Raw genomic sequence first — 72,089 nt, forward strand, 5'->3', positions numbered from 1 at the left:
CACACCCGGCTAATGTTCTTAATTCTTAATTGGTTTTCTTTTCTGTTTTTTTTTCTCTCAATTGTTATTAATATTTTCCATGATCATAAAAAATATCCCATGGTAATACCCTCCCTCCCCCCACTTTCCCCTTTGAAATTCCATTCTCTATCATACCCCCTCCCCATCTCAATCAGTCTCTCTTTTATTTTGATGTCATGATCTTTCCCTCCTCTTATGATGGTCTTGTGTAGGTAGTGTTAGGCACTGTGAGGTCATGGATATCCAGGCCATTTTGTGTCTGGAGGGAGCACGTTGTAAGGAGTCCTACCCTTCCGTTGGCTCTTACATTCTGAATTGTATTTTTATGAACATGCATTTATTTCATTAATTATTTTTTTTCTTTTCAATTTTTTTTATTAAGAAGTTCCATGATTATAAATTAGATAACCATTATTAATTTAGAAATAATTGAATAGGTGTAGGCCCTCTTGTAGCCCAAGATTGGTGGGAGCTTGATAATGGAGAGCAAACTCATATTTTGATATGATTCTGACTTGTTTCCCAGTTCCAGTTATGGGTTCCATTCCACTGAGTGGATCTGTTAACCAATCCAAGAGCAGTTGGTTTCCCACCATGGCTGTGTGCCACTATTGCATTTGTGAGAGCATCACGTCGGGTTGTTTGCTGCTGAGTAGCTTAGACCTGGAGTTTCTTGGACAGATGTTGGCCATTTTCCTCCAGTAGCTCATGTAGCACCTTCTGGCACTAGATGGGCTAACCGTCTGGGGAGTGGATCTCTCCCAGATTCCAGCCAGGTCTCTCTACTGACAGCATATGGTGTCTTCAGCAGTAGGGTCTTAGCATGAACCTTTGGTGAGTACTCAAATGTTTTCACAGGAGTCTGTTTCTTTTGGGAAACCATGTAGTTCTCTCTGATCAATAGCTCATTGCGGATGTTATCTGAATCCTGGTATTGGGAGTTATAGGCTAGCATCAAGGGGAAAAGAAGGAAGAAAAATACAGGTAATATAAAAGAGAAAGAGGGAAGAGCAAGAGTGTGTGTGAGAGAGACAGAGAAACAGGTGAAAATTAAGGTTAGTTTTAATCCTGTCCTCTCAAGGACCCTTTGATTCAGGTGTTCCCTCTAAGGACCTGATGAAGTTTCAACCTTTTAATCTGTCTTTCAGGATATAGAATTTTATGGTACTAGTTCCATTTGGGTCCAGTTTTGTGTCCCCCCCCACCAACCCTTCCCTCCATCCCCACCAGACCTCTAGATAGATGCCTATTAGGTATGTTAGCACCTCAGGCTGATCCAAGTTAGGAGCCACATATGAGTAAGACCATGCGATGATTGGGTGAGTTTGCTGAGAATGATCTGTTTCAAGTTTGACCATTTTTGTACAAATTTTATTGTGTCCTTTTTTTCTTACTGCTCTGTATCATTCCATCATGTAGATAAATCACATTTTGGTTTTCCATTCATCTAATGATGGACATCTAGGTTGATTCCAGCTCTTATGAATTGAGCAGCTATAAACATGATTGAGAAAATATCTCTGAACTGAAGCATGGAGCTTTTAGGGTAAATGACCAGTAAGGGAATAACTGGGTCTGTTGGTAACTCTATAGTCAACCTTTTTAGGAGCCTCCATATTGCTTTCCATAGTGGTTGTACCATCTTACATTCCCACCAACAGTGAATGAGGTTCCTATTTCTCTACATCCTCGCCAACATTTGCTTTCATTTGATTTTTTAAAAAAATTTTTTTGTTCATTTTTATTTATTTATTTGAGAGTGACAGAGAGAGAAAGAGACAGAGAGAATGGGCGCGCCAGGGCTTCCAGCCTCTGCAAACGAACTCCAGATGCGTGCACCCCCTTGTGCATCTGACTAACGTGGGTCCTGGAGAATCGAGCCTTGAACTGGGGTCCTTAGACTTAACAGGCAAGCGCTTAACTGCTAAGCCATCTCTCCAGCCCTCATTTGATTTTTTAATGTTTGCTATCCTTACTGGGGTAAGGTGAAATTTCATAGTTATTTTAATTTGCATTTTCCTGATGGTTATGGATGTTGAATATGTTTTTTAATTATGTGTCTGCCATTTGTATTTCTTCCTCTGAGAACTCCCTGTTCTGTTCTCTGCTCCACTTTGTGAATGGGTTGTTTGATTTTTTAAAAATTGTTTTGGCTTTTGAGTTCTTTGTAGCTTCTAGAAATTAGGCCTCTGTCAGTTGTATAGCTGGAAAAAATTTTCTCCCATTCTGTAGGTAGACTATTGGCTCTGCTTATTGTATGCTTGTCTGTGAATACACTTTTCAGCTTCCTGAGATTCCAATGGTTGAGTGATTGTTTAAGTTCCTGAGCTACTGGGGTTTTGTTCAGGAAGTCTTTTCCCATTCCTATATCAAGGAGAGTTCCTTGTGGTAGTTTGATTCAGGAGTCCCCCATAAAGTTAGGTGTTCTGAATGCTAGGTTCCCAGCTGATGGAGATTTGGGAATTAACATCTTCTGGAGGCAGTGTATTGTTGGGGGCGGGCTTATGGGTTATAGCCACTTTCCCCATGCCAGTGTTTGGCACACTCTCCTGTTTCTGTTGTCTACCTTATGTGGGCTGGGAGTGATGTCCACCCTCTGCTCATGCCATTGTTTTCCCCTGCCATCGTGAAGCTTCCCCTTGAGAATGTAAATCAAAATAAACCTTTTTTTTTTTTTTTTCCCCACAAGCTGCTCTTGGTTGGGTGATTTCTACCAGCAATGCGAACCTGACTGCAACATTCCTCTTATTTTTTCACTCAGTAGTAGCAGAGTTTCTGGTCTTATATTGAGAAGACCATTCATTCTGATCAAACTCTTTTTATTCCAGATTGGCAGGGGTATGGTAAGATACATAAATGAATAATTCATATTCACAACATAAAGGGCTTAAAGACACAAATCACAGAGTCATCACAATAAATATAGTAAAGGCCATTGACAATATTCAACATCCCTTCATGATAAAAGCCTTAGAGCGGGCTGGAGAGATGGCTTAGCGGTTAAGCGCTTGCCTGTGAAGCCTAAGGACCCCGGTTCAAGGCTCGGTTCTCCAGGTCCCACGTTAGCCAGATGCATAAGGGGGCGCACGCGTCTGGAGTTCGTTTGCAGAGGCTGGAAGCCCTGGCACGCCCATTCTCTCTCTCTCCCTCTATCTGTCTTTCTCTCTGTGTCTGTCGCTCTCAAATAAATAAATAAATAAATAATTTTTTTTAAAAAAAGCCTTAGAGAGGCTAGGGATTAAGGGAACATATCTCAACATAACAAAGGCTACATATAAGGAATCAATATGCAACATCAAGCTAAATGGAGAAAAACTCAAACCATTTTCATTAAAGTAAGAAACAACACAAATTTTACCACTCTTTCCTATTCATCAAAATACTTATATCCTTAGCTTAAGCATAAATAAATAAATAAAACTCAAAGACCTGGCTACAGGCTCACAGACACTGCTTGCTGCTCACTGCTTTCCAGCGCGGACAGAAGATCAGCGCGGACTGCAGGGCAGCGTCTCTCCAGGACCTCGCCAGGCCTCCAGGGCCGGGCTGGAATTCTATATATTGGGCACTAAAGTCTCTACCAAGAACTCCTAGAGATGATAGACACTTTGATGAAAGTGGCAAGATACAATGTTAACATCCAAAAATCAGTAGCCTTTCTACATACCAGTGATAAACATACTGTGAAAGAAAAAGGACAAAAGCCGTGCATGGTGGCCCACGCCTTTAATCCCAGCACTTGGAAGGCAGAGGTAGGAGGATCACCATGAGTTCAAGGCTACCCTGAGACTACATCGTGAATTCCACATCAGCCTGGACTAGAGTGAAACCCTACCTTGAAAAACAAAAACAAAACAAAAAAAGAGAAAAAAACCTCAATTACAATAGCCTCAAAGGAATTTTGTTTATTTTTATTTATTTATTTGAGAGAGAGAGGGAGAAAGAGAGAGAGAGCATCAGGGCCTCCAGCCACTGCAAATGAACTCCAGATCTCCAGATGCATGCCTCACCTTGTGCATCTGGCTTACGTGGGTACTGGGGAATCGAGCCTCAAAGCAGAGTCTTTAGGCTCCACAGGCAAGCACTTAACTGCTAAGCCATCTCTCCATCCCTCAAAATAATGTTGAATAAACTTAACCAAGGGGATGAACAACATCTACAATGTAAACATTGATAAACTAAAGGAAGAGATTCAGGAAAACATTAGAAGATGGAAAGGCTTTCCTTGCTCATGTATAAGAAGAATTACTATTATAGAAATGGCCAGGGTGCTGGAGAGATGGCTTAGCAGTTAAGTGCTTGCCTGCGAAGCCTAAAGACCCTGCTTTGAGGCTCGACTACCCAGTGCCCACGTAAGCCAGATGCACATGGTGGCACATGTATCTGGGGTTCATTGGCAGTGGCTGGAGGCCCTGGCATGCCCATTATCCCTCTCTCTCTCTGTCTCTAATAAATAAATACAAATAACATCTTTTATTTAAAAATGGCCATGCTACACAAAGCAATCTACAGATTCAGAGTGATTTTTTTTTCTTCATGAAAATAGGAAGAAAAAAACAATCCTAGAGTTAAAAAAACTTAGAAGACCAAAATATTCCTAAGTAACAGGAAGACCTCCGGAGGCATCATCAGGTGTCCTGACTTCAAGTTACCCTGCAGAGCCACAGTACTATGAACAGCATGGCACTGGAACAGAAACAGCTATGCGGCTCAATGGGACAGAAGAGAGGACCAGCTGTAACCCAGAAAGCCACAGCTGCCGCATTTTTAACAGACAATTCACACTGGAGAAAAGACAGCCTCTCCAACAAATAGATCTGAAAAATTGCAAATCTACATGCAGAGGAATAAAGGTAGATCCTTACCTCACATACTGCAAAAATAAATAAAATAAAATAAACTCAAAAGGATCCAGGGCCTCAACGTGATATCTGATACTTGGAAATTATGAGAAGAAAATCATGTACTATACTAAGTATAGACAGAGGTGAGGACTTTCTTTGTTTGTGTGTGTGTGGGGGGGTATGGTGTGTGTGTTGTGCACACAGCTGTGTGAAGATGTGTGTGCACTGTGTTTGCACATGCAGAAGCTAGAGGAGAGTATTGTGTGTTTTCCTCCATGGTTAATGTTCATGTTTTCCTGAGACAGAGATGCTCACTGAATTCAGAGCTGCAGTTTTCAGTTAGACTGACAAGCAAGCCCCAGTAACTATCTGTTCCCCACAGGACTGTGCTTACAGGCATGTGTGACCATGGCTGGCTATTTAATATTGACAACTGATCATTGTTCAAACAAACCTTGGTGTTGCCCATAGATAATCAGACCAATTCTAGCTGAAGATATAGTATTTTGACTTTAGGAAAGTTTCCCCCCGCCACCCCCAACAAATTCTTAGAGTTTAGCTTATCTAGGCTTGGTCAAGATAAAGCTCTTAAAAATGTATTTTAAAAGTCAATAGCATTAAAAACCATCCTAAAATGTTTATATTTATTTGCATGAATATGCATGTATACATCTTAAAGTAGGTATGCTGCAAATGTTCCAGTGTGTCATAAGTTTTAAAAATGCATAATTAAAAAATTAAATACATAATTGAATGGGCAGCAACCTTGGTGCCCAGTTATTTTTAGAACATTTAGCAACAGAGTGAGTTTGGTTTTGAACCACTGAATGTTGTTCACTTTTATTGCCTTGGACTTTGTTTAACAAGCAAAACACATTGAGGATAAAATGTTCTTCATTAAGGAAAGTATGATAGCAACTTTGGCTAGATGTAGCTAATATTTAATACCCGCATATTGGATTAACATAATTAGTAACCATAAGAACAGCTGAAGTACCAAATGATAGTTTTCCTGCAAACATTCCCTTCTTTCTTGAGTTAGCTATGAGAGGCTTGGCAGGGGGAGAAGTCTAAGTGCGTGTCAATCCATAAACTGAATCTTTCAGAATATTTGACAAAGAATCAAACAAACATAAAACCCACAAAATAGAATACTTTGGAACCAAAACCAATGTTCAAACAAATAGGATTCTCTTTAGAAAAAAATAATTGTTTTGTTTTTTATAATTTCTGTACTTATTTATTTGCAATGAGGAGAGAGGGAGAGAGGAGTAGGCCCTCTAGCCACTATAAACAAACTCCAAATGCATGCGCCACTTTGCACAGCTGGCTTGATGTGGGTACTGGGGCATCACACTGGGTTATCACGCCAACATGCATGTTAGCCTCTGAGCCATCTCTCCAGCCCAGTTTCTGACAGTTTCATATGTGCGTATAATGCAGTTTGATGATGATCACCACTTACTACACTGTCCAATCCCTCTTCATACTCTACTGAACCTTCTCTTTTTTCCAAAGGGGCCCCCATAACACTGCCATGGCACCACCAACTGCAATAGCTCCCTAGGGAAGGATAGGTCCTCAAAAGCTCCTTCCTGCCCTTGGTGCAATGCCCCTATGGTCTTATTTTGAGTAGAAAAGCACAGCTTCTATGAGTTCATGAGTGCAAGGGCCATGTCATGTCCAGAAGACAATGTCCAATGGCATTTTGTGTCACTCTCCAGCTCTATGGTCCTCAACTCCTCACCCACAATGTTCCACATCCTTGGAGTGGGTGGTACAGATGTCCCATTTAGGCCCAAGCACTCAATCCACAGATATTCTCAACACTTTGACCAGTTATGTATCTCTGTGTTAAGTGCTGCCCATTGCCAAGAGAACTTCTCTGATCAAAGCTGAGAGTAGCAGTAAGCTGTGAGTATAAACATCAGTATTGCAAAGGCAGTCTGAGATTTTGTCCACTTAGGGAAACAACAGTACACAGTTTTATGGGCCCATGACGTCCACAGCCATGGGCCTTTGACCAGGCTTGCAGTACCAGCCAGTGATCCTACCTGTACAGCGTGCTTCACAGCCAATCAGAAAGAAGTGGGCCAGCCCCATCACCGCCATGCCGCTGTAGAATCAGTTGACTCCTCTTGCATAGCGAGTCTATTGCTGGGTAAGACGCGGATGGCTTTTCTCTCCCAGCAGCCTGCATCGCACCAGCTTCCAGCACCACAAAAGCCAGCCGGCGGGAAGGAGGCTTCCGGCTCAGTTCCAGCTTGATATAACATGGGACTGCTTGAGCTAAGCAGGGGTGGAGGAAGGTGGCCCCATGAGAACCAGGGGAAGTGAGCCCCCCATGTCTGTCACTGATGGCCACTTCCCTTACATCTCACAGTTGGTAGCACTTGGTACATGTTCTGAAATGCTAACCATCCACTAAGAGCAGTAGGCTAATAAGTACATCGTCATCTCAGTTTTACTCAAATCTAAACAGGCTCTAGTTTCCTGGGACACAGACACCTCCTTGATGAACGGAAGCAGGCACTCCAAGGGAAATTCATGCTCCAGTTCGGATCACATCTCTCAACACAACTTTTAGAATGAGAGGCTTTTCTGATCCAAGAAGTGCTCACTTGCTAAATATCAGGGGGACCTGTGACAGGGAAATAAGCACATTGAGAAGCAATGAATGAACCACGCCAACCACAGGAGAAAGTAGAAAACAGACATTTTGGGTGTTAGTGTTTTACAGACACATAAAACTACTTTTCCTCATGGAACAAGAATTGCTTTACACTGTTGCAAGATTGCCAAGGTAGAAGGGTTCATCCAAAAATTCATTTAATAGAATGTATATTGTACTCCTATTGTGCATAGTACCTGGGAAGAAATCATGCTGCATATATAATTTATTTGTAAGTTGAGAGATACAAGCAGATAGAAAAAGGGGGGGGGCTGGAGGGATGGCTTAGTGGTTAAGGCACTAGCCTGCAAAGCCAAAGGACCCAGGTTTGATTCCCAGGACTCATGTAAGCCAGATGCACAAGGGGGTACTTGCATCTGGAGTTCGTTTTCAGTGGCTGGAGGCCCTGGCATGCCCATTCTCTCCCCTTTTTTCTCTGCTAAATAAATAAAAATAAATATTGAGAGAGAGAGAGAGAATGGGCATGTCAGGGCCTCTAGGTACAGAAAACTCCAGACATATGTGCCATCTTGTGCATCTGGCATTATGTGGGTACTGGGTAATTGAACCATGGTCCTTAAGCTTTGCAGGCAAGTGCCTTAACTGCTGGACTATCTCTCTAGCCCTGATCTTTATATTTTCATTTGATTTTTAATTAAGAAGTTAAAGAGCATAACCCATGGGCTGGGGAGTGTCAGTGGGTAAAAGTGCTCCCTGCATAACCATGGGGACTTAAATTCGATGCCAGCACCCACCTCACAAAGCTCGGTGTGGCCACACATGCCTTTAACCCCAGCACTGAGGGGGGCAGAGATGGGAGCATCAGTCAGAGACAGGAGTCAACCAGTCTAATCAAAAAACAGCACAGGCCCCTGATTCAGTGAGAAACGTTTCCTCAAGGAAATAAGGAAGAAGGTGAACCAGGAGGACTCCTGATGCCCATCTGTGGCCACCACATGTGTGTGCACACACATAGGGGCATGCACTTTCCACATGTGCACACCCTGGACACATGCGTACAACACACACACTGCACACACACACACACAGTTCAAAAGCATACACACACACACACACACACACACACACACACTCACACCACATACACCCACACACGCAGACCAAAGATTTATAAAACCAGATTTAGGAGCTGGAGAGATGGCATAGAAGTTAAGGCATTTGTCTGCAGAGCCAAGGGACCCAGGTTTGGTTCCTTGGGACCCACGCAAGCCAGAGGCACAAGGTGGTGCAGGCTTCTGGAGCTCAAGTCTCCGGTGTACCTATTATCTTTCTCTCTAACTGCTGTTTCCTCTCTCTCCCTCAAATAAATAAAAAATAAAGTAAGATAAAGCAAAATAATCAGATTTGTAGGCATGATGCAATACTATTTTGAGAAGTAATGTCTGTTGAAACTTGCATGTTTTGGGTGTTATACATCTCGAGTCTACAGACAGTCCGCCCACAGTGACTTCAGTGATGTTCCAGCCGCATTCTCTCAGTATCCGAGGGGGAGCCACTGACAGAGTCATCTCTGGTCTCAGCAGAGGGAGGGACAAACAAACCATCATGGACCTTGAGCAGTGCAAGCTGACAGATGACCAGAGCTCCCACAAAGGATCTTGCCCCATCCTTGGCATGACAGGTTTGCCTTCTTCAAAACAAAGCCCCCTAGGATGCCTGCTTATAGAGCACCCACACTACCTCCAGGAAGCACCCCAAATAAGAGGAGAAGCCCCTCTGTCCTCTCTTTCTTCCATGCAGAAACCCTGCTACTAGGGAGCAGCTGCATGGTGTGGACATGTGTAACTACATAGTCCCTGTGCTGGGCCTTGCTGCTTTTGAATCAATGACAATCATCCTTCTACAATGGTAGAGATTTCAACTGTTTCTCTGTAAGTACTGGTTTGTTATTTTAAATTATCAAATAGCATGTGTATGCTTTTGCTGGAGAGAATAAAAAAGATGCGTACTCATTTGTATGCATATACAGAAATGACATTTGCTACATTTTAAAAATTCAGGTAAACTTTATGTGTAGAGCTCCAGACTACCTGAAAATCACACAGCAAACACTGAAGGCTTTCAGTAAATAAACTAGCCTGCGAGGCAGAACTAGGAGTTTACAGAAGGAATAAAGTGAATTGATCGAGAAAGGGGGAGCAGTCTTCTCTTAGAGAAAGCACAGCCAATCAAAGCATCAAGATAGGTGACAACAGCAGCCTGCAGGAACCAATCACAGCCGAGCAGTCAATAGGCCTGGCAAATATGGAGGGACTTGTTCCAGGGCCTTGGACACTGAAGTAGCCTTGAACACGAGGCATAATCAGGGCAGAGGGATGACTCATGACTCATGGTACGTAAAAGGCACTCTGCGTAGAGCAGAGCTCCTGAATTGAGAAGTTAAGTAGTCACAGGGTCTTGAATGTTCTGTCCTGCAATAATCCTTTAAAACAATGATTCTGCACATTGGCTACAAATGGGAACCCCACACTTGGCTTTTAAAGGCACACTCGGGGTGCTTTATTGTAGGATTTCAGAGAGGACCAGGCATGATGAGTTACTGAAGCCCCTCAGTGATCCAGGGTCCCGGCAGTGTTGAGGACGTGGTCCCAGGAGGGCCGCTGTGAGCTCTGGTAGAAGAGATCCCCGCAGCCCACGTGACGGGGTTGTCACTGCACAGCATGTCCTCTCTCCGCACACATGAACTGAAGGCTCACCTGCACGTCACCCACCAGGCAGGTCAAGCATGCTCATGCGCACTGACTCCTCAAGGTGACATATTTACACACACACAACCCAAGGCTCCTCCGCTCATACCTGGCTCCAAATAGCTCATTTGGTCAGAGAACATATTATTAGATGAAAAGTGAACACTCTTTTGTATAAATCTCTATTCAGTTGATAATAAAGACTTCCCACAAAACATTATGAGTACAGAGAGATTTACTTTTGCCTCACTTGTGTTTCTTTGCAAACTTGGAGGGAGAAGTTCTGCAGGACGCTGAAGATAGCGGGTTTCAAGCTCATGAGCACAAGCCTCATGCGGATGCAGCTCCTGGGTCCATTTCCAAAGGGCATGTAGATGCAAGGAGCAGTGCTGGCCTTGTTCTTCCTGCTGACCCTGGTGCCACACAGCAGAGGAAAGCAAGTTATGACACATAAAACTCCCCAGAGTCTCGCCGTTGTCCGCCAGACCTCTGTAACCATAGTGACAGGTGCTCTTGTCGCTGCTCACTGAGCAACTCCCGCTGTTTGGTTTGAAGAATTTCGTTCTTTCCATCCCTTTGTAAGATAGCTTCCCTGTGGTTGAGATGAAAGTGAGACAGATGCTGTCTGAAAGCCAGCGTTTCACAGGGGCTGGGCAGATGGATCAGCAGGTAAGAGAGCTTGCCGCACAAGCAGGAGACAGGAGTGCAACCCAGCATCTCCATGAAAGTGTGTGGGCGTGGCTGCACATGTAAAACTAGTGCCGAAGTGGGCGGAGACAGGGGACCACTGAGCTCGCAGGTCAGCCAGTCTAAGCAAAATGGGACAGGCTACAGGTTCAGAGAGATACTCTGTCTTAGGGGAAAAAAGACTGCAACAGAGCCCCTGATGACACCTCTGACCCCTGCATGTGACAGCACGGTGCGTTCACATCTGCACATACAGGAATGGTGGCCCCCCACACCACCCACACCAGAGTAGCAGATGTGTCTTAGACAGGAAAATTCCCTTTCAGGATGCTGATGTGTTCTCACTCTGAAAAGTGCTTGTGAAATGCAGAGTGAAGGAAAAATAGGTCCGTGACTCACACTGACATAGGCCATTTGCTCACTGAGGGATGAAGAAGCTCTCTGGCATCATTGTCATTTTCTCTCCTTTGTCGCCTCCTCTGTCCTCCTCTTTCTTTCTTTGGACATTTTCCTCCTTCTTGTGCATACTTCTCCTGTCTCTCAAAAAAAAAAAAAAATCTCTCCTTTCCTTGCCAAAAGAATGGCTGAGGTCAGACAATTTCTTAGGTGACAGGATGCTTCTCGATAGTATCATCATCAAGGAATTCTTTGTCAGCAATCACTAAGGCTAAAAAATCGCTGAAAGTTTAATTCAGGACTTACACAAATTTGGATAGTCCACTATAGGATTATGTTAATGAAAATATATTAACTTAAGAAAAGTGAGGGCTGGAGAGATGGCTTAGTGATTAAGCGCTTGCCTGTGAAGCCTAAGAACCCCGTTTCGAGGCTGGATTCCCCAGGACCCACATTAGCCAGATGTACAAGGGGGCGCACACATCTGGAGTTCGCTTGCAGTGGCTGAAAGCCCTGGCACGCCCATTCTCTCTCTCTCTCTATCTGCCTCTTTCTTCTCTCTCTCTCTCTGTCACTCTCAAATAAACAAATAAATGAACAAAAACAATTTAAAAAAAGAAAAGAAAAGTGATGCCGTGCATGTTGGCACACCCCTTTAATTCCAGCACTCAGGAGGCAGAGGTAGGAGGATCACTGCAAGTTCAAGGCCACCCTGAAACTACATAGTGAATTCCAGGTCATCCTGAGCTAGAAAAACTAAAAGAAAAAAAAAATTATAAGGATATCAAAGTGGTGACCAGATGGTTGTTGGAGCCAGTGTTGGGGCCGTGGTGGCATCACAAAAGGATTCCTTAGGTGTGGCATTGATTATGACTGAGTGTGCATAAAATACACTCCATGTAGCTTTTTGTCGTATTTAGAGTTCTATCTGTGTGGGCCAGTCCCTAACACACAACAGCACTCTTTGGTGGCATGCAGAGTTAGCAGATTACAACTTGTGCTCCCTGAGTTACAAGTGTGTGAAGGTTTAGTGCGCAGACATTCTGAGCTGGGAGGAAACACAGGAGTACTCTGGCCAGAAACTAAAGAATTGGTCAACTAACTGACTGCTCCTGTAAGTGCTGTGTGTATGTGTGGTCTGTTTACTAGAACGAGGGCTGCCATGGCCACAAACAAGGCTGATGATGGCACATCAGGAAGGGCACCATGAAGGGTCAATCAACCAAGACATTGTCCCCAAATACCTCATTTTCTATTTGTCTTACCAATACAACAATAGAGAAATAGCTAACTCTTTCTAGACCTCAAGCATCATGGAGGCAGACTTCCGGGCCTCAGCCTTTATGTCCACACTGGAAGGTGCAGGAGGACAAATCTAATCAAATGGAAAATGGAAATATTTACCAAACTTTTCTGGTGGTTCACTTAAAGAATTAAAGACAGCCTGGCGTGGTGGTGCACGCCTTTTATCTCAGCACTTGGGAGGCAGAGGTAGGAGGATCGCCATGAGTTTGAGGCCACCCTGAGATTACATAGTGAATTCCAGACAGCCTGAGCTAGAGTGAAACCCTACCTCAAAAAACAAACAAACAACAACAACCAAAAAAAAAAAAAAATTAAAGAGAATCCCAGAGAAGACCTGTCCAAGATTTGCGCAGGTTCCATAATAAACACTACATTCTAATTAAAAAAATATTCCTCATATAAAAGACACACATGCCAATGAATGCAAAGTCCTTAGCATGCTTGGACTAGCATGCTTCAGGGTGGGATACTTCTAAAAATATATCTTCTTTCTTCATTTATGAGAGAGAGATTGAGAATAGGCACACCAGGGTCTCTAGCCACTGCAAGCAAACTCCATATGCATGCACCACCTTGTGCATCTGGCTTCACATGGGTACCGTGGGATCAAACCCAGGGCCATCAGACTTTGCAGGCAAGTGCCTTTAACCTCGGAGCCATCTCTGCAGCCCAGCGGCAACACTTAGAGGATTTCGCTTTTCTGCAGCTACAGGCGGTGCATAATGTTTGCTGACAGGGGAGTAGTAGAGGAGAACAAGAATGCCGTGGGCCCGGAGCCTTGCTCTGGCTCGCCCTGGTCTTCCTGTGCACTTCAAGGACACAGAGTCCCTCTGTTCTGTAGACAGATGGCAACGAGGTGTCCTAGAATCTGACTGGCGGGCAGCCCTGGATACCCCCACCTCAGGTGCACACTCTATGAGTGAGTGCCCCACAACCCATCAGACTTGCCTGTGAACTGCAGTGAAGTTGGGACCCAGACCTCGGAGTCTGGCTCACAGTATCTGTCACCGAGAGAACTGGGGATCCACCCAGTCTCTGACGCTTTCAAGTCCATACATGCTCATTTCAGGTGAAAGAAAGAGTTCAACTGGTGTCGCAGTGAGGGGAAAAGTTATCAAGCAACCCTTCATTGTATGATATCTTTTCAAGCATCAGGAAGAGGAGATAGTAAGCTCAAATTTTAGATGAAAAGATTATTAAAATGATAGCAGTTGGGCTGGCCTTGCCTGTTCAGTGGTGTGGACCCAGATTCCTGGTGACCCCACCGACGGCCACCTTTTCCAATCCTCTTCGTGTCTTAAATGTTCCAGTGGCTGTAGAATTCTCCTGTGCTCTGTCCTTTATCTAGGGCCAATAATTTGGAGACCACAACGTTGAGCACTCTAAAGGCAGACCGAGACCAGATCTTAAAAGGGCTGAAGAAAGAAAGTTTTGCAACACAGCTGATAACAATTATATGCATGCAGTTAAGGTCAGGCTCCTAGTATTGGGTCACTGAGGTCATCTGCTCTCCCCGCCACCTCCCCTCTCTACCTCTCCTCAGCTACATTGCTTTCCACATGGAGCCAAATCCTGGCCTGTCTCAGTCTTCTCGTTACTGTATCGGCAACCTTTGCTTCCCCTGGCTGTCCCAAGTCTGAAACACTTACCTTGAAGCACCAATATTTCAGGGAAGTTTTATCTGACATTCTTGACTAACTAGATCTATTAAATGTGCGCGCGTGTGTGTGTGTGTTTGTGTATGTGTGTGTTGTATGTATGTAGGCGCACATATGTGTAAGGGTGCACTTGGAGGCCAGAAGTTAACAATGAGTGTCTCCTTCGACCTGCTTCCCACCATATTTACTGGAGTAGGGTCTCTCTCTTGAATCCAGAGCTTGATTTCTTAATGTCCTGAAACCAAAGTGTGGGGTGACTGACCATCTAGTTCTGGTCGGCAACCAAGAGCAATGGCCATAGCCCCTACTATTCTGGGGTCTGAGGGACATCCCCAAGCAACAGCACATGGGGAGGTACCTCACATCTGGCACTGGACAGTTTGTTAACTGACCCATGGCTTCTGGGAGCAGTAGTTAATCCTCCCATGACATCACTTTCTTTCAAATACTTTTTTTTTAAATTTTTTTTTGTTCATTTTTTATTTATTTATTTGAGAGCGACAGACACAGAGAGAAAGACAGATAGAGGGAGAGAGAGAGAATGGGCGCTCCAGGGCTTCCAGCCTCTGCAAACGAACTCCAGACGCGTGCGCCCCCTTGTGCATCTGGCTAACGTGGGACCTGGGGAACCGAGCCTCGAACCGGGGTCCTTAGGCTTCACAGGCAAGCACTTAACCGCTAAGCCATCTCTCCAGCCCATCAAATACTTTTCTTAAATTATATTTGTAACTAGTTTATAAAGGGGCACATTTCATATGGCTTTTTCATACTCTCTTTTTTTAAAAAAATTTTTATTTTTATTTATTTATTTGGCAGAGAAAGAGAGAAGGAATGGGCGTGCCAGAGCCTCCACCCACTGCAAATGAACTCCAAATACGTGCGCCCCCTTGTGCTTCTGGCTAATGTGGGTCCTGGGGAATCCAACCAGGGTCCTTTGGCTCTGCAGGCAAGCTCTTTAACCGCTAAGCCATCCCTCCAGCCGTTTTTCACACGTCCTTAACTTTTAGTTATCCATCTGCCTTATTCCCTTCTCCTCCAGATTCCCCAAGCCTGCTTAAACCTGCCCACCCTGTCTTCCCTCTACTTTCAGGTCACATGTGCCCTGATGTCCCCACACCCCCACACCCCCACACCCCTCCCCACCCCCCGGCCCCAAGGCTTCTTACACCTCTCGTGTCGCCTCTCCAGCTTCCTGGCCTCAGCAAACGGTTATTTCAATTTAAACTAATAAAGACATAAACATGAAGCTGGGGTCATTCAGAGCCTGAATTGCCTAGCTCAGGATAAATCTTTCTCTGGAATTCCGGGCCCATGAGCCATCCTGCCCACAGCCTTTGTCACCTGTTGACTCCCTGGCAAGGTTAGGCGACAAGGCTGGTGGCAGAGTGTCTGCTGTGAGAGGAGCCGCTTGATTTCCCTCAGCGCCACAGCCAGAGGAGGGCCCAAGCCCGCCACCTCTTAAGGGTTTCACAAAGCCTGCACCACGACAGGTCGTACTCTTCTCATTGAATCTGTGCCACAGAGATTCCTGATTTCTTCATCATGTTCACTAAGACAATTGATTTTCCAATGCTGCCCACGATCTGGGCCACTTCTTGTAAGAATGTGATAATCTGTAGCCCAGAGTCATCTAAGTTACACATCTGTAAGTTTGACTTAAGTTCATCAGCTGTCCCTTGAAAGGGAGCAAAGGCCAGACCTTAAAAGAGTTTATATTGGGGCTGGAGAGATGGCTTAGCGGTTGAGCACTTGCCTGTGAAGTCTAAGGACCCCGGTTCGAGGCTCGATTCCCCAGGTCCCACGTTAGCCAGATGCACAAGGGGGCTCACGCTTCTGGAGTTCGTTTGCAGAGGCTGGAGGCCCTGGCTCGCCCATTCTCTCTCTCTCCCTCTATCTGTCTTTCTCTCTGTGTCTGTCGCTCTCAAATTAAAAAAAAAAAAAAAGAGTTTATATTGGGCTGGGGAGGAGGGCTCAGTGGTCTAGGTGTTTGCCTGCAAAGCCTAATGACCTGGGTTTGTTTCCCCAGTGCATGCCTAAACCAGATGCACAAAATGGTCCATGCATCTGGAGTTCATTTGTGGTGGCAAGAGGCCATGGCATGCCCATTCTCTCTGTCTTTCTTCTCCCTATCTCTCTGCTTGCAAATAAATAAATAAATGAAAGGAAATTTTAAAATATTTTTTCTTTATTTTTATTTATTTATTTGAAAGTGATAGACACAGAGAGAAAAAGGGAGAGAGAGAGGGGGAGAGGGAGAATGGGCGCGCCAGGACTTCCAGCCACTGTAAACTCCAGACGCGTGCGCCCCCTTGTGCATCTGGCTAACGTGGATCCTGGGGAATCACGCCTGGAACCCGGGTCCTTGGGCTTCACAGGCAAGCGCTTAACCACTAAACCATCTCTCCAACCCAAATAAATGAAAATTTAAAAAGAGTTTATAATCTCTCTTTCTTTTTGGCTGCAGTTTTTTAAAAGTTGTTTTGTACTAAGTAGAGCAAGATGTACTTTCCAAGCGGGGCATGGTGGCACATGCCTTTAATCCCAACACTTGGGAGGTAGAGATAGAAAAGTCGTCATGACTTCAAGGCCACTATAAGACTACATAATGAATTCCAAGTCAGTCTGGGCTAGAGTGAGACTACCTCAATAAACCAAAAAGGAAATAAAATGTACTTTCCAATTAGTTCATATTTTCTCATTGCTATGAACAAATACCTGACCTTTACAAAAGATGAGTTCATTAATGTTTCCACATGGACGATGGAAGAGGACAAACATTTCAACAACATGGGCGAGTAATTTTCTTTTTTTGTTCTATCTTTGCCTGGTTTTGGTATCAGGGTGATGCTGGATTCATAAAAGGAGTTTGGTAGGATTCCTTCTTTTTCTAGTTTATGGAAAAGTTTGGGAACCATTGGTGTTAGTTCTTCCATGAAGGTATGGTAAAATTCACTGGTGAATCCATCTGGGCTGGGACTTTTTAGTTGGGAGATTTTTGATAACCACATGGGTCTCCATACTTGTTATAGGTCTATTTAAGTGGTTCACGTAATCTTGATTTAAGTTAGGTAGCTCATGTATATCAAGGAAGTCATCTATTCCTTTCAGATTTTCAAACTTAGTAGACTATATGTTCTTGTAGTAAGTGCCTGTGGTTTTTGAATTTCTTTGGTATCTGTTGTGATAGTGCCTTTTTCATCTCTAATTTTATTAATTTGTGTCTCTTCTCACTTTCTTTTCGTAGATTTTCTGAAGGTTCATCACTTTTGTTTATCCTTTCAAAGAACCAACTCTGTTTCATTGATTTTTTGGATTTTTTTTTGTTTCTATTTCATTAATTTGTGCCCTAATCTTTATTATTTCTTCCCATCTACTGGTTTTGGGTTTGCCTTGTTCTTCTTTTCCCAGGGCTTTAATGTGAAGCATTAGGTCCTTTACTTTAGACCTTTCTAATTTCTTAATATAGGCACTTAAAGCTATAAATTTCCCTCTTAGGACTGCTTTCATTGTGTCCCAAAGGTTTTGATATATTGTGTTCACATTATCATTCGACTCTATGAATTTTTATTTTTTTTCTTGATTTCTTCATTAATCCATTCATCATTTAGTAGTGTATTGCTTAATTTCCATGATTTTGTATATGCTCTATAGCTTTTCTTGCTATTGATTTGTAGTTTGATCCCATTGTGATAAGATAAAGTGCAAGGAATTATTTCAATTTTCCTGTACTTGTTGAGATTTGTTTTGTCCTAATATATGTTCTATTTCAGAGAATGTTCCATGTGCTGCTGAAAAGCATGTATATTCTGCAGCATTTGGATGAAATGTCCTGTATGTATCTGTTAGGTCCATTTCTTCTATGACATCATTTAATCCAGATGACTCTCTGTTTATTTTTTGCCAGGATGATCTGTCAATTGATGAGAGTGGGGTGTTGAAGTCACCTACTACTACTGTGTTTGGTGTTATCTGTGACCTCAGTTTCAATAGCATTTGTTTGATGAAGTTGGGAGCTCCTGTGTTTGGTGCATACATGTTTAGGATTGTAATGTTGGAGTGTGCCTTAATCAATATAAAGTGTCCTTCCTTATCTTTCCTAACTAATGTTGGACTGAAGTCTATCTTGTCAGATATTAGGATAGCAACCCCTGCTTGTTTTCTAGGCCCATTTGCTTGAAACACCATTTTCTAGCCTTTTACCCTAAGATAGTGCCCATCCTTTGTAGAAAGGTGAGTTTCTTGGATGCAACAAATTGAAGGATCCTGCTTTTTAACCCAGGCTGCAAACCTATGTCTTTTGTTTGGGGCATTGAGGCCATTGATAATAAGAGTTATTATTGAAAGGTGTGTATTTATTTTTGCCATTTTTCTTGTTTTGTAGTTCTTTTGTTTTTACCTTTGTTTTCCTATGTTAACTAGTATTTGAGTATGGTTTGTTTTTTCCTGGTTCCTTATATGTATGCTTTTCTTTCTCTTCAGCATGGAGGGTCCTTTAAAGTATTTTCTGTAGAGCTGGTTTTATCTTCAGACATTCCTCTAGCCTGCTTTTGCTGTGGAATGTCCTTATTTCTCCATCTATTTGAATGGATAGCTTTGCAGGATAAAGTAACCTTGGTTGACAGTTGTCATCTTTCAGAACTTGGAATACATCACTCCAAGCCCTTCTGGCTTTGAAAGTTTGTGTTGAGTAATCTGCTGTAATCCTGATGAACTTGCCTTTGTATGTGACTTGATTTTCTGTCTAACTGCTTTTAATATGTTTCCTTTGGTTTGTATGTTTGGTAGTTTAATTATAATATGGCAAGGAGAGGTTCTTTCCAGGTTTTGTGTGGTTAGTGTTCTAAAAGATTCCTGTATTTGCATTGGCACCTCTTTCCCAATTTGGGGAAGTGTTCTTCCATGATTTTGTTGAAAATGCCTACTATGCCTTTGGAGTAAAATTCTTCTCCTTCTACTATACCCTGAATTATTATGTTTGATCTTTACATAGTGTCTCGAATATCTTGAAATTTCCACTCATACTTTCCTATTAGTTTGTCTTTCTCTTTGTTGGACTGTATTAGATCTGCCACCTGGTCCTCTAGCTTAGATATTCTGTCCTCTCCTTCACCCATTCTACTGGTGAGATTTTCTACAGAGTTTTTTTTTTTTTTTTTTTTTTTAATTTCATTGACTGTGTTCTTCATTGCTAGTAATTCTGACTGGTTTTCCTTTATTATTTCTATTTCCTTATTTATGTCTTGTATTGACCTCCTCATTTCATTATATTGGTTTCCTTTGTCTTCTTTCATTCCTTTGATTTCCTCTTTGACTTCTTTGATCATATTTGTAATCATTCTTTTGAACTCTTTCTCAGGCATTTTCTCTAACTCATTCTCACTGGAGGTCATTTCTGATGCATTAATACTTTTTAATGGATTTATATTGTCTTGATTCTTTGTGTTTCTTGTGCTATAATGTATATATTTTTGCATCTTGGGTTAATTTTATGCTTGGATTTTCTAATTAGCTGCAGTATTTTTATTTTTTTAAATTATTTATTTATTTATTTGAGAGCGACAGACACAGAGAGAAAGACAGATAGAGGGAGAGAGAGAGAATGGGCACGCCAGGGCTTCCAGCCTCTGCAAATGAACTCCAGATGCATGTGCTCCCTTGTGCATCTGGCTAACGTGGGACCTGGGGAACCGAGCCTCGAACCGGGGTCCTTAGGCTTCACAGGCAAGCACTTAACCACTAAGCCATCTCTCCAGCCCAGCTGAAGTATTTTTAGATGTATCAATTATCTGATGTTATGTATCTTCAGGGTAGGAGCTTAAGGTGCTAGGTGTAGCTCTTAAGACTCTCAGAGTAACTACAAAAGTGACCCTACATGTTGGGTTTGCCTGCTATGAGAGTATTCAAGAAGGCTGAGTGGAACAAAATATAGGCAGACTCTAAAATTTAACTAAACAATGTACACATTCAATTAAAAACAGCACAGAGTATTTATGCAAAAGTAGGTATTATGACTACCAGATGCTCAAGCTAAGTCACAGTCCCTTAGGATGTGTGTTTCCCCACACCCTTAATCCTTTCATCTAAGAGGCTAAGATTTTTGGTCTGTTGAGGGTTCCAAGTCAGCTTGTGACCATGTGAGACCCTCCCCTGGTCTAATCCCAGTTACATCTTGTGATGATTTTGGTCTCAATTATGCTGAGCTCCTGCTTTGGTCCCTCTTCATTGTGCTGTGGGTTCAGGAATGCTGGCTGGGTCACTGGATCATTGCTCTGACTGCCTGTTGGGTGCTGTGTAGGTGATTCCCTTCCCTAGGCCTCTGGTGCTTGCTGGCGCTTATGCTGGTGGTGGGAAGGGGAGTCTGTGGATGATGGCTGATGTTTTCCCACTGGTCCATGCAATCATCTTCCTCACAAGCTCTCCTCCATTCTTCCCTGCTGTCCTCCCTTCATGTTTCTTGAGTTTGTGAGGAGCTCCAGTGTGAGTGGAGAGTCTCCTCACCTGGCTTTTCCTGTGGCTCAAGCCAAATCTTACATGGACCTGGTGCCACTGCTGCTGGAACTGCTTCTGCCTGCCTGTGTGGGCTCTAGGTGCTCTGGAACCCTCCTACTTCTCTGCTGCAGTTGGTAATTTCTTATACACCTCACTTTTTAGTAGAAAAGTGTATTTTGCTGGTTTTTTTTGGGGTGGGGGCTTTTTCTCCTCTAGGCTGCTTTGGCATGGTTCCTATGCCACCATCTTAACTGGAAGTCCCCACATTCAAACGACAACACATAATTAGGAGAATAAATTCAAGAGGCATGTTAAGAAAAAAAGGCAAAGCTTCCTTAAGGATGTTGTCTCTGAGGTTCATGCTGGCTACTTTTTGGTCACCCTTCCCCCAACACTAGATACCATTTGGACACTTTGCACTGTTCAAGGTTTTTGTCACTGTTGGTTTTGTCTGGACAAGGTCTTTCCAGGTTCTCTTTGTTCAAAGAATTGAAAAGGAGCACACAAATAGCCAAGCAGCGAGAGTTTTGTTGAAGGAGACGGTGTGGAGTACCCTGCAAGGGAGCACAGGGCTACTTGAAGCAGAGTCTCAAGCCTGGCAGGCTCCTGCCCAGGGCTTCTTATTATCTGATCCAGAGGAGGGGCCACTGGTCACTAGGGGCAGGGAACATGAACAACTTTCTGTGTGAATGGAAGCCTTGGGGATCCATTTCTTGGTTCACTAGACATGTTATTTCCCATGATACATTTATCATACGTGCATCAAGTCATGTGTATGTTGGTAAATAGTGGATAGGACCTAAAAGGTCACTCAAAGGATAGTGTTAGCCTTACTGAACTTATACCAAAATCCTATCCTGCCTGGATCAGCACCCCTGATTCTAGTTCTAGGATGTGTTTCTGCCATGTGCCTGAATGGAAACTAATCTACAGTAACCACTGGTAGTTGCCAAGGTATTCCTGGGGAGGAGTGACCTACTGCATTGTTTGAAGCAGGGTTTCTGTGTAAAGCCAGTCAGGTGCTTCTCAACCTCGACTGTGCAAGGGAACCAATGAGAAGGCAGCAAAGACACATTGCAGGTGAGTTATTTTAATGTGCTTGAGATGAAGAGGTATGGTAACTGCTTAATTATGCCTATCTGTGCTTAATCAGAGACTTACAGCTCCAGGACAAAAGTTTGAGGCACATACTTGACTTCAGATAAGTCCTTTGTCCCATCAAAGTCATGATTAAAAGATGAACAAATATTTCTTTGCATATAAAGTCCTAAGTTTTAAAAATATTTATATTTATTATTTGTAAGCAGAAGGAGACAGACAAAAGAGAAAATGACAGAGAGGGAGAGTGGGTGAACCTGGGCCTGTTTTTAAGTATCTTTTATTTATGAGACAGAAAGAGAGAGAGAGAATTGGTGTGCCAGGGCCTCTTGCCATTGCAGTCGAACTCCATCTTGTGTGCATGCACGACCTTGTGCACATGCCTCACCTTGTACATCTGGCTTATATGGGTTCTGCAGAGCTGAGCCTGGGTCTTTAGGCTTCACAGGCAAGCACCTAAATCACTAAGCCATCTGTCCAGCCCACACCTCGGCCCCTTGATGCTGCAAACGAACTTCAGATGCATTTGCCACTTTGTGCATCCAGTTTTACATGGATACTGGGAAATCAAAACAGGGTCATTAGGTTCTTTAGGCAAGCCTCCTAACCATAGAGCCATCTCTTCAGCCCCCTAAACTGGTTTATTTTAAGACTGCCTAATAAAATATTATTTATTTGGACAGTTTCCTCCCTCAATTATGTTTTTTTTCTCAAGGTTGGAAGGAGAAGTTCTGCAACACTCTGATAACTCAAGCTTCATGTTAATGAGGGATAATCTCATGCCAAGGCTATTACTGGCTCCATTTCAAAGAGCAGGCATATGTAGGGATTGATGCTGTCTTTGTCCTTCTTGCTTAACCTGTATCCGTAGTTGGGATGAAAACAAGGTAATTTCTCATTCTTTGATTATACCTATGAAAATGATTTTGGACAAGTGAAAAGGACTTTAATATTTTCATTTATAAATGTGTATTTATTTATTTATTTGCAAGCAGAGAAGGAGAGAGAGGGAATGAGAAAGAAAAAAATTAGAAGGAACATGTCAGGGCCTCCAGCCACTGCAAATGATGCATACACCACTTTGGGCATCTGGATTACGTGAGTACTAGGGAATTGATTCCAGCTCATTAGGTTTTGCAGGCAAGTGCCTTAACTGCTGAGTAATCTCTTCAGACATAATACTTGCATTTTAAGATGGCTATATATTAGAAACAATCTTTAATATTTATACACAGTGTACTACAAAATAGTATGGGAGTGGGGAACACCGTCACATGGGTTGGGTAGTTTACATAGGTAGATTGCTGTTGAGGCAAATGATGGGTACAAGAAACAAATTAAACACATGTAGATTGTGATTGTGTGCGGATAAAATATTTTTGGTAACTAAAAAATTTTTTTGTTTTTATTTTTATTTATTTATTTATTTGAGAGTGACCGAGAGAGAAATAGAGGTAGAAAGAGAGAGAATGGGCATGCCAGGGCCTCCAGCCTCTGCAAACAAACTCCAGATGCATGCGCCCCTTGTGCATCTGGCTAGTGTGGGTCCTGGGGAATCAAGCCTTGAACCGGGGTCCTCAGGCTTCACAGGCAAGTGCTTAACCGCTAAGCCATCTCTCCAGCCCATTTTTGGTAATTTTTAACATTTGGATTTTTCACTGACTGGCTAAGGACTGGGACAAGGTAGGTGCTGATTGTCTCTTTGTGACTGGGTTAATCGGAGCTTAGAGGCCTTATAGTCATTAAGCTATAGGAGGTGGACATGCTGAGCTTGAAGGAAATATCTAAGCCCTCCAGTCAAGAAAATGGGAATCAGTCAAGTATGAGTGATTCCTCCAAGAAACACAAGGAGTGGACATAAAGTTGGCACCAGGGACTCCATGGCAAAGAAGACGTGGTTCCTGTCAGAAGGAGGTACATAGTCAGTGGTCAATCAAACTCTTAAGTCCCAGGCTTACTCACTCACCAGCCATGGTATTATTTTAGTATCTGTTTTACTTGTTGATGCAATAGGTAAACAGCAGCTCTTTCTAGACTGAAGTGTGCCTGACGCCTGACTCCTGAGAATGCTCATGCAACCTCACAGCAAGGGTGCCTCACACACAGAACAGCTGGCTCATCTTTGGAAGAGTCACTAGCTATGAAGAAGATGAGGATACTGATCAAGTATGGTAGCCAGACCCAGGACAGAGTGGATGCTGGTCACCCTGTCCTCAGCAATGCCCACTGTCCCATTGGGCCAGAGGTTTCAGTCTCTCCATCATCACCTTTATGGCCTGTTCAGCAGATGTGGGAGGTTATTTCTGATCAAGTAAATGAAAATTCATTTCTTCAAGCTGGTGGTAAAATCAGGAAGCTAAAGGAAATCACACAGAATACTTGAAATCTAAAATTAGATGGTGCCTAAGTAAACCATGCAGGGTAGAGGCACTAACAGGGCACGCACTGACACATCCTGAAGGAGAGGACTGGCTGTGGCTCACTATGTTCTTTTGAAGAACAATTACACAATATTGTAATTAGCTTTTCAGAATCTATACATGTATAAAATAACGTTCACAGGGACATACATGCCCACACTAGCCAGGTTTACATTAATGATTTGGGATTTTAAATGGATAAATATTTAATTTTCTGGTCTACTAGTGAAACTTCCAAAAACTTATCACTTCAAAATTTTTTAAATTTCTAGTACTGAAAATACGTAGACACAAAAGTATGCAAAATTCCACAGATGTCATTTCCAGTAAGAGGCATGATAATGCAGCCTGGTTCTTCATGGGCATCCTTTGCTGAGGTCCTTGTACTTTCAGAGCAGAGCTCCTCAGACTGTAGTCAGTACCTTGGATGTTGTTTGACGACGAGATGCCTCAGTTTAGCCCAGGCTGATTTAGAACTCAATCCATAGTCCAGGTTGTCCTTGAACTAAAAGTGATCATCCTATATCCACCTCCTAAGTGCTGGGATTAAAGGTGTGCAAGCCCATGCCAAGCAATATTAGTATTATTTATTGGTTTGTTTATTTATTTATTTATGAGAGAATGGGAGAAGAAAGAGGCAGATAGCAAATGAGTATGTCAGGGCCTCCAGCTATTGCAAACAAACTCCAGACATATGTGCTACCTTAAGCATCTGGTTTACATGGGCACTGGGGAATTGAACCTGGGTCCCTAATCTTCAAAGGTGAATGCATTAACCACTAGGCAATCTTTCCAGCCCAATATTAGTATTTTTTATGTTACACTTTATAAAAATACCTACCACTCAGGCTTCAGAGCCAACAACATCAACCACTAACTGTGTGGCTGTCGCATTAAAGGAAATGAATAGAGGAAGTCAGGCTAACATTAGGGGCAGTAGAGAGGGTATAGATATCAAAAGGTACCAGTGTGCTTCTTCATGCCTAGACCAACACAGAGCAATGGAAAGTTTTATTCATAGAACTGTTTTCCCGAATGTTATGAGAGAAATGCAGATAGATTACCTAACACCTTTGATTATTTAGATAGTGTCTAACCAAATCAGGAATTTATTACTAATGTAATACTGCCAATCAGCCCTCAGACCCTACTTGTGTCCTCCTACTTTTTGTCCTTTGCGGGCTGGAGAGATGGCTTAGTGGTTAAGCACTTGCCTGTGAAGCCTAAGGTCTCTGGTTCGAGGCTTGATTCACCAGGACTCACGTTAGCCAGATGCACAAGGGGACGCATGCATCTGGAGTTCATTTGCAATGGCCAGAGGCCCTGGCGTGCCCATTCTGTCTCTCTCTCTATCTGCCTCTTTCTCTCTGTGTCCGTCACTTTCAAATAAATAAAAATTAACAAAAATTTTTTAAAAAGATGTTCTTTGCAAGCCGGGCGTGGTGGCGCACGCCTTTAATCCCAGCACTTGGGAGGCAGAGGTAGGAGGATCGCTGAGAGTTCAAGGCCAGCCTGAGACTACATAGTGAATTCTAGGTCAGCCTGGGATACAGCGAGACCCTACCTCAATCCCCCTCCCCCAAAAATGTTCTTTGCAGGGAAAGACTGATGGATCTCATGGTAAAAGTGCTTGCTTTTAAGGCATATGTTCTGAGTTTGAGTTTCCAGTACCCACATAAAGCCAGATGCCCAAAATGGTGCATACATCTGGAATTTACTTAGTTAAATGGACATGCTATGTCCATCAAATTACCCTCTAAATATTTATGTTTATGTCCATATATTCATAATGCCTTTGCCAAACTTTCTTTTGTTCAGCAGAGACTGCTGGGGAGACCCAAAATTCATCAAAATGCTGAAACTATGGGACTGCTGAGTGCTCAACATTAAATGGGACAGTTATATGACCCCCCCTTCCAAAACTTGGGGGATATCAGAGGATGAGGTGCAGCGCTGCGGAGTTCTGTCTTCTATGGACGTTCCCTTTGCATGCACGAGCTCAGTGCACCTGTAGTTACACGAGGGCTTCGCAAGATGGAGCTCATCAGCATTGTGCCATGGATGATGGAGCAGAGTATAAGAACCACATCCCCCCACGAGAGGTTACTGGAAGTTAAGGGCTGCTGAGAATGCAGGAGACACTGTTTTTCTGTGATGTGATACACTGTAGGTGGCAATGATGCCCTGCTCTGCTCATGCAAGCAACCTTTCTGTGGTATGCACACGTATGTGAATGCATATGCACACACACACACACACACACACACACACACACACACATGACATCAAAGAAGATGAGGAACTGCCTGGAAGAATTGGTACAGTAAGAGGGGGAGAGCGAAAAGAGGTCATGGGAGGTGATTATATTAAATATATATTCTCTACATGTAATGTGAATGAATAAAATTTAACAAAGGCAAATTTCCAACTTTAATTTTTTATTCGTTCATTATTTGGGAGAGAAAGGCAGAGATAAAGAGGGAGGGAGGGAGAGTGAGCACACCAGGGCCCTCAGCGGCTACAAACGAACTCCAGACACATGCACCATTTTGTGTGTCTGGCTTACATAAGTCCTGGGGAATTGAATGTGGGTCCTTTGGTTTTGCAGACAATCTCTCCAGCCCAATTTTTCACCTTTTTTTTTTTTCAAGGTAGGGTCTCACTCTAGCCCAGGCTGACCTGGGATTCACTATGGAGTCTCAGGGTGGCCTCGAACTCATGCGATCCTCCTACCTCTGCCTCCCGAGCGCTGGGATTAAAGGCGTGCACCACCACGCCTGGCTCAATTTTTCAACTTTTAATCAGACTAGAAATGGAACAGATTAATCTATCTTTGGCTATATTGATATAGCTCGATTTGAAACAGAGAAGATGAAAAAATATATATCTGGTAGTAAGTAATCATTTCCTTTCCATTACACAATAAATCAGACTACACAAGACACCAAATAATGAGTGTACTGAATTGTTAATTAGTCAAGAAGTTCTGTAGATTAAGGCCATATTCACGTATGTTTTATCCACAAAATTACTTAGTCTCTAGTATTCAGAACATGTTCTCTTTTTAAAACATCAGAACTCAAGATAAATTCAGCATCCATTCATAGTCCCATCTCTTGGCACAACCTTCAGAACAATGGGTTTCTCTGGACAAAGAGGTAGTTTCTTGAAAAATTTCAAAGGGATCTGCCAGAGATAAAGAAGCACATTAATAGTGAATAAAAGAATCAAGAAAAATCACTGCATCAAAACAGAACACACACATTAAGACCGAGAATGCAACCTGCACATGGGGTCACGTGCCCGTAATCTAGCTCTCTGCAGACAGGGGCAGGAGATTCACAGGTTTGAAGCCAGAGGAGCTACGTAACAAGTTCTAAAACAACTTCAGCAACATAGTGAGACACTGCTGCAAAAATGCCTTCAACAAATTAAAAAAAAAAAAAAACCTTTACAAATGCATGCAAGCATTTTAGCAGCTTATATCTTTCTTCCATACAGATGACAGATAGCTAGCTACATAGATAGAGAGATAGAGAGATGATAGATGTCTCAAGATTGCAGAGTGAAAGCATAAACACATGTATTTATGTACTGAAGCATTTCCTGAGCACCTATTCTGTTCAGGGTCTGAAACAAAATCATGTTGGCATGTCTTCTTTATTGACTTAAGTTTTAAGTTAAAAGGCAGTTTGAAAATTTTAAAACATTTTAGGCATTTGACAAGCTATTGTGAAAGGCAATATGTATTTAACTTTGTATTTGCAATGAAACCCAAGCATTAAACATTACAATACTAGAAGTAATCCTTCACTTCTAAAGAGTCCAGTCATCCCTCTAAAGTGATGGGAAGAAGACTTTAAATATCCTGCTTTTGTTCTATTTCCTCTTGGCTTCTTAGGATGGTGCAAATGGGGCATTTTGCTAAAATATATTTTATTGGGCTGGAGGGATGGCTTAGTGATTAAGGCATTTGCCTGCAAAGTCAAAGTACCCAGGATCAATTCCCCAGGACCCACGTTATCCAGAGTCACAAGGTGGTGCATGTGTCTGGCGTTCGTTTGCAGTGTCTGGAGGCAATGGAGTGCCCATTCTCTCTCTCTCTTTCTCAAATAAATTAATAAATATGAAATATTTATTTATTTATTTGTGTGTGAGAAAGAGGTAGAGAGAGAGAGAGAGGAGAGAGAGAATGAGCATGCCAGAGCCTCTAACCACTAAAAAGGAACCCCAGATGCATGCGCCACCATGTGAATCTGGCTTTACATGGGTACCGGGGAATCCAAACCTGGGTCATTTGTCTTTGCAGGCAAGCACTTTAACCACCAATCCGTCTCTCCAGTCTGTATGGGGAGCTTTTGAACTATACAGTATTAAACTAATCTTACTATGTCAGTACACAGGAGAACAAAGTATCATGTAGATTTAGAAAGAGCACTTTGTAGAGGGCTAGAGCTTTCCAGCAATTTCTGCCTCTCACTATGCATGCCAGAAGTATACCTTGTCTCCAAAAAAGCACTCTCCCCTCCTCTGTTACTATAAAGGAAGCCTACTAACAGAGAAGACTTGCATTATTTTAAAACAAATTTAAATAAAATTTTTGGTGGTTTGATTCAGGTGTCCCCCATAAACTTCAGTGTTCTGAATGCTAGGTTCCCAGCTGATGGAAATTTGGGAATTAAGGTCTTCTGGAGGCAGTGTATTGAGGGCAGGCTTATGAGTGGTATAGCTAGTTTCCCCTTGCCAGTGTTTGGCACACTGTCCTGTTGCTATGGTCCACCTTATGGTAGCCCGGGGTGATGTCCACCCTCTGCTCATGCCATCGTTTGCCCCTGCCATCGTGGAGCTTCCCCTTGAGCCTGTGAGCCAAAATAAACCTCTTTTTCCCACAAGCTGCTCTTGGTTGGGTGATTTCTACCAGTAATGCGAACCTGACTGCAACAGTAATATGGTACCAAGGAGTGGGATTGCTGCTAGACACCTGACTGTGTGGCTTTCAAGAGGAATGTGGAAGGATTTAAAGCCTTTGCCTGAGGGACTCCTTGCAGTGCTGTAAACACAGCTTGATGGATTATTCTGGTCAGAGTTGAAAGGCCTGAATGCAGTAAGAACTATGGACTGTGAGGTTTGGCTTATGAGGGTGAGAAAGAGCTTTGATTGGACTGGGCTAGCAGTTTGTGTGAGAAGCTTGCTCTTATGCCCACTGCATTGTGTAGAATGGACTAGTGTGAGCAAAGGAATATGGCATGGTTAAAAATGAAATCTTTGGGCCTAAACTGTTGCCCATTCACCTGCTAATTGTTGAGAGATTACAAACTTTGCGATTGGGCCCAGCTGACCTGTACTGGGGCAATAGGAAGAATGTAGACTCTTGAAGGGGTCTGAGTGCTCTAGGAGCGTCCTGTTCTTCAAAGTCTGCTTTATTCCCCCCTGGATTAACAAAATTCAATTAAAATTGAATTCAAAAGTCAAGAAATTAACCTTGCTATGTATTGCTTCATTTAAATCAATGATAAGTTGTCCTTTAAGTTATTTAGGTAAGACATTTCAACAGTTTTTAATTTTTTTTTTTTTTTTTTTTGTTTTTTGAGGTAGGGTCTTATTGTAGCCCAGGCTGACCTAGAATTCACTATGTAGTCTCAGGGTGGCCTCAAACTCACCGTGATCCTCCTACCTCTGCCTCCCAAGTGCTGGGATTAAAGGTGTATGTCACCACGCCCGGCTAAAATTTTTTTTGTTGTTGATTTTATTTATTTATTTGAGAGCTACAGACAGAGAGAGATGGGGCAGAGGGAGAGAGAGAGAGAGAGAGAGAGAGAGAGAGAGAGAGAGAGAGAGAGAGAATGGGCACACCAGGGCTTCCAGCCACTGCAAACGAATTCCAGACACATGCGCCCCTTGTGCATCTGGCTAACGTGGGTCCTGGGGAATTGAGCCTCCAACCGGGGTCCTTCAGCTTCACAGGCAAGTGCTTAAGCATTAAGTCATCTCTCCAGCCCAGTTTTTAAATTTTTTTTTCTTACTTTGTATTTATTTATTTGAGAGTGACAGAGAGAGAAAGAGGCAGATATATATAGAGAGAGGATGGGTGTGTCAGGGCTTCCAGCCACTGCAAACGAACTCCAGACGCGTGCGCCCCCTTGTGCATCTGGTTAATGTGGGTCCTGGGGAATCGAGCCTCGAACCGGGGTCCTTAGGCTTCACAGGCAAGCGCTTAACTGCCAAGCCCTCTGGCCAGCCCCAGTTTTTTTTTTTTTAATGTGCCACCTTACAGAGAAAATGTACATGGGGGCTGGAGAGATGGCTTAGTGGTTAAGTGCTTGTCTGTGAAGCCTAAGGACCCCGGTTCAAGGCTCGGTTCCCCAGGTTCCACTTTAGCCAGATGCACAAGGGGGCGCACGCGTCTGGAGTTCGTTTGCAGTGGCTGGAAGCCCTGGCATGCCCATTCTCTCTCTCTCCCTCTATCTGTCTTTCTCCCTGTGTCTGTCACTCTCAAATAAAAAAATAAAAAATGAAAAAAAAATTTTTTTTAAATTTTTTTTAAAAAAGAGAATGCACATGGTACTATAAAAATTGACTCAAGTATAAATAAATCACATTATCATCTCATTGGATATAGAAAAGATATTTGATAAAAATTCCACAGCTCCTCATTGTAAAAGTACTAAAGAAACTGGGAATACAGGAACATATGTCAATACAATAAAGGCTACTTATGATAAACCTATAGCCAACATTTTACTAAATGGAGAAAAACATGAAGCATTTCCAGTATGAGAAACAAGACCAAGGTGTCCACTCTTCCCTTTCATTTAATATAATATTAGAAGTCTTAAATTACAGTAAATAAGACAAGGGATACAAATTGGGAAGGAAGAATCAAATTATCATTATTTGTAGATGATATGATTCTATACATAGGGGACCCTAAAGATACTACCAGCAAACTGTTAGATATGATAAATTCTTTCAGCAAGGTAGCATGATACAAAATTAATACACAGAAATAAACAATACACAGAAAGTAGTTTTCCTATATACTAAAAGGTCAGGGAAACACTTCCACTCATAATTGCCTCAGAAAAATTAAGTACCTTGGAATGAACCTTACTAAGAAAGTGAAGGATCTTTACAATGAAAACTTTAAAACACTCTTGAATATAATGAAACAATCCACTAGAAAATGGAAACACACCCATGTTCATGGATTGGAAGAATCAATGTTGTGAAAATGTCTATCTTATTAAAAGTAACCTATAGATTTAATGCAATCCCCATCAGAATTTAAATGGTATTCTTTACTGAAATAGAACAAACAATTCTAAAATTTATTTGGAAGCACAAAAAGCAATTTTCAGCAAGAAAAATGAGGCTGGAGGTATTATCATACCTGATTTTAAAATCTATTACAGAACCATAGTAACAAAACAGCATGGTACTGGCACAAAACAGATATGTAGATCAATGAAACAGAATAGAGGACTCAGAGGTAAACCCAGGCAGCTAAAGCCACCTTATTTTTCTTTTTTACACAAATGCCAAAAGTATTGAGTAAAGAAAAGTGAGCTTTTACACAGGGTTTTGGGAAAACTGGTTATCTATATTGAGAAGGATGAAAATAAATCCTTATCTATCTCCATGCACAAGATTCAAGTCCAAGTGTATCAAAAACCTTAATATCAGGGACTGGAGAGAAGGCACAGCAATTAAGGCACTTGCCTGTGAAGCACAATGACCCAGGTTCTATTCCTCAGTATCCACATGAAGCCAGATGCACAAGATGGTACATGTGTCTGGAGTTCATTTATAGTAGCTAGAGGCCGTGGTGCTCCCATTATCTCTCTTTCAAGTCAATAAAGTATTTACTTATAAAAACCTTAATATCAGATCTAAAACTCTGAATCTGCTAGAAGAAAAAGTAGGGGACTTCAACATGTAGGCATAGGCAAGAATTTTGTTTTAATACAACCCAAGTTGTTCAGGAAGTAAAACCACTAATCAACCACTAGGACCTCATGAAATTAAAAAGCTTTGATATAGCAAGGGCACTGTGAATAGAGCAAAGAAAATCTTTTCTAGCCATACATTTGACAGAGGATGAGTATCTAGGATATACAAAGAACTCAAAAAAAAAAAAAAAACTAAATAAGAAATAAAACAACCCAATTTAAAAAATGGGCTATAGAAGTGAATAGAGTTCTCAAGTGAGGAAATATAAATACCAATAAACATCTAAAATGTTCTTTAGCCATTGGAGAAATTAAAATTAAAGCTATTTTGTGGCTCCATCTAAGTCCTGTCAGAATGGCTGTCATTAAGAAGCCAAATGACAATAAATGCTAGTGAGGATGTGGGGAAAGAGGAACCCTTCTCCATTGTTGAAGGAAATGTAAACTGGTCCAGCCATTGTGGAAACTAGTGTGGAGGTTCCTGAGACAGCTAAAAATAGGTTTACCATATGACCCAACTATTCCACTCCTTGGCATATAACCTTATTATTATAGAGATAATTGCTTGTCATCTGATGAATGGATAAGGAAGATGTCATATATTTGCACAATGGAATTTTATTGAGCTATAAAGAAAATGGAAATTATGAAATTTGCAGGCACATGGTTGGATCTGAAAGGTCATGCTGAGTGAGGTAACCCATGCTCAGAAAAGCAAATGGCACATGTTCATTCTCATATGTGGATCCTAGCTTCAATGTTTAGATTTGTTTGTGAGTTGAAATAAAAGACAAGACCAGGAAGATAGAAAGGAGTTAGTCAGGAGAGGGGAGAAGGGAGTGCTTAAAGAGAGGGTATATGATTTCGGACAATGGAACACTCAGGAGCCATAGATCATTGTTAGAAAATTTTCAGTGCCAGGGATGGGATACCTCCAGAGAGTTGTTGGCCAGGGAGATCCCTGGTGCCCCTAAAATGTTATAGGCCATAGCCAAGGCCTTTGGTTTCCCACCAGGAATAGATGGTAAGACCCTATTGCTGAAGACTCCACATACTTGGGTGCAAGGCCACTGAGAAATCCTTCTGGAACTGAGCTGATAACCTCCTCCATGTAGACCAGCTGACAGAAAGCTGGAAGAAGCCATTCTACAGGTAGTTCAATGGGAAAAAGAGATACCACCTGTGAAGATACTCAACAGTGGACACTGCAAGCCTTATAATTGGCCAGCCAGGCCAAATGAGCCAATGGGTGCAATAGTGGCATGTCTGTCATGGTGGAAACCAACTGCCCTCCAATTGGACTGGAGGCCCTCTCCATGGAGGGGGGAAACACATCCCTGATACTGAAAACTTAAAACAGGGTAGTCATGAACCCTGGGGGTGTAACATCTGCTGATGTCTGGAAAAAATGTATATACTATGCTTATCAAACTGCCCAGTAAGCACTTCTCTTAATATTCATACCCTTATATTAACGCTACTCTCACTTTGGGTAGAGAATCTTCTCTTTTCAGATGGCAGTGACCTTGGGATGACTCAGAAGGTATCATAGTGCTGGAATGAAGTGATTGGAGTACTGAGTAACATCTCGATCACACCTTCCAAGGCTCAGGGTCTAATGTGGAAGAGGTGGTGGAAAGAATGTAAGAGCCAAAGGAAGGGTAGGACTCCTTACAATGTGCTCCTCCAGACACAAAATGGCCTGGATATCCATGACCTCACAGTGCCTGACACTACCTACACAAGACCATTATAAGAGGAGGAAAAGACCATGACATCAAAATAAAAGAGGGACTGATTGAGATGGGGAGGGGATATGATGGAGAATGGAATTTCAAAGGGGAAATGGGGGGGGTATTAGCACGGGATATTCTTTATAATCATGGAAGAGGTTAAAACATTGAGAAAAAAAGAGAGGGTATAGTCGACATGTAAGTAGAGGGTAAATTTCTTGTGGGGGATTACCTAAGGGGAGGGGATCAAAGAGAGGAGAGTGGGAGGAGAGTTAGTTAAAATATAAGATTTATAAATAAGCTATATGGAAACCTACTTCTTGGCAACTCTTGACATATATGTTAAATAGAGACAGAAAGAAATTGGGCAAAGTACATCATAGAGGTAGATAATGTTGTGTCCAGAAGGCATGGATTATTATTACAAAAGTTTCTATGCTTAGGGGTGAGATACCTTCCAGAGAGTGGTTGGCCATGCCCAAAACATTACAAGCTACTGCCAAGGCTCTTGGTTCCTACAAAAACTAGCACTAGATACAATTGCTAAAGAAGCCACATGTGGGCTGGAGAGATGGCTTAGCGGTTAAGCGCTTGCCTGTGAAGCCTAAGGACCCCGGTTGGAGGCTCGGTTCCCCAGGTCCCACGTTAGCCAGATGCACAAGGGGGCATACGCATCTGGAGTTCGTTTGCAGAGCCTGGAAGCCCTGGCGCTCCCATTCTCTCTCTCTCCCTCTATCTGTCTTTCTCTCTGTCTGTCGCTCTCAAATAAATAAATAAATAAAAATTAAAAAAAAAAAAAAAGAAGCCACATGCTTGGGTTGCAGGTCACTGAGAAACGAAACTGGAGCTGAGCTGGACGCCTTCTCCCATTGAACTAGTTGTCAGAACGCTGGAAAAACCTAGGCAGCCAGTTGCAGGAGAAAAGTCATCAGCTGTGTTAACCAGCAGTGGATCCTGCAAGCTTTATGGCTGGCCTGACAAGAAAATGTGCCACCTGGTGCAAAGTTTTCATGTCTGTTATGGGGGAACCAACTGGTCTCTGATTGGACTTGTGGTCCACTCCACAAGAGGGAATTCATGTCTGGCACTGAAAACCTAATGAAGAGCCTATGGCTTGGAAGGTCTTAAGTCTGTAACTACTGCTGTTGACTGGTTAAATGGATATATTATGCCCGCCAAACTTCTCTCAATACTTATGTTTTACCCATGTATTAATACAACTCTTTATCTTATTTTATTTTTGATTTTTCAAGGTAGGGTCTCACTCGAGTCCAAGCTCACCTGAACTGTGTAGTCCCAGGCTGGCTTCCAGCACACAGTGATCCTCCTACCTTGGCTTCCTGCAGGCTGTAATTAATGGTGTGCATCACCACGCCTCACCTCAACATGTTTCTTTTCTTTGTTTTTTAAAATTATTTTCATTTATTTATTTGCAAGCAGAAAGAGAGGAAGAGAGAAGAGACAGAGAGAGAATGGGGGTACCAGGGTCTCTAGTCCCTTCAAATGAACTCCAGATGCAGGCACCACTTTGTGCATCTGGCTTACATGGGTATTAATGAATCAAACTCAGGTGAATATGTTTTGCAGGCAAGTACCTTAGCTGCTGGGCCATCTCTCAAGCCCACAACTCTTACTTTTGCTTAGAGAAGTTTTGCTTTTCATATGGTAGTGACCACTGGAGTGACTCAAAACTCACCAAAGCGCTAAGAAGACAGTGGAGTGTTCAGTATTAAGTGACACATCTCTACCACATCCTCCAAGTCTCAGCCTCACCTGTGTTTCTTTGCAAACTTGGAGGGAGAAGTTCTGCAGGACCTTGACGACAGCAAGTTTCATGTACATGAGAGCAAACCTCATGCCAAGGCACTTCCTGGGTCCAATTCCGAAGGGCATGTACATGCAAGGATCGATGCTCTCCTCGTTCTTGCTGAACCTGGTGTCACAATGTGTGGAAGACAACTGTCAGGGAAATACGAAATCCACAAGTGCCACCCACTTGGAGTTCTCACCCTCCTCCAATGGAATCACAGAGTCCTTTGTGGGGTGACCAGTGACATCCTCCTGTGTGTATTTCACTATGAGTTTTGGGAATTATGCCTAGTCCATTCTCCTGACTGTGTAAGAACTTCCGCTCTGGTTGAAACGAAGTGAGTTTTCTTTTTAAGGCAAATGTATCATCCAACCTTACAATTTCATTAAGGATGTTGAAGTGCCCCCAGTGTGAAAGCATTATAAGAATTAGAAAGCTTAAAGCTGGGTGTGGTGGCGCATACCTTTAATCCCAGCACTTGGGAGGCAGAGGAAGGAGGATCGCCATGAGTTCTAGGCCAGCCTGAGACTCCATAGTGAATTCCAGGTCAGCCTGAGCTACAGACCCTACCTCAAAAAGGGAAAAAAAAAAAAAAAGAAAGAAAGCTTAAAGAAACACCACATTCCTCCCAAAATATGGGTTAGCCATTTGCTAACTGAATAATGAGGAGAGAAGAAAAGGATCTTGGTCACTAATGAAATTACAATTATTCAAATCTCCTCTGTTCCCTCTCTTCTCTTTCTTCCCATTCTTTGTAATTCCTGTCATCCTCCTCTTGCCTCTCTGCCTCTTACCTGCCTCTGCCTTTTCTCCTTCATTCTCTACTTAACTTTTCTTAACTTTCTCTGCCCCCTCAAAGAGGACTCGGAATCAGACCACTTGCAAGGGTGCACCGTGCTTCTCTACTGCGGTCACCGCTGCCTTGCCTGTCAACCTCCATTAGACAGAAAAGTACTGAACATATAGGCCTATGTACCACCTGATTTGATTTCTCATTGTTTGATCATATGAATTAAAGTGTTAACTTAGGGAAAGTAATAAAGGAACTATAATGGTCTGTTTAATAAGAATTCTTAAACATTTGGCTGGAAAGGTAGCTCAGTATTTAAGGCACTAGCTTGCCAAGCCTGATGGCCCAGGTTCCATTCCCCGGGGCTCACGGAAAGCCCAACACACAAACCAACGCGTGCATTTGGTGTTTGTTTGCAACAACAAGTGGCCCTGCTGCGTCCATTCTCTCTCTTCCGCCCCCCCCCCACTTCCTTGCATATAAATAAATAAGTAAAGAAGAACTCTTCCACATTTACAAGTGGTGTTCTCTAGTCACATGGGTGTCAGTGGAACGCAGAGGCAGGGTGTGAATGGCACAGCTGGTCTGGGTGGATAAAAGAGACATTCAAACTCTTCTATAGGCTTTTGATATACATGATTTTATTCTAGTCTCAGTTTTTGATGATTCTCCCCAGCTCATCTGGTTTCTGGTGCCCAATTAAGCCTGTTCCACCTGTGAGATGACTGAAGAAGCCACGGGGAAGGGCAGCGAGAGGTCTCTGCGTCTCTAATCATGAGACTACAGGACACAGAAGTGCCGGGCACAGAGGGAACACAGAAGTCATCTGGACATAGAACAGAGAAGTCAGCAAACTCTAATTGACTCCTCCAATAAATACTATTATATGTAGACTGTGTGCTAACACCAGGCACACCATGGCCAAAAAGATGACGTCTCTGCAGTCAGGAAGCGCATTAGCATATTCCAACTCTTGTCTCAATGCCAGGTGTCCCGACTCACCAGCATTTACCTTAAAAAGACCAATCTCTTTCTTCATTATGAATAAAATACTAGGAATATGTCAACTGTTTCTATATTGCAAATAGTGCTAAAAGCATAGGTTTGCCATCAAATTCCCAAGAGAGAGAGAGAAAGAGAGATTACTAGAATACTATGGGAGAAAATCATCAACACTATGAATCACAGAACCAGCACCTTGAAACATTCAAACTGTATCCTAGACACCTAGTTAGAAGAACAAGACTGAAATCTGTTGGCTGCCTTTGTTTTGGTTCTATCTAAATAGGTAATGAGAACACATGGAGAAGACAGCTCTTTAGTATGTTAATTCTGGCTTTTCAGATTGCTAGCTTCCTAAATAAAGCACAGTTAAAGATTTAGCTCTTGGTCTTATTCTTGTGAATGGTGGCAGGGACTGCTTATGATACTAACTTTTAAATAACTATATGTACATAGGAATATGCTGGGCGTGGTTGTGCATGCCTTTAATCTCATCACTCAGAGGCAAAGGTAGGAGGATTGCCCTGAGTTCAAGGCCACCCTGAGACTACTTAGTGAATTCCAGGTCAGCCTGGACTACAGCAAGACCCTTCCTCAATAAACCAAAAACAAACAAACAAACAAACAAACAAAAAACTATGAGTTAACAATATAAATATATGGGTAGGGTTTACGATAAAGGTCAGGGCCTTTGATAGACATGCAATATTATTTTTCTAGTCTAAAATTCACTTAGTTTCAACAATTACTATGTTGTAATTAAAAAGGCCCCAAAATCAAATATGCATGGAAATGAACACAAATTATGTGCATGTCACCTCTAGTAAGAGGCATCATGTGATGATGTGTGCACCAGCCTGGTTCCCGGATCTTCCCATTTTCAGAGTCCCTGTACCTTTCAGGGCGGAACTCCTCGGGCTCAGGCCAGTACTTCGGGTCTCGCTGAAGGATGAAGGTTGGTACCATCACCACTGTGCCTTTGGGAATGAATACTCCATTGATTTCAACATCTTTGCTACAGATTCTCTGAATTTTAGCAGCAATTGGGTACAACCTGAGAGTTTCCCTCACAATCATGTCCAGATACTCCATGTCTGCCACAGCATCGTAAGTGGCAGGAACCTGGGATGAAAGATGCAGATTTTGGTTAACTGAGATTTGATAATGACTTTCAAATACATCTGTACAGCACTGGTGAATTGTTAGGAGTCCCAAGTTAATTACAGATTAGTAAGTCACCTTACAGTTAGTAAATCATTTTAATAACTCTCATAGATTTTGAACTGCTAGTGGACCATGGAAATGTGAGTTTAAGTGAGTATAGAAGAGCCAGTCCCCTACAGAGAAGCACATATTTGCAGCATTTAACATGCATTGCTTTTCTTTCTCATGAAAGGACATGTGATGTGTCAGAAGTACACTTAAGGGCTAAAAAGATGGCTTAGCGGTTAAGCGCTTGCCTGTGAAGCCTAAGGACTCTGGTTCGAGGCTCGATTCCCCAGGACCCACGTTAGCCAGATGCACAAGGGGCGCACGCGTCTGGAGTTCATTTGCGGTGGCTGGAGGCCCTGGCGCGCCCTTTCTTTCTCTCTCTCTATCTGCCTCTTTCTCTTTGTCACTCCCAAATAAATAAATAAATAAAAATGAACAGAAGTACACTTAAGAAAACAAATCCAGACACTGCTATATGTTACCCCTCATCAGCATGTTTAATTGACAACTCATATATATATATATTTTTAATCAAGGTAAGGTCGCACTCTAGTTCAGGCTGACCTGGAATTCACTATGTAATCTCAGGGTGGCCTCGAACTCACGGCGATCCTCCTACCCCTGCCTCCCGAGAGCTGGGATTAAAGGTGTGTGCCACCACGCCCAGCTATGTTTGGTAAATTTTTGACTTAAAATAATTCCAGTATGTTAATACAAATATGTGGTTTGGATACAAACATACTAAGAAGAAACACTGTATTAAACTGGCCCTGACAAACTTCACTAGAAAAAAAAAATTTTTTTTTTTTGCAGTTCCATCGTGAGAGAAGAAGGTAAACGTGGATGCTACCTGAGCACAAAATCTCAACTCCAGCGGAAGACCCACTAGAGAAGTGAGGACAGCACACTTCCAGGGTCTTGAGAGAGGCCGTAAGGGAAAGGCTGAGAGTTTGGCTCTGGTTGAGACAGCCCGACTCACACATTGGCTTCCTCACTTCTGGTCACACGTTGGGAGAGAGCAGCCGTGGGGGACCACCGAGGGCCTGCGCACCACAGCCCATGACACGCTCACTCAGTCAGCACCAAGGCCAGAGAAGAATGAGAACAAAACTAACTGTTAAGGTACTTGATTGCTAAGTGGTTACTCATACGTGCCACTGACTTTTTGTGGATACTTCGTCATGTCATTGTGGTGATAGATAATGGATATGCCAGCATCAGGGCTGTATTACAAAGATCTCATTTTCCTTTGAGTAGAATTGACTCCAATATTCTCCTCTCGGTCCTGTCTGTAGATCCTTAGAGAATATTGCTGAAAGAATCGGTGCTTATTCCCTCTGTGAAAATTCTCAAGGCCAAATGATGAGGAGGTGACCCTGTCAGGTGACCCTTCACCTCTTCCCTCCATATCCTCTCACCTTATTGGGCAGAGCTGCATCAATCTCCTCCTGGACTTTCTTCTGGACATCAGGGTGAGTGGCCAGCATGTACGTAATGAAGGTAAGACTACTGCTCACAGTCAGATGGCCAGCAAGAATTAGCATCATTAATAGGACTTCAATCTCTAGATCAGATAGAGCTAAAAGGAGGTTAAACATTTCATGTAAAGCAGGCCAAGGGGACAATGACACAGTATAGACACACAACATTTCTTGTGTCTCTGTGAATCTGGGAAAACAAAACCAAGCAGAACCAAAAACAAAACCACAAAGCAAAGCCGTCAGGTGTGTGGAAGCCTGGGACAAGAGCGAGCAGAGTGACAGAGAGCAGGTGAGAACTACAGACACTCTGCCTCAGGTTTGTACATGAAACAATGGGTCCTGACTTGGGACACTAAGCCAGGTGACAGGGACGAGGACCATCCGGACATGCACTGCAGGGCAGAGAGCAGAAGAGAGAGGAGCTCATGGTGAGCTCCACAGGTGCACAGCCTGCAATGGAATGTTTCAGATGAGAGATCTGCATCCTGCACAGACAACACACGCAAGGGCTGGAGAGATGGCTTAGCAGTTAAGGCGATTGCCTGCAGAGCCTAAGGACCCAGGTTCTACTCTCCGGATCCCACATTAGCCAGATGCACAAGGGTGAGGAAAGCACAAGGTCGCACATGCCCACTAGGTGGTGTGAGTGTCTGTAATTTGATTGAAGTGGCTGAAGCCCTGGTGCCCTATTCTCTACTCTCTTTCTGTCTCTCTGTCTCTTGCTTTCTCTAAATAAATAAATAAATAGAAAATACATGCTAGAGAAAGGAAGCCCTGTACTTCCTGGCTTCTTCAGTGATGCCATAGGTGGGATATGAACTTAGGAGAAGGCTTACACTCAAAGTTTTCAGTAAAGAAGTGCAGAATACAAGTGTTTTAAAATATGTGGATAGGCTGGAGGGATGCCTTAGTGGTTAAAGTGCTTGCCTGAGAAGGCTAAAGATCCAGGTTCAATTCCCCAGATCCCATGTAAGCCAGATGCACACAATGGCATATGCATCTGGAGTTCATTTGCAATGGCTAGAGGCCCTGGCATGCCCTTTTTCTCTCTCTCTCCTCTCTCTCTCTAATAAATAAATAATAAAATATTTTTAAAAGGAATTTTTAAATATCTTGAAACCATGATCCAAAACCTATAAGAAAAAAGGAGAAAAAGAAAAGCAAAAGCACCACATGACACTCAGGAAACTGTGACTTGAATCCAGGTACATGTCTGCATGGATGGAAATATGAGCATCATTTTAGGGGAAGATAAGGGCAAACACATTGGAAAAGCCACAGCCTGAGCCCTGGTAAGGGGAGACCAGCTCTGTCTGATTGTGAACATGGATACTCAGACAGAGCAGGGAGAGGCCCGACCATGTAGATCAATCAGAATCCTGAGCCGCCCACACCGGCACTGACTGCGCTGATTGGACCTCTCTGAACACTCAGGAAGCTGGAGAGATTTGGCGCAAAGCCACCATTGCTTGGTAATTTCTCATGCCAGCCAGGCACAGGCAGAGTGCCTCGGTGTGAGGAGTCTCCAGTGGGGTTGGGGCCCTTGGTACCATCTGGTCAGAACATCTTGAGAGCAGCCCCCTCACACAACACGCTTACAGAACTCATCCCATCCAGGAAGGAAAAAGCAAGGATCAGCCTGCAAGCAGCTGGCTCATAAAGCCAGTGGCACTGGTTAGAAGTGTGAGTAGGGAATATCCTGCCTCAGGGGATTCTCCTTGAACAAGAGTCACCTTGTAAGAAAAATGAACCTTTACAGTATTTGGAGGTGGTGAACACTCTTCCACCAAGTACTGTGTGAGCGTCATTCTCTTTAGACACTGCTCCTCCTGACCGGAAGCTCTTGAGGCAAGTTTCCAGGCAGAGGTTCTGATGCAGGGGGTCTGGATGAGGCTGAGAAGCAGCACCTGTCCTCAGGTGGGCGCCCACACATCATCCAGGACTTCGGGACATGAAAGACCCATGCCTTTCTGATGTTAAGCATGCCTACACTGTGTGCTACTGAAACTTTCCTGCATCTTCCGTGTATAATATTTGTGTCTGGGACTTTCTGCAGTTAGACAAGATGGTTCCTCTGCACATGACCAGAACAAGCCCTCCCTCAGAGCTTCTCCACCTGTAGATCAAGATGCACCCTATGTTACCTTTACGGGACGCCACGTCTTCTGGATTCTGGGTGTTCATCATCAGCTGAAGAAAATCCACTCGGGGCTGAAAGCAGACAGAAACGTCAAAGATCAGCTGTGGGGTCAGAAGCGAGTAAGAAGTACAGAAGCCAGCCTCACAGAATCTGGGCAGCAGTGCCTGAGTCACAGGCGAGCAAAACACCCTTGTACACGTGCGGTACTGCAGGCAGGCTATCATGGAGAACGACCTGCCATCTGGCCCGCAGCCTTTGTCGTTGCTCTCCATGGTCCTGAGTACCTCCGGCTTCTCTCGCAGATCAGACTTCTGGCCAGATACAGGACAGCCCCCTCCGTCACACCCACTTGTTTTAATGAAACTTGTGAGCATTTTTTTTCTTTTACTGTATTCTTATCTCAGGACCCCATACAATAATCTACAGTCATTTTCTATAGCTCATTTTCAGTATTTATGTGAACATCTTCAAATACACAAATCGCAGAATACCACAAAATCTTCAGTGAAATCTCAGGTTCCACCTTGCCTCCCCGTTACTCAATATTCTTATGCTGGCATTGAGGCTCGATGGGTCATAGATGGCTTACCCAGGGGGCAGTCTAATGCTTGTAGAAGACGCTGCAGCGCTTAAAGGGCAGGTGAGGCTCAAATTCTTTTTATTTTTTTATTTTTTTGGTTTTTTGAGGTAGGATCTCACTCTGGCTCAGGCTGACCTGGAATTCACTATGTAGTCTCAGGGTGGCCTCGAACTCTTGGCGATCCTCCTACCTCTGCCTCCCAAGTGCTGGGATTAAAGGCGTGCGCCACCACACCCGGCTCAAGGCTCAAATTTAACAGACCTCACAGGGCCTCCTAGCGGAGATGCATGACCTGCCACAAACCATCGTGAAATTCATATCAACCTTTACTGCAATTTTACCTCCTCATTAGCTTCAAGGCGATCTTTCCGTGTCCTTATAAAGTTTTGTAAAAATGATATAGCATCACTTGGCAATATGGAGATATTCAACATGTCATATACTTTTTTAAGGAATGGAAAGATTGCTGCAGAGTAAAGAAAAAAAAATCTTAGTGAAAAATACAATCCTCACTGAGAATATTTGCGCTTTTATCAGACAGTCGGAGGATGACGAGGATCAGGACCCCAGCCAGGAGTCAGTCCCTCTGTGACTTTGGCTCAAACTCAAGCCAGTGACTGACCAGGGATACATAAATCACACATAGCGCCACCACCTACGAGTGAGGCCAAGGTCCTTCCTGCACCTTTGCAGTGAGCACAGGAGCAGGGTTATACGTGCTCTCATTTCCCCTTGCTCTATTAGAACGCAGTCTGCCGGCAAATCAGGACATTTACCTTCTTCCATGTCACTGCATCAAAAAAAAATTTTATTGACTACCTCCAAACATATTCACGTGGCTAGAGGCCCTAGTGTTCCCATCCTTTCTCTCTATCTGCCTCTTTCTCTTTCAAATAAATAAATTAATTAAATATTTTTTAAATAATTAGATAACTGGGTAAGCTTTAAGGGCTCAGAATATCATTTGGAGGCTGTTAGTTATATTTTTGACAAAAATTCTTTCTCAGTGAATGGCTTCACTGTATCTTCATTCTAGTAATGTTTTCATGGGGTGTGTGTGTGTGTGTGTGTGTGTGTGTGTGTGTGTGCACATGCTCATGTTTGTGTGTAGTGTGTGAGTGGTCCTGCATGTGAGGGTGCATGTGTGTCATGGCATATGTGTGGAGATCAGAGAACCACTTTCCAGTAAGTTCTTGCCTTTTTACCTTGTTTGAGTCAGGACTTCTCTCTGAATTCTTGCAGGAGGTTTTTAGAAAATTCTCTTGTTTCCACATCCAGGCATGCCCTCAGCATCAGTGTCATGGGATTACAGAAACCCACTATGGCTTCTGGATTCTTAAGTGGTCTGCAGATCAAACTTGGGGAATTGGGCTTGAGTGGGAAGCTTTATCCACCGAGGCAGGTCCCAAGGCCTCTTGCTAATGATTTATTTTTACTACTGCCCTCCCCAATCCTGGGTATTGAAATAAGATCCTAATACATGCTAGGCAGGTAGTTTACCACTGACCTACATTTCAACATGAGTAGCACCTTCTAAAGAGAAAAGGGTCTAGAAACTGATGAACTCTATTTATGGCTTATCTAAGAATATTTCTGTCTAGAAGAGGTCAGAAAGATTTTCTTCTATGACTTATTTTCTAGAAGTTTTATAGTTTTAAGTTCTTACATTTAGATTGTTCAATCAGAATGCATTTGTATAGTTGCAGGGTAGAAATCCAAATTAGTAATTTACTAATATTTATGTAATTAAAATATAAGTCTGGGCTGAAGAGATGACTTAGTGGTTAAGGCTGTTACCTGTGAAGTCTAAGGAGTAAGGTTCAATTCCTAGGTACTCAAGTAAGCCAGATGCACATGGTGGTTCATGCATATGGAGTTCATTTGCAATGGTTGGAGGCCCTGGCATACCTATTCTCTCTCTATCTGCCTCTCTCTCCCAAATAAATAAATATAAATAAACTATTATAAACATAATTTAGAGACTGGTGAGATGGATGGCAGTTAAGGTGCTTGCCTGTGAAGCCTAAGGATCCAGGTTCAATTCCCAAGGACCCACATAAGCCAGATGCACAAGGTATCACATGCATCTGGAGTTCATTTGCAGGGGCTGAAGGCCCTCACATGCCCATTCTATCGATCCCTTTCTCTCTTTCCAATAAATACGTAAATAGAATTTAAAATACATAATTTTGTCCAAAACATATTGGAATTTTTTAATTTATTACACACAGAGAGTGTGAAAATGGGCATGCCAGGGCCTCTAGTCACTGCAAACAAACTCCAGACACATGAGCCACCATATGAATCTGTCTTATGTGGGTACTGGGGAATCAAACATGGGTCCTTAAGCTTCACAGGTAAGCGACTTAATTGCTAAGCCATCTCTTTTTTTAATTTTTAATTTTTATTTATTTATTTGGGAGAGAGAAAGAGAGAGAATGGGCACACCAGGACCTCCAGCCCACTGCAAACAAACTCCAGATGCGTGCGCCTCCTTGTGCATCTGGCTTATGTGGGTACTGGGGAATTGAACCTCAAACAGGGGTCCTTAGGCTTCAGAGGCAGGCACTTAACCGCTAAGCCATCTCTCCAACCCCTGAAAACTTTTTTGATGTCACATATCTGGAAGATAATTTTATCCAGAACATATAACGAGATCTTATAACCCAGTAACACAAGAAAGAATGACCAGTCGTACATGAGCAATGGACTTGAACATTTATCTAAAGGTGATAATAAAATAACTAATCATGTCACTTGCACTAAGGAAGTGAAAATCAAAACCACAGTACTAGGGTACATCATACTCACCACAGTGGCTTTAAGTGAGATCCTAGAAAACTAGGAGTTGGGTGAGACCTAAAGGACCTGGAATCTTATGCCCTTTGAAGGAAATATAAAGTGCCAAATTTCCTCTGTTTTATTTTAGCAAGTTAAATATAGAATGACTCGGGATGGAGAGATGGCTTAGCGGTTAAGCGCTTGCCTGTGAAGCCTAAGGACCCCAGCTCAATTCCTCAGGACCCACGTTAGCCAGATGAACAAGGGGGCTCTGGTGTCTGGAGTTCGTCTGCAGTGGCTGGAGGCCCCGGTGCACCCATTCTTGCTCTCTCTATCTCTATCTGGCTCTTTCTCTCTCTCTGTCACTCTCAAATAAATAAACAAAATAAACAAAAAAAAATTAAAAATATAGAATGACTCAGTAATGGCAGCCCTGAGTATATATCCAGAAAATATGAACACAAATGTTAAAACGTTGTCTTGTAGGTAAATATTCAGAACAGCAGTATTCTTTTTTTTTTTTTAATTATTTATTTATTTATTTGAGAGTGACAGACAGAGAGAAAGACAGATAGAGGGAGAGAGAGAGAATGGGCGCGCCAGGGCTTCCAGCCTCTGCAAACAAACTCCAGACGCGTGTGCCCCCTTGTACATCTGGCTAACGTGGGACCTGGGGAACCGAGCCTCGAACCGGGGTCCTTAGGCTTCACAGGCAAGCGCTTAACCGCTAAGCCATCTCTCCAGCCCCCAAGAACAGCAGTATTCTTAACACACGATGTGAAATTATCTCAAAAGTATATCAGCTTTATAGAATTTTTCATAGAAAATAAAGTCATCATATGCATACATGCATACATGCATACATACATACATATATACTCCACTTAAAAATATAGTACCACGTAAAAGAAGCCAGTCACACAAGACTACATATGGCTTCTATGACTCTTCTATTCTAGTTTCTTTAAATACTCAAATAAACAAATCTAGAGTTCAGACAATGAATTATTTCTGCAAAGTGGTGTTGGGGTGATGGTCCAGAGCACAAGGTTCTTAGGGGACTAAATGGTCAGGTCACCTCTCACATCTGTTAGGGCCCAGGAGACATTCCAGAGGAAGTGGTAGATTGAATATGAGTTATCCTTCCACTGCAAGTCTGAGAACCTCCCCCAGCGAGATGGCGGTACACAGTTAGAGACACAACACTTATCGGTGCAGACAATCAGGAGCTGCTGAGAGCTCACCACCAAGGGGAACTTATAACACGCCCTCCAAGACTCGGGGAGCATTGTGGAGGAGGGGGAGGGAAGAGTGTCAAAGCCACATGGTGGGAAGGTGTACTTCGAGGCATTGTTTCTCCCTTCTCCCCCACAAACAACCTGGGTGGTGTATTACGACCCCACAGTGAACACTGATAACCCCACTGAGGACAGCCCTCGGGGGAGGGGACAGGGGAGTGGGAACTAAAAGCATAACCTGATGGGAATATGATCAATGTGCAATATGTCCACATATCAATATTCTCAATAAAAATGTTCTACAGTATGGGCTTGAGGGATGGCTTAGAGGTTAAGACATTTGCCTGCAAAGCCAAAGGACCCAGGTTCAATTCCGCAGGACCCATGTTAGCCGGTTGCGGAAGGGGGTGCACGCGTCTGGAATTCGTTTGCAGTGGCGTGAGGCCCTGGCATGCCCATTCTTTCTCTCTTTCCCTTTTTCTCTGTCAAATAAATAAATAAAATATGTAAAAAAATGTTCTGCACTCAACAGTGGTGATAAGTGCATATGACTGTGGAAAACAACGCTAATTTTCGCACATTAAACTGGCCATTGGAGATGTTATTTTGAAGGGAATGTGAGAAAGGAACAAAAGAGAAGATATAGCTTACGTACCTACAGATAGTAACCATGGTTTCGAATACTCAAAATTTACAAACTTCCATGCACTTTTTACAAAGGGATCCTGTGGGTTGTTGAGGGAATCGACTTTCACTCCAAACAGCGTGCTGGCGCTAATGTCCATGACATAGGCTCCCATGATCCTGGGTAGAGAGAGCCATGAGACATGGAGATCTAATATGCGCACCACTGCCTAGTCATTCTGCTGCATTTGCATCATGATGAGAGAGGCACTTCGGAGGTCAGGGCAGGACGGACAGCCACACCCTGTCAGAACTTCCTGCTACGCTACCCAGCGAGGCCAAGCACCTGCCACACTCAACATGGGACGTTCACTGCTCTGTGTGTGATGGAGAAATGAAGGTGAGCTAGACTCCCCACAGGGTTCCGTGACCCCCAATTACAGACAGACAGAGCCCCACAATCAGGTAAACTCCATTGTGTCGTGGGGTGCAGGTGGGGTTCAGCAAGACAAGGGTATACAGATGTAGTCTCCCTGAGGTGTCAAGGCCGAGGATATGGTCTGGGCCTTGATCCATTATAGAATATCTATCTGGAGCTCACTTTGATTCAGCAATTTATATAACAAAAGAGACACCCTGTTCGGATCATTCAGGAAGTCGCCTGTCCTCCTCACAGCTGACAGACCCTTACTGCCCCCGGCCGCAGGGAGCTCAGTCTCCCTGAGGGAAGAAGGGCCACTGTGTCTCCCACACCTTCTCTTTTCCTGGGAGCTTCCCCTTCTAAGGTGTCTGTGGCTCAGACCTTCATTTCCTGCTCTCTGGCGAGACTCGGCACTGAATTCAGCTCCTTGGCAGGAAACTGGGGTGTCTGCGGACAGCGCTCAGAACCCCAGCAGCTGCTCCAGTCCTCACCCTTTCATGCTGATGGGCTTGTCTTTCTCCGCCTCCCGCCTCAAGTTTCTCACCAGCGTGTCTCCATTCCACTGAATGACCGGGAACATCTAAGCAGGGAACAGAGCACTGTCTGCAGAGCATTGGGAGACTCAGAGCAAGGCTGCCCAACGAGGAAGGGACAGTGGCATCGCCCGGAGAATTTCACACCTGCTCCTCTGAGACCATGGAGACCAAGAGCATTCTTAAGAACGCAAACTCAGAGGAGGACCTCTTAGAGCGTGTGAAACCAGCTTTTACGTGTCCCTGCATGCGCTCTTTACGTTTAAGCTTAAAAAGCCCTTTTATGGGCTTTAGAGGTGGCTCAGTGGTTAAGGCGCTTGCTTGTGAGGCTGACCTCCCAGGTTCAGTTCCCCCCAGGACCCATGTAAAGCCAGATGCACGAAGTGGCTCAGGCATCTGAAGTTTGCTTGCAGTGGCAAGAGTGCACCCATTCAATCTCTCTCTTTCTCAAATAAATAAGTTAATAAATATTTTTTTAAAAAATTAAATTAAGTAGGGCTGGAGAGATGGCTTAGCAGTTAAGGCACTTGCCTGGGAAGCCCAAGGATCCATATTCTATCTCTCTCCAGATCCCACATAAGCCAGACATACAAAGGTGAGGCAAGCACAAGGTCGCATATGCCCACTAGGCAGCACAAGTAACAAAAATTCTATTTCTGTGGCTGAGACCCTGGTGAGCCAATTCTCTCTCTCTCAAAATAAATAAATAAATAAATGCCCTTTTATTTCTCACGTCCTTCAATCTTCCGCTGGCAAAGTGTGGAGACAGCAATTTCCGTTTTCTCTTCCATTCTTCATCCTCAGATCTGCTGATGGCCCTTTTCAAAAGTATAAGTTCCGTAACAGGCTACAGTCCAAAGAAAAACAGAAGGGGCCTGTATAAGTCCGGAGAGCCCCACAGTTGCAGAACACGTGAAAACAGACACCGCTTCGGTAACAAGTACTTTCTGGCTTGGTGCTAGGTGTGGGGCTTCATGCGAGATGCTCAATAAACACTTATTAAAGATGCCTTGACCCAACCACCTAGTGTACTATAAGCCTTCACTTCTAGTCTTCATTTCAATGAAATTCCGTCTTGTACGCAGGGACCTTTCTTTTCCAAGGGAATAGTCAGGAACACCATCTATATAACCCACCAAGTTTTGACCAAAAAAAAAAAAAAAAAAAAAAAGGATGAGGACAGATAGCAAGGTGTTTTGGCAAAGTTTTGCTTCCACCACTTTTTGTTTTGTTTTGTTTTTGTTTTTTCAAGGTAGGATCTCACTCTAGCCCAGGCTGACCTGGAACTCACTATGTAATCTCAGGGTGGCCTCCAACTCATGGCAATCCTCCTACCTTTGCCTCCCGAGTGCTGGGATTAAAGGCGTGTGCCACCACGTCCAGCTCAGCCACTTTTTTATTTACATGTATCCACAACATGAGGAATTTGATGGTATAATGCACTGGTCTGTGATTTTGTGAATTGTAGGTCTATAGGAGCTGGAAAGACTGCTCAGTGGTTACAGATGCTTGCTTGCAAAGCCTGATGTCCTGGGTTTGATTTTTCAGGACTCACATGAATCCAGATGCCTCTCTCTCTCTCTCCTTGCAAAAAATAATAAGTAAAAAATAAATTGGGAATTTACTATTCAGGATGAATAATACAATAACATGGAAATACTAATTTTATTAATTCTTCAAGCAGGGACCCAGGAAAAATGAAAGATAATTCTATTTTACTAATGGACGCCTTCATACTCTGGTTTCTCTTCAGATCCAATAAATCCTTTCACCTTTTACTAATGGAAGCTTTCTCTCATCTTCCACCTCTATATCTCATTTCTTATGAGAGAGAGAGAGAGTGAGATGGAGAATTGGCAGGCCAGGGCCTCCGGCCACGGCAGTCTGAACATGGGCTGCATCTTGTGCACATGTGTGACCTTGTGCGTCTGGCTGATGTGGCATCTGGGGAGTCAAACATGAGTCTCCAGGCTTCTCAGGCAAGTGCCTTAACTGATAAGCCATATCTCCAGCCCCTATATTTTATTTTCATTTCAAATCTTCCAATGCTCCATTACGATGAGAAAATCTCATTACAACAACAGTAAAAAAAAATAGTAATAATTTTTTTTGGAGGCAATCCCGACAGGCAGGGAGGGTGGGGGGGCGGCAGGGAGGCAGGCGTGGCACCCAGGCCTCGGCTGCCGTAGTGGAGCCCTGATCTCCAGGCACAGACGCGTGTGCTGCCCTGCGCGCATTTGCCACCTTGTGCGTCTGGCTTACGTGGTATCTGGGGAGTCGAACACAGGTCCTTAGGCTTTGTAGGCAAGTGCCTTCACAACTAAGACATCTCTCTAGCCCAAGAGTGAAAAATTTTTACATTTTATTTAAATTATGAGATTTATTTTTGGGATCCAGAGGGAAGGCAAACCGAAAAGTTCAAGCCAAAAGAAGTTCTCATCCTTCCCAGCCAGGCTCCAAAGGGGGAGGGGAAGATGGAGAAAATGTCCCTCGCATAGAGAGATCTCCAGGGAATAGATTTCTGAGCCACGGGCTTATACACGTGGAAAAAAAAGAAATTCTCCCCCTCCCCGGCATTGCTGGGAGAAGAGGCCTTGGAGATTCTCTCACATAGGGAAAGAGCCAGAGCTTATCAAATCGCAGAGAGAGGGCTGGGGGAGGAGGAGAGATGTCATGAAGTCTTACACACATGGGTCAGGGCAATTTATGTGGGTCAAATATCCTATTAGGATGTGTGTAGCATCACACACAGGTGTGGAAGCGAGCGACCTGACCAGTGAGCTCAAGGGGCTGACAAAGGAAGGGCCCACCCACAGCTGTGCTATAGACGAAGACAGACGTGCTTGCTTGTAACCATCGTGGATGAGACTGGATCAGACCTGGGTTCTAGTCCTTCCAGGGGAGGCAAGGTGGCGCCCATGTTCCCATGGGATAGTCCCTAGCTAACTGCCTCCCAGAGGAGAGAGTAAAAAAGCTATCTTGCTATTAATCTTTATCAATGCTACAGGTGTGTGCCACCATTCTTTTTTGTTTATTTTGTTTTTCAAGGTAGGGACTCACTCTAGCTCAGGCTGACCTGGAATTCACTATGGAGTCTCAGGGTGGCCTCGAACTCACGGTGATCCTCCTACCTCTGCCTCCCGAGTGCTGGGATGAAAGGCGTGCGCCACCACGCCCGGCTCTGTGCCACCATTCTTTATGGAAAGTTGTATGCTCTGTAGTCCTTTTGTGCGAGTGTGTGTTTTCCTACTCTTTTCAAGCTTTTATATTTATAATAGTAACATTTCCTTTAAAAAGGCAATACACATGAATGGGATGAAATTCACAAAGCACAAGCAGAAGCCTGAGTGGTGGCTCACGCCAGTATTTGTAGCACCCAGGAAGCAGAAGCAGGAAGATTGTTACAAGTTTGAGGTCAGCCTAGTCCATATAGTGAGCTCCCAGGCCAGCCAGGAGAACCTTTTTATTTTTAATTTTTAATTTTTTTTAAACCTGTCTCTCAAAATAACAGAAAAAAAAGTCCAGGGAAGTATCTATCTTTCCTTCTCTTCTTACATGCACACTTCAGTGGAGTGGGGACAGGGAGGAGGGAAATGATGGTACCAACATATGATGTGTCCATACAAATTTTCTACCTAATTTTAAAAAAATAACAAAAACAGAACTGAAAACCTCAGGAAATGTAAATATAGTCTGAAGTTTATATCCCTACTCATTTCCTCTTAGCATGTTAATAGGAAAATATTGTATTTATAATTAGGTGAGACATTAGCATTAGGAAAGCCCGCGTGAGGGAGCCTGTAGGCGCTCCATGTACATTGTTAGCAACTCAGGGTGAATCAGAAATTACTGCACAACAAACACTTTATCAATAGAAATTAAGGTTTATATTTTCAAACACCAAATTCCTACCCTATTTGAGAAGACATGATAACATTTTTTCACGAGCACTGTCTTGATCATGTCTGGGTCTGTGATTGCCAACACGGGCTGTCGGCCCTCATATAGCCTGTATTGGAAAAAACAGAGCTCATTAAACCTGACAAGCCAGAGTGCTCAGCTGGTACCATGGCCAGGAATCCAGCCTTTGATGCTAATGTCACATAACTCACACCTTAGTTGTACAACAGACTGCCAACATGAACTCCTGGTTCAATTGAGAGATTCTGACATCAAAAGCCACCGGTGATGTCATCAAGTGAATGGTAATATGGATCAAGCAGGGAAGAGATGCATAATTACAAAATAGCTTTTCAAAGGCATCAGAGTTAGAATTAATGTGGGAAATTTACTCTACGAGGGAAGTCCTCACACTATTCCATGTAACTCTCTGCTCAAAATATTATAATACTCGTGACCGGGTTGTGGATTAGTTGATAAAATACTTGCCTAGAACACACAAGCACATGGGTTTGTATGCTGCACTATTAAAAAGATGTTAAATCAGTGAAAAATTAAGAATGGGCTATCAAATGGTGACTTTGCAAGGAGCAGTTGCTTTGAGGACATTAGATGTGCAGCTAAACAGGATCTTGGCATTAGATCATGTGGTCTTTATGAGACACATCCGCCCCACAGAGCCTGGGTCCATTCCTGGGGTTCCTGAGGACTGACAGAGGAGGCGCAGGGGTGGGAAGAGGCAGTGGCTCCTCCGCCTGCTTGTGGCTCACAGCAGTGGTGATTGCAAGGCTCTTCCCAGGCTCTCACCAGCACCCTGCAGCTCTGATGGAACCCCTGCTGCTGTTGGCTCCGCCCCCTTCCAAACCATGAAGGACCTATGCAACTGTAGACAGGAGGAGCTTCCAAATAATACAGAGAAATACATGGGGAAAACCTTGGGCTGCCTAGCCCACATGCAATGGGATGCCCCCACCATAAGTCTACTCAATGGAAATTTCCAGAATACTCACCCCCAAATTTTCCCATACTTTTTAGAGCACTCCAAGTAAAATTTTAATACACCCTGAGAAAAGAAAAAAAAAAATCAAAGTCCATTATTGTTGTAAATGCACTGGCCCATCGCTAATTGCAACATAAGCAACTCAGATCCCACGAAATCAGACTTCCTGGCCCTCATTGGCAGTTGGGGGGCAAGTTCTTGTTCAGTGATGTCTGAAGGAAAGAAGAAAATACAGGAGACACTTTAAATGGGGAATTTAAAGGCATTCTTGAATAGTCCACGGATTGTCCACACCAAAAAAATTATCCTTGTCTATTTATTAAAACTAGGATCTCAGGAGATTTCCCCTGGAATCCTGAAACCCTCAGAGTTATCCTCTCCACAGGCTCATGGGGAGCAAAGTGGAGGGCTAGGGAGTGAGACTGCCAGGAACTCACACAATTTATTATCTCCCCAGGCAGCGTCCTTTTCACTTACCTGATGGCTTCTCTAGAACTATGGTCTTGTCAGTTAACTAAACACACTCCCTCTATAGTATATTAGATTTATGCAATTTTCTTTCATGACATCAGGTGAGGAAGAGACCTAAGGCACAGTGGACTTGGCTCACAGTGCCCTGCTCAGCTTGCAAAGATGAGCGATGTCCCTTCATTTAGCACACAGGACATTGAATTTTGGGAGTGTTTTCACTTCTGAAACTTTAAGATAAATCTTCCAAGTGTTAAATTGAAGTTGTGATTTTCTTTTTGAGAAAGGGGTTTATGTAACCTGGGTTGTCCTTGTACTGACTATGTACTGAGGCTTACCTCGAGCTTCGAGAACTGGGATTATAGGCAGGATCCAATGTGACTGGCTTATAAGGGGCTGGCAATTGAACTCAAATGTCTGAATGAGTGCAATAGTGGCATGTCTGCTCTGGGGGAAACCAACTCCTCTCTAATGGGTCTGAAGCCCCACTCTATGGGAGGGAATACATGCCTGGTACTGAAAACCTAAACAAAAGCCTATTGCAGGGGAGGTCATGAGCTTTAGGGGTATAAAGCCTGCTCTTGTCTGGATAAATGCATATATTACTCTCACCAAATGGCCCTGAAATCACTACACTTAATGTTCATATTCATATATTAATGCTACTCTCACTTCTGGTTAGAGAGGCTTCTCCTTTCAGATGGTGATGACCACTGGGATGGCCCAAAAGGCAGCATAGTGCTGAGAAGAAAGGATGGAGGAGTGTCCAGCAGTGAAACATCTCACACCCTCCAAGGCTCAGGGTCCATTGAGGAAGAGGTGGCAGAAAGAATATAAGAGCCAAAGGAAGGGTACCACTCCTTACATACAACTATCCAGCCAAAATTTGGCCTTGATATCCAAGACCTCACAGTGCCTAGCAATACCCATACAAGACCCTCATAATAGGAGAAAAAGATGATGACACCGAATTGAAAGAGAGACTAATGGAGAGAGGGAGGGGATATGATGGAGAGCAGAGTTATGAAGGGGAAAGTGGGGGAGGGGAGGGGAGGGAAATACCATGGCTTGTTGTCTGTAAGTATAGAAGCTGTCAATAAAATATATATAATAAAAAATTATTCTCATAACATGGCAAAATATCTGAGACTGTTGGACATCATTCTATCATTCTATCTCACATATTCCATTCCTTCTCACACTCAATGTTCTACTTCAAAGGAAAATAGAGAAGAATCTTCTTCTTCCACTTCACAAATCTTCAAACATTTGGCAATGGATTCATTAGAGCCATGGAAATAATAACAGTGGATTTAATACTTCTGAAGACAATTCAAATATGTGCCTATTCCCCAAAATAAATGCATGAGTTCCCTATAAACATGCATCAGAGCTATTCAGAAGGAAGAGGAAATGCTGTTCCTGAGCTCTGATACGAAAGTTTGAATCCAGAGCACACAGGCTGCCAACATGCCACAAGAACGCTTTCGTTCATTACTCCAAGTACTGGTGAAGTTATAAGTGCACCTTTTGGAATCTGTACTGAGAACCAAAATCATCAAATGAAGTTCTGAACATCATGTGCTGATGTGCTGGAAATCTGTCTCTCTGACCTGAGGAACCCCCTGCTCCGAACATGTGACAACGGGACCCCAGGCATAAGCTGACTGTGCTCTGGCTTTAACACACACACACACACACACACACACACACACACACACAATTTCTGAAAGCTGGAAACATCAGCATTTCCTCCCAAGAACCATTTGTACTGATGGAACTGCCCCAGTGTTCATAATCACAGGAAGCAAACTGAGGAATCCAGGTGACACTCACCTCCCTGTAGGCAAAATGTGTTCCAACAAAAGGTAGAGGCTTGGGGCCAGGGATTCCTAGCTTCTTGAAAAGTCCGTATGAAGAGGTCCCATATCTGAAAAGTAAAGGCTGAGTGTCAGGTCACCAGGACTGTGTTTGTACATGGGTACAATGCTGTGCAAGCATTCGATAGAATACGCCCCATCTTAAGGCTTCCTTCCCTGAGTAATGGGGGAGGTGCTCAAGCCTTCCATTGGCTTCTGAAAAAAAAAATCCAAACAGCTTTTGGAGACCCCCATATAAATCAACTATCTCTCTACCCAAACCCCCCATGCTGGTGCTCCCGAGGAGAGGCAAATAATCCTTAATGTCCACTGCACACACTCCCACCACTAGGGTTCTGAATCCTGTAAACCTTCCCATCAAACGTGGCAGGCAAATGGAAGAAGAGAGAAGAGAGCGACAGAGGCGGCTGCTGGCAGCCGTGGGAAACCTGCCGCCGGCGCCGTCACACGCACAGCTGGAAGTTACCGTGAGTGACGTGATCCCATGTCTGCCAGCCATGCCTCAGCATCCATTGCAGGAGCGCCTTCGTTGACGAAACGGACAGGGGAAATGAGGGGGGCCGTGTATCACCCACATTCCAAAGGCACAGAGGAGAGGGGCCTGGACAGTTACTCACAGGTAGAGGAGCACCAGGCTGGTGGCCAGGATCACCCAGGTCTCCATCAGGTCCATCATTGCTTTCCTTCTGCAAGACTCTACTCTGCTCTGATTTTCTTTTTTTTTTTTTTTTTTTTTTTTGTCCTTGTAGCCGAGGGTTCAGGCCCTCGCAAGCTTGCCTGGTGTACCCAGCAAGCTTACCTTCTGTGTCCAGCTGTGATTCAGGGAAGCCAATATGGAGTGAATTTATCTGCATTTACCTGGAGGAGGCGGGGCCTTGGGCGCAGCGAGGACAAAGGACAGCCCCGTGTCATCTGGACCTCGGGAACTCGGCTGTGGTCTTCACCTTGTCATTTTACAAGTGGTTCAAGCTGATCCTGACCTTGTCTGGTTCGTCTCTCTTATGAAGGCAATACGCAATGCATGGATATTGACGCTCCAGGGGACTTGATTGCATCATGCTGCTGGTAACCGCACCACGTCTATGGCCCTCCTGATTGCAAAATATTTTCAGCAAGCTACATCTATAGAGCTTCGACCTCACTGAGTCCTCTGCCTAAAGTGCCTATGTGGCACCCTGGTAGGTGACTTGTCATACTTCAAAACCCAGCTCAGCACAAAACCTACTCTTTAGACTTTTCTCACCAACCATTTCCAAGAAAGAAAAACTCCTTCCTTAAACAGCTAGGACTTCTTCAGAACCTGCCTCCCCCATTATTGCCTTCTCAACTGTCAGCAGCCATGACGGGTCTATTTTTGTCTTCCCTTATCACATTGCAAGATTATTTACTTATGAGAGAGTTGGAGGGATGGAGAGAAAGAGGCCGATAGAGAGAGCATGGACATTCCATGGCTTCTAGTCACTGCAAGCAAACTCCAGATACAGGTGCCACCTTGTGCATCTATCTGGCCTTATGTTAGTACTGTGAAATTGCACCTGGGTCCTTAAACTTTGCAGGCAAGTGCCTTAACCTCTCTCCAGTCCCCCACACCATCAGATTATTAAAGGAATAGTCGTGTGCCATCGTCCCTAGCAGAGTTGGCATCCAGATGGGTTGAGCTGAGTTGTGAGGGACAGTTGGGACTTCAGTTGTCATTTCCAGTGAGCCATTCAAAGACAGTCTGGACATAGATGACAGATGCACAAAGCGGCACGTGCATCTGGAGTTCATTAGCAGCAGCAAGAGGCCCTGGTGTGATCACTCTTGCTTAATTTCTCTCTCTCTCTCTCTTTCTCTCTCCCTTGCAAGTAAATAAAAAATATATTTTTAAGCATTTATTTATTTATTGGAGAGAGAGGAGAGAGAGAAGCAGAGAAAGAGAGAGAGAGAGAATGGGTGTGCATCTGGCTTACATGGGTCCTGGGGAATCAAACCTAAGTCCTTTGGCTTTGCAGGCAAATGCCTTAATGGCTAAGCCATCTACCTGGCCCAAATGAGGAAAAAAATATATATATATATTTGGTTTTTCGTCTCAGGGTGGCCTCGAACTCACGGCGATCCTCCTACCTCTGCCTCCCGAGTGCTGGGATTAAAGGCGTGCGCCACCACGCCCGGCAAGAATATATTTTTAAAACTGTATCACAGAAGTGGGGAGATCGCCCAGTGGATAAAGGCCTTACTGCACAAGCATGAGTACTTGAGCCCAGATCACCAGAACCCATATAAAAAGCTGGACATTGGAGCACGAGTCTGTAATACCAGGTTGCCTGGGAAGCAGAGAGAGCAGGATCTCCCAGAAACCATGAAGTACCTGGCCTGGAAAATACAGTGATAAACTAAGACCGACCCTGCTATGAGCAAAATGGAAGGCAAGGATTCACACTTGGAGTTGTCTTCTGACATGCACATGTGTGCTGTGGCACGTGCTCATTCACACTCACACACAAGAACATGTACAAAGACAAACCCACAAAAATGTATGGAGGTAAAAGTTGCATTGGATATGGGGTGTATGGGAAGAAATCATATGCTGGGTAATTTACCTTACTTTTTGATTGCGCTGTATACCTGTTCCATGCCTGCTACTATCAACCTGGACAAAAGTCCACGGTTAGTGAGGTCCCAGGCCACATGGTGGAGTTCACTACTATTGCTCTACAAAACGGACATGTTGTCAAACCGCCTCCTAAGGTTTCATGCGGGCACCTGTAGACTAACGCTGTTGTCAGCCTTGTTCTGAGATGCTTCCTTTTGCAGTGGGCAGCCATCAGTTCAGAGTCTCATACGTGCTTCAAATGCTAAGAATACGCAACTATGCAGCGTTCAGTCCGAAACAGGACGTATCATGCACTCCTGAGCCTGAGGACTGTCACAGAAGAGGGGAGGGGCACAAAGAACATAAGAGCCAGAAAATGGCGAGGAGGGCTCGGAAGTGCTATCTCGTGGACGTGACGTGACATGAAGACACAGCTGCTATGGTTACCTGCACAAGGCCTGCACGAGGTTTGGCTCATCCACATTCTTTCATGGATAGGGAAGGGGTTTAAATCCAATTAAAAAAGAGGCTAAGAGCCAGGCATGGTGGTGCGGCCTTTAATCTCAGCACTTGGGAGGCAGAAGTAGGAGGATGGCTGTGAGTTTGAGGCCACCCTGAGATGAAATAGTGAATTCAAGTTCAGCCTGGGCTAGAATGAGTCCCTAACTTGAAAATCTAAAATAATAATGATAATAATAATAATAAGGTTAATTACCCCCACATCAGAATTGAATGGACACAAGAACACAGAATGCCCAAAATTATAGGATATAATCAAGGTAATCCTGCAAGACAAATTTATTATACTACTGCCTACATTATAAGATCAAAGACACCACAAATAAATAGCTTAGTGATGCACCTTTAAGTGCTGGATAAGGAAGAACAAAACATTGTCCAAAGTAGTAAAGAAATAATTAAGATCAGAGCAAAAAATCAATGAACTGGAAATTAATAAACATTAAAAAGACCTGATGGGCTGGAGGGATGGCTTTTAAATCAGGATCAATTCCCCAAGACACACACTAGCCAGATAGATGCACAAGGGGACACATGCATCTGGAGTTCATCTGCAGTGGCTGGAGGCCCAGGCTTACCCATTCTTTCTTCCTCTCCCTCTCTCCCCCCTCCCTCTTTCTCTGTCAAATAAATAAAAAATTTTTTAAAAAAAACAACTGAGGAGTCACTTCAATGCACAAACTAAAGATGGCATCTGCTAACTGCATTATTCAGAAGTTACAGAACTGGGCCTCTGGGCAAGACCAGCAGGTGAAGCTGCAGCTATGCTTCAGGAGATCTCCAAGTGTTGAGCTGTGGCAGCTACTGAGCAGAAAGCAGTGATACCTACTGCTCCCATAAAGAAGTGGAAGCTGGGCTGGAGAGATGGCTTAGCGGTTAAGCGCTTGCTTGTGAAGCCTAAGGACCCCGGTTCGAGGCTCGGTTCCCCAGGTCCCACGTTAGCCAGATGCACAAGGGGGCGCATGTGTCTGGAGTTCGTTTACAGAGGCTGGAAGCCCTGGCGCGCCCATTCTCTTCTCTCCCTCTATCTGTCTTTCTCTCTGTGTCTGTCACTCTCAAATAAATAAATAATTAATTTAAAAAAATTAAAAAAAAATTTAAAAAGAGGAGTGGAAGCTGACACTGGAGCTCTTCACAAACTCAAGAAACATGAACTGAACTGCAGCAAACAATGGAGGAGCAGATCACGAGGTAGAGGATCACGTGGACCAGCAGGAGAACTAGAGCCATGATCCACAGCCTCCCCTCCCCCACTGCCAGAACAAGTGCCAGCCAGCACCATAGACAAGGGGAAGGGAGATCACAGCACCCAGCACCAGTGACCAGAACAGCGATCCAATGACCCAGCCAGCCTACTTGACCCACGGTGCAGCAAAGAGGGACCCAAGCGCAGCATAACTAAGACCAAAATCATAGCCTAAAAGGTAACTGGTTTACACCAGGTCTGTACCTGCCAAATAAGCCTGGTATGTAGGCCTGAACCGGAAGTGCTAATTGCACCTTCCAAATCAGAATAAATTATATATTAAATCTGATGGATGGTCAGGTTTGCCATTCTTAAATAAGCTATATTTGAGCTTGTTATTTTTTGCTTCTTGATTTATAGTGGTTTTGTTTCCTCTTCTGTTGTACATTAGGGAAGGGTCTTACTTGGTTACAAGCTGACATGGAACCCTCAACAGACCAGAAATCTTAACCTCCTAGTTGACAGGATTAAGGGTGTGGGGCAACACACACCCTAAGAGGCAGTGACTTTGTTAGAGGATCTGGTGGTCATACTCTGGCATAAATACTCTGTGCTGATTTTAATTATGTACATTGTTTATTAAAGTTTAAAATCAGCCTGTATTTTGTTCCACTCAGCCTACTTGAATACTCTCATAGCAGGCAAACCCAACATCTAGGGTCACTTAGTAGATATTCTGAGAGCTTGAGAGCCACACCTACCACACTAAGCTCCTACCCTGAAGATATATAACATCAGATTGATTGATACAACTAATAATACTACAGCTAACTAGAAAATCCAATCATTAAATTAAAACAAGATGCAAAAATATGTACATTGTTACACAAGAAACACCAAAAATCAAGACAATATAAATCCACCAAAAAGTATTAATGCATCAGAAATTACCTCCAGTGAGAATGAATTAGAGGAAAGATTTCAAAAGAATGATTACAAATATGCTCAAAGAAGTCAAAGAGGAAATCAAAGGAATGAAAGAGGAAATCAATGGAATCAAAGAAGGCACAGGAAACCAATTTAGTGAATGAAAGAGGTCAATACAAGACATAAATAAGGAAATAGAAATAATAAAGCAAAACCAGTCAGAATTACTAGCAATGAAGAACGCAGTTAATGAAATAAAAAAAACTCTGTAGAAAATCTCACCAGGAGAATGGATGAAGGAGAGAACAGAATATCTAAACTAGAAGACCAGGTGGTAAATCTAATACAGTCAAAATCTAATACAACAAAGAGAAAGACAAACTAATAGAAAAGTATGAATGGGAATTTCAAGATATTCGGGACACTGTGAAAAGATAAAATATAAGAATTCAGGGCATAGTAGAAGGAGAATTTCACTCCAAAGGCATAGTAGGCATTTTCAACAAAAACATTGAAGAAAAGTTCCCCCAAATTGGGAAAGAGGTGCTAAGGCAAATACAGGAATCCTTTAGAACACCAGCCAGATAAAACCTGGAAAGAAACTCTCCTTACCATATTATAATCAAAGTACCAAACATACAAACCAAAGAAAAAATATTGAAAGCAGTTCGAGAGAAAATCAATTTACCTACAAAGGCAAGCCTATCAGGATTACAGCAGATTACTCAACACAAACTTTAAAAGCCAGAAGGGCTTGTAGTGATGTGTTCCAAGTTCTGAAAGATAACAACTGTCAACCAAGGTTACTTTATCATGCAAAGCCATCCATTCAAATAGATGGAGAAATAAGGACATGCTACAACAAAAACAGGGTAAAAGATTATTTGAAGACAAATCCAGCTCTACAGAAAATACTTGAAAGAATCCTTCATGCTGAAGAAAAAGAAAAACACATATATAAAGAACCTAGAACAAACAAACAATACTCAAATACTAGTTAACACAAGAGAGCAAAGGCAAAACTGGAAGAACTACGAAAAAATGGCAAAAATAAATGCACACCTTTCAAAAATATCTCTTAATATCAATGGCCTCAATGCCCCAACCAAAAGACAGGTTTGCAGACTGGGTTTAACAGCAGGGTCCTTCAATTTGTTGCATACAAGAAACTCACCTTTCTACAAAGGATGGACACCATCTTAGGGGGAAAGGTTGGAAAATAGTGTTTCAAGCAAATGAGCCTAGAAAACAAGCAGGGGTTGCTATCCTAATATCTGAAAAAGTAGACTTCAGTCCAACATTAGTTAGGAAAGACAAGGAAGGTCACTATATATTGATTAAGGCACACTCCAACAGGAGGCCAGTACTATCCTAAACATGCATGTACCTAACATGGGGGCTCCCAAATTCATCAAACAAATGCTATTAGAACTAAGGTCACAGATAACACCAAACACAGTGGTAGTGGGTGACTTCAACATCCCACTCTCATCAATTGAGAGGTATCCCAGAAAAAAAATAAACAGAGAGGCATCTGGATTAAATGAGGTCATAGAAGAAATGGACCTAATAGATATATACAGGACATTTTATCCAAATGCTACAGAATACACATTCTTTTCAGCAGCACATAGAACATTCTCTAAAATAGACCATCTAGTAGGACACAAAGCAAATCTTAACAAATACAGGAAAACTGAAATAATTCCTTATATTCTATCTGACCACAATGGAATCAAACTACAAATCAATAGCAAGAAAAGCTATAGAGCATACACAAAATCATAGAAATTAAACAATGCACTACTAAATGATGAATGGGTCAATGAAGAAATAAAGAAGGAAATCAAAAAATTCATAGAGTCAAATGATAATGTGAACACAACATACCAAAACCTTGGGGACACAATGAAGGCACTCCTAAGAGGGAAATTTATAACTTTAAGTGCCTATATTAAGAAATTATAAAGGTAAAAAGTAAATTACCTAATGTTTCACCTTAAAGCCTTAGAAAAAGAAGAACAAGGCAAATCAAAAATAAGTAGATGGGAAGAAATAATAAAGATTAGGGCAGAAATTAATGAAATAGAAACAAAAAATAATCTAAAGAATTAATGAAACAAAGAGTTGGTTCTTTGCAAGGATAAACAAGATTGATAAACCCTTAGCAAATCTGATCAAAAGAAAGAGAAAAAAGACACAAATTATACAATTAGAGATGAAAAAGGCAACATCACAACACATACCAGAGAAATAAAAAAAAAAATCATAGGGACATACTATAAAAACATATACTCCACAAAGCATGAAAATCTGAAAGAAATGGATGATTTCCTTGATTTGTATGACCTACCTAAATTTACAGGGTCCCACTCTGGCTTGAAGGAGGGTCCCCAAAGAGAGGTGTGAAAGGGAGCGGTGCAGTAATGACGCGAAGTCAAGCTCTGGTGCAAGCTGACAGGCTAATGCCGAAGGCAGCTGAGTTTCTCCATCTCTTTCTCTCTGCTGCCACAGCTCTAAACCTCAGTCTTTTATTTTCTGATAATGCCATGCAAGAGCAAACTTCAGCAAAGGTACAGTTCCACAGAATTCATAGAAACTTATTGCTATTTCTTTCCATCAAAAAGTCTCATAATTATTTACCTCAAGTACAGTCATCAGGCCCCTATACTGATTAACTATTTTCACACTTTCCCCATGTATGTGTGGTCAAGCATTTGTGGTTTCATGAGCTCCTAATTTCAATTACTAAGTTAAGGGTTAGAACAGAACAACCACAAAGTGGGGATTCCCACCATTGACCATTGATCCAATAAATCTATTTATCCCCCAACAATTTATTTTGAATTTCCCTTTCCATGTCCTTCCAATACTTAGACTTTGGTCCCCTCGACTGAACTCTTTCTGACAGTGGTAGTTTTTCCTGCAAGGAGTCTTTGTAAAGAGCCATAGCTTGCTGCAAATTCCACCATTCAGCAAAATTAGTCATAGAAAAAATTTTACATTGTTCCAGAAGTTTCATTGTTTCCTCCTAAGTGTACCATACCCTATGCCTGACTTCCTTTAAGGCCTTTAAGGAAAACAATTATTTCTGACCCACTTTCTTGTTTTTTGAATTCTATGCCAGAGCTTCTTTCAGATACATAGACCAACACTTTACTAACATCGACTTTTGCTTAAAAAGTAAACTTAGAGATTGGTACACCAAGTGAAAGACAGAAAAAGACAAACATTATACAGAAAACCATAGATATCTATAGCATAGAGAGCCAAAGATGTTTCTATAGAGGGGCCACATTGGACTCCAAGGAATACACAGCTGGGTTGGAACTGTGTCAAGAAGCTCGGGCTGGAGAGATGGCTTAGTGGTTAAGCGCTTGCCTGTGAAGCCTAAGGACCCCGGTCCGAGGCTCGGTTCCCCAGGTCCCACGTTAGCCAGATGCACAAGGGGGCGCATGTGTCTGGAGTTCGTTTACAGAGGCTGGAAGCCCTGGCGCGCCCATTCTCTTCTCTCCCTCTATCTGTCTTTCTCTCTGTGTCTGTCACTCTCAAATAAATAAATAATTAATTTTAAAAAAATTAAAAAAAATTTTAAAAAAAGGAGTGGAAGCTGACACTGGAGCTCTTCAAAACTCAAGAAACATGAACTGAACTGCAGCAAACAATGGAGGAGCAGATCACGAGGTAGAGGATCACGTGGACCAGCAGGAGAACTAGAGCCATGATCCACAGCCTCCCCTCCCCCACTGCCAGAACAAGTGCCAGCCAGCACCATAGACAAGGGGAAGGGAGATCACAGCACCCAGCACCAGTGACCAGAACAGCGATCCAATGACCCAGCCAGCCTACTTGACCCACGGTGCACCAAAGAGGGACCCAAGTGCAGCATAACTAAGACCAAAATCATAGTCTAAAAGGTAACTGGTTTACACCAGGTCTGTACCTGCCAAATAAGCCTGGTATGTAGGCCTGAACCGGAAGTGCTAATTGCACCTTCCAAATCAGAATAAATTATATATTAAATCTGATGGATGGTCAGGTTTGCCATTCTTAAATAAGCTATATTTGAGCTTGTTATTTTTTGCTTCTTGATTTATAGTGGTTTTGTTTCCTCTTCTGTTGTACATTAGGGAAGGGTCTTACTTGGTTACAAGCTGACATGGAACCCTCAACAGATCAGAAATCTTAACCTCCTAGTTGACAGGATTAAGGGTGTGGGGCAACACACACCCTAAGAGGCAGTGACTTTGTTAGAGGATCTGGTTGTCATACTCTGGCATAAATACTCTGTGCTGATTTTAATTATGTACATTGTTTATTAAATTTTAAAATCAGCCTGTATTTTGTTCCACTCAGCCTACTTGAATACTCTCATAGCAGGCAAACCCAACATCTAGGGTCACTTTGTAGATATTCTGAGAGTCTTGAGAGCCACACCTACCACACTAAGCTCCTACCCTGAAGATATATAACATCAGATTGATTGATACAACTAATAATACTACAGCTAACTAGAAAATCCAATCATTAAATTAAAACAAGATGCAAAAATATGTACATTGTTACACAAGAAACACCAAAAATCAAGACAATATAAATCCACCAAAAAGTATTAATGCATCAGAAATTACCTCCAGTGAGAATGAATTAGAGGAAAGATTTCAAAAGAATGATTACAAATATGCTCAAAGAAGTCAAAAAGGAAATCAAAGGAATGAAAGAGGAAATCAATGGAATCAAAGAAGGCACAGGAAACCAATTTAGTGAATGAAAGAGGTCAATACAAGACATAAATAAGGAAATAGAAATAATAAAGCAAAACCAGTCAGAATTACGAGCAATGAAGAACACAGTTAATGAAATAAAAAAAAACTCTGTAGAAAATCTCACCAGGAGAATGGATGAAGGAGAGGACAGAATGTCTAAACTAGAAGACCAGGTGGTAAATCTAATACAGTCCAACAAAGAGAAAGACAAACTAATAGAAAAGTATGAATGGGAATTTCAAGATATTCGGGACACTGTGAAAAGATAAAATATAAGAATTCAGGGCATAGTAGAAGGAGAATTTCACTCCAAAGGCATAGTAGGCATTTTCAACAAAAACATTGAAGAAAACTTCCCCCAAATTGGGAAAGAGGTGCTAATGCAAATACAGGAATCCTTTAGAACACCAGCCAGATAAAACCTGGAAAGAAACTCTCCTTACCATATTATAATCAAAGTACCAAACATACAAACCAAAGAAAAAATATTGAAAGCAGTTCGAGAGAAAATCAATTTACCTACAAAGGCAAGCCTATCAGGATTACAGCAGATTACTCAACACAAACTTTAAAAGCCAGAAGGGCTTGTAGTGATGTGTTCCAAGTTCTGAAAGATAACAACTGTCAACCAAGGTTACTTTATCATGCAAAGCCATCCATTCAAATAGATGGAGAAATAAGGACATGCTACAACAAAAACAGGCTAAAAGATTATTTGAAGACAAATCCAGCTCTACAGAAAATACTTGAAAGAATCCTTCATGCTGAAGAAAAAGAAAAACACATATATAAAGAACCTAGAACAAACAAACAATACTCAAATACTAGTTAACACAAGAGAGCAAAGGCAAAACTGGAAGAACTACGAAAAAATGGCAAAAATAAATGCACACCTTTCAAAAATATCTCTTAATATCAATGGCCTCAATGCCCCAACCAAAAGACAGGTTTGCAGACTGGGTTTAACAGCAGGGTCCTTCAATTTGTTGCATACAAGAAACTCACCTTTCTACAAAGGATGGACAACATCTTAGGGGGAAAGGTTGGAAAATAGTGTTTCAAGCAAATGAGCCTAGAAAACAAGCAGGGGTTGCTATCCTAATATCTGAAAAAGTAGACTTCAGTCCAACATTAGTTAGGAAAGACAAGGAAGGTCACTTTATATTGATTAAGGCACACTCCAACAGGAGGACAGTACTATCCTAAACATGCATGTACCTAACATGGGGGCTCCAAATTCATCAAACAAATGCTATTAGAACTAAGGTCACAGATAACACCAAACACAGTGGTAGTGGGTGACTTCAACATCCCACTCTCATCAATTGAGAGGTATCCCAGAAAAAAAATAAACAGAGAGGCATCTGGATTAAATGAGGTCATAGAAGAAATGGACCTAATAGATATATACAGGACATTTTATCCAAATGCTACAGAATACACATTCTTTTCAGCAGCACATAGAACATTCTCTAAAATAGATCATCTAGTAGGACACAAAGCAGATCTTAACAAATACAGGAAAATTGAAATAATTCCTTACATTCTATCTGACCACAATGGAATCAAACTACAAATCAATAGCAAGAAAAGCTATAGAGCATACACAAAATCATAGAAATTAAACAATGTACTACTAAATGATGAATGAGTCAATGAAGAAATAAAGAAGGAAATCAAAAAATTCATAGAGTCAAATGATAATGTGAACACAACATACCAAAACCTTGGGGACACAATGAAGGCAGTCCTAAGAGGGAAATTTATAACTTTAAGTGCCTATATTAAGAAATTATAAAGGTGAAAAGTAAATTACCTAATGTTTCACCTTAAAGCCTTAGAAAAAGAAGAACAAGGCAAATCAAAAATAAGTAGATGGGAAGAAATAATAAAGATTAGGGCAGAAATTAATGAAATAGAAACAAAAAAAATCTAAAGAATTAATGAAACAAAGAGTTGGTTCTTTGCAAGGATAAACAAGATTGATAAACCCTTAGCAAATCTGACCAAAAGAAAGAGAAAAAAGACACAAATTATAAAATTAGAGATGAAAAAGGCAACATCACAACAGATACCAGAGAAATAAAAAAAATAAATCATAGGGACATACTATAAAAACATATACTCCACAAAGCATGAAAATCTGAAAGAAATGGATGATTTCCTTGATTTGTATGACCTACCTAAATTTCCAGGGTCCCACTCTGGCTTGAAGGAGGGTCCCCAAAGAGAGGTGTGAAAGGGAGCGGTGCAATAATGACTCGAAGTCAAGCTCTGGTGCAAGCTGACAGGCTAATGCCGAAGGCAGCTGAGTTTCTCCATCTCTTTCTCTCTGCTGCCACAGCTCTAAACCTCAGTCTTTTATTTTCTGATAATGCCATGCAAGAGCAAACTTCAACAAAGGTACAGTTCCACAGAATTCATAGAAACTTATTGCTATTTCTTTCCATCAAAAAGTCTCATAATTATTTACCTCAAGTACAGTCATCAGGCCCCTATACTGATTAACTATTTTCACACTTTCCCCATGTATGTGTGGTCAAGCATTTGTGGTTTCATGAGCTCCTAATTTCAATTACTAAGTTAAAGGTGAGAACAGAACAACCACAAAGTGGGGATTCCCACCATTGACCATTGATCCAATAAATCTATTTATCCCCCAACAATTTATTTTGAATTTCCCTTTCCATGTCCTTCCAATACTTAGACTTTGGTGCCCCTGACTGACCTCTTTCTGACAGTGGTAGTTTTTCCTGTAAGGAGTCTTTGTAAAGAGCCATAGCTTGCTGCAAATGCCACCATTCAGAAAAATTAGTCATAGAAAAAATTTTACATTGTTCCAGAAGTTTCATTGTTTCCTCCTAAGTGTACCATACCCTGTGCCTGACTTCCTTTAAGGCCTTTAAGGAAAACAATTATTTCTGACCCACTTTCTTGTTTTTTGAATTCTATGCCAGAGCTTCTTTCAGATACACAGACCAACACTTCACTAACATCGACTTTTGCTTAAAAAGTAAACTTAGAGATTGGTACACCAAGTGAAAGACAGAAAAAGACAAACATTATACATAAAACCATAGATATCTATAGCATAGAGAGCCAAAGATGTTTCTATAGAGGGGCCACATTGGACTCTAAGGAATACACAGCTGGGTTGGAACTGTGTCAAGAAGCTCGGGCTGGAGAGATGGCTTAGTGGTTAAGCGCTTGCCTGTGAAGCCTAAGGACCCCGGTTCGAGGCTCGGTTCCCCAGTCCCACGTTAGCTAGATGCACAAGGGGCGCACGTGTCTGGAGTTCGTTTGCAAAGGCTGGAAGCCCTGGCGCGCCCATTCTCTCTCTCTCGCCCCCTATCTGTCTTTCTCTCTGTGTCTGTCGCTCTCAAATAAATAAATAAATAAATGAAAATGTAAAAAAAAAAAAAAAGAAGCTCTTCAAAGCTTGATCTCTCATCATCCTGAAATGGCATGCTTGCCATCTCCAGAATAAATTAAATCAACATGAGATTAAACACTTAAATAGACCTATAATAAGTAGTTATCAAAAATCTCCCAACTAAAAAAGTCCACGTCCACATGGACTCACTGGTGAATTTTACCAGATCTTCAGAGAATAACTAACACCATTGCTTCTTAAGCTTTTCAATAAAATAGGAAAAGAAGGAATTCTACCAAACTCCTTCTATGAAGCGAGCATCACCCTGATACCAAAAACAGGCAAAGATAGAACAAAAAAAAGAAAATTACAGACCAATCTTCTTCATGAACATAGACGCAAAAATTCTCAACAAAATATTGGCAAATAGAATACAAGAATGTATCAGAAAGATCATTCACCCCAACCAAGTAGGCTTTATCCCAGAAATACAGGGATGGTTCAACATACGCAAATCAATAAATGTAATACATTATATAACTGGACTGAAAGACAAAAATCACAAGATCATCTCATTAGATGCAGAGAAAGAATTTGACAAAATCCAACATCACTTCATGATGAAAGTTCTACAAAGACTGGAAAAAGAAGGAACATATCTCTATGTAATAAAGGCTATTTATGACAAGCCTATAGCCAACATACTACTAAATGGGGAAAACTGGAAGCTTTTCCACTAAAGTCAGGAACAAGAGTACTGGAAGTCTTAGCCATAGCAATAAGGCAAGAGACACACATAAAAGGGAAATGAATTGGAAAGGAAGAGATCAAGTTATTATTATTTGCAGATTACAAGATTCTACACATAAAGACTAAAGACTCTACCAGCAAACTGTTAGAGCTGATAAACACCTATAGCCATGCATCAGGATATAAAATAAATACACGGAAATCAGTAGCCTTCCTGTATGCTAACAACAAACACACAGAGGATGAAATCAGAGAATCACTCCCATTCACAATTGCATCAAAAAAGTAATAAAATACCTTGGAATACTTAACCAAGGAAGTGAAGGATCTCTACAATGAAAACTTTAAAGCACTCAAGTGAGAAATTGCAGGAGACACTAGGAAATGGAAAAACATCCCTTGTTCCTGGATCAGAAGAATCAATACTGTGAAAATGACATTCTTACCAAAAGAAATCTACACATTTAATGCAATCCCCATTGAAATTCCAACAGCATTCTTCACAGAAATAGAAAAAAAAAATCCAAAAATTCATTTAGAATCACAAAAAAAATCTTGAATATCTAAAACAATACAGAGCAACAAAAATAAGGCTGGTGGTATCACCATACCTGATTTTAACCTATACTACAGAGCCATAGTAACATAAACAGCATGGTAATGGCACAAAAGCAGGCATGTAGATCAATGGAACAGAATAGAGGTACCAGATGTAAGTCCAGGTGGCTAGAGCCACCTGATATTTGATAAAAATGCCAAAACTACTCATTGGAGAAAAGACAGCCTCTTCAGCAAATGGTGTTGGGAAAACTGGATATGTATCTGTAGAATGTTGAAAATTGATTCTTCTCTCTCTCCATGCACAAGAATTAAGTCCAAATGGATTAAAGACCTTAACATCAGACCCGAAACTCTGAAAACGCTAGGGGAAACAGTAGGGGAAACCCTTCAACATATTGGTCTTGGCAAAGACTTTCTGAATATAACCCCAATTGCTCAGGCAAATATAAAATTTTAAGTTATTGCTGAAAAAAAAGTAAATAGCTTCCATATGGAGCAGGGACATACAGAGCGTGGGAGCTTGTGTGGGGTAGATCCTGGGGTCCAGCCCTGAAGTGTGTTTGGGGTGGATCTAATTTTGATCCCAAGGTATGCAGAGCAGTCTGAGCTCTGGAAGGGTCCCTGCTGCTTGCTGTCCATTGATTTTCATGGGTGGTTTGGTTGTTTATCTGTGCTTGGGTGTATGGAAACAGTTTCTCCTGCCACTGATGGAACTGCCCCTGCCCCCGAATCTGTAAGCTTGAAATAACAGCTTCCTCCTACAAACTATGTCTGATTTGGATGTCCATCCCAGCAACGTGAAGCTGTCTACAACACTGAGAAAGAAGATAGGGAAACAATCTCATTTATAGTAGCCTCACAAATGCTTTTGACTAAACATAACCAAGGAGGTGAAACGCCTCTATGATGAAAACATTGACACCCTAAAGGAAGACATTGAGAGATACTATAAAATGGAAGGACCACCCCATGCTCATGGATAGAAAACATTAATAAGAAAATGGCCATCCTACCTAAAATAACCTACAGGGTCCATGTAATCCCACACCAAATTCCACTGCAATTCTTCATATGGAAGCACAAAATTCTTCAGTGAGCCAAAGCAACCCTAAGCAAAAAGAATAATGCTTGCGGTGTAACCCAGCCTGATTTCAAGTTATACTACAGAGCTATGGTAATAAAAACAGATCTGTAGATCAACAGAATACAATAGAATACCAAGCTATAAGTCTACACCACTCTAGAAGCCTGCTTTTTGATAAAGACACCAAAATACATGCTGGAGAAAAACCAGCCTTTCCAATAAATGATGCTGAGAAAAACACTTGTGCATATGTGGAGGTCAGAAGCCACCGCTGAGCGTCTTCCTTCACTGCTCCTCTGTGTGTTTTGGTCAGACTGGTTAGCCAGTCAAGAAGTGAAGGAAGCTGTCAACTGAGTGAAGGGGAAGCCTGCAGAATGTCAGGATGTCTTTGTCAGCTATGCATCTGACAGAGGATTATTGTGCAGAATTTGTAAAGAGCTAAATAGTAATAATAATAATAAAACCTAAGCACCAAGAAAAAAAAATACAATGAAAAACTAGGCTATAGA

The 72,089-nt window shown here is 42.5% G+C and overlaps 1 protein-coding gene across 1 annotated transcript; it reads right to left on the reverse strand.

Moving 5' to 3' along the window:
• Positions 1 to 27,352: 27,352 nt before the first annotated feature.
• Positions 27,353 to 56,512, reverse strand: LOC101614707 (cytochrome P450 3A21-like). The gene is made up of 13 exons (XM_045142672.1): positions 56,457 to 56,512; positions 55,796 to 55,889; positions 53,502 to 53,554; positions 52,504 to 52,600; positions 49,325 to 49,438; positions 48,550 to 48,638; positions 47,669 to 47,817; positions 43,336 to 43,460; positions 42,419 to 42,485; positions 40,212 to 40,372; positions 38,477 to 38,703; positions 35,753 to 35,912; positions 27,353 to 27,483 (listed from the first exon to the last, which is right to left on the reverse strand). Exons 1-13 carry the CDS (start codon positions 56,510 to 56,512, stop codon positions 27,388 to 27,390), a joined length of 1,488 nt encoding a protein of 495 aa, XP_044998607.1. The 3' UTR covers positions 27,353 to 27,387.
• Between the last annotated feature and the right edge of the window lie 15,577 nt (positions 56,513 to 72,089).

This window comes from Jaculus jaculus, chromosome 2 (genome assembly GCF_020740685.1).
Source record: "Jaculus jaculus isolate mJacJac1 chromosome 2, mJacJac1.mat.Y.cur, whole genome shotgun sequence".
NCBI lineage: Eukaryota > Metazoa > Chordata > Mammalia > Rodentia > Dipodidae > Jaculus > Jaculus jaculus.

Coding starts and splice junctions, on each gene's coding strand:
- LOC101614707 (XM_045142672.1), bottom strand. CDS start 56,512: ATGGACCTGATGGAGACCTGGGTGATCCTGGCCACCAGCCTGGTGCTC. Junction 48,639..49,324: donor CCAGCGGAAGATTGAAGGAC/GTGAGAAATAAA, acceptor TTCCCTGCTTAG/ATGTTCCCGGTCATTCAGTG. Junction 35,913..38,476: donor GAGGAGTTCCGCCCTGAAAG/GTACAGGGACTC, acceptor TTGTGACACCAG/GTTCAGCAAGAACGAGGAGA.